The following is a 72,089-nucleotide window of genomic DNA, read 5'->3' as shown; positions in this document are numbered from 1 at the left end:
CAGTTGATCTAATGTCATTGAATTAATAGATCTCCAGCTCTCTGAAAGGCTTGATACCTTTTTGGGTGACTATTACTTGTCACTCAGAGTGAGCCAGTCTGGCAAGAGCTGGCACATTAAGTTATCAGAAGGCAAGTCCATGTACCATAGTGATGGGAGCAGCACAAGAACCTGAAATAGCATAGAAATGAGAAGGCAGGTTAATAAATATTTTGATGTTCAGTCTCAGCATGGATGGAAGTTCTCCAGCAGTCCAAAGAAATTAACATTCCAGCAGCTCTGTTGCAGTGGCATATTTTCAGGAGGTGGCTTTTTAAACAATTTTAAACAAATTAAAAGCTACGGATAGCGTTCCATGCAATGCTAAACTTTTAAAGTGGGGTGTTAATTGTGCCAGTTAACAGTGCTTGATGGAAAAAGTGTCACTGGCTTGTGCTCACAGAATTCCTTGCAGCAGCACAGAGCAGTTTTCACGGAATTCAAGAGGAATAAAACTGGCATCCTAAACTGGGATGCTTTTATTCTGAGCCTCTTGGTCCAGGAGTAGTTGTAAAATGGCTTCTAGGACAGGATGTGACCGCTAAGAGATAACTGTTCCACTGCATGGGATACAGCTTAGCATAATGTAAATGGGCTTCCTCAGTAAACTTTGCTCTGGGAGTTTCTCCTTTCAGAATACCCCGGTTTATAGTCTGCACAATTTATAGACCCAGTCACTGGTCCAATAGAGTATCCCACAAGAAGGCAGCCATTGCCACCTTTCCTCAGGCAAAAGTTGAGCTGAAGCTGTTTTATTCTGAGGAATACAAAGCCCCCATTGTTTCCTTAAAAACAAGGCATAACCTGCATTATATAGTAAAGCCTCTGAAGAGCGAGCAATCTGATCTTCACCTGCTCTTCTGCAAGCTGTCTTCAAAGGAAGCACGTGAAGGCTAGAACATGAAAAAAAGATCTGTTGACTGTTTATGAGCTAGCAGAACCTGGTAACACAGAGCTCAACTAGTCTCTAGGTTGTAAGTGGACTGAGCTAATGAACCTTTGAGCTCTAGGAAGAAGGGTGGAGAACATGGTGCTTTGAAGGTGGAAAGCACAGTGTACACACTGAGGCCTGGGCTGTCACTGGTACTGCACAGTCAGGATGTGGCAGGTAGGCACTGTGCTAATGCAACCAGGCTAATACGGGTAGTGCCAGATTCCCTCCTGTCTTCTGCCCTGGCCAGCAGAGCACAGCAAGGCTGGGGAATGTTTAGAGCCTACCTTGTTCACATCTTTATTGCAGTAAAATCCAGAAGTGATGCAGCTGGAATCAGCTTTGGGGCCTGAGCAATGCCCCTCCCTCAATTATTGTGCGTGAAGTCCAGATCAGTGGTTTGGCACGATCAGTGAGCACTTCAGCGTGGGGAAGTAAAAATTAATAATGATCATTTTGCTGCACAACATAAAATTAAGGTTTAAATTAAGATGCAGGGTAGATCAAAGAATTGTGATAAGAAAATAATTAAACTAACAGCAGGGCAGTAACAATAGGGCCCTAATTGCTTCTGCTGGGAAATCAGAGGAAAGGACAGTGAAAGGGGCTTGAAAAGACCCTATCATTTCTCCTCTTTCAGTCCCTGCAGGGCCTGAGGCTGTTCCAGCCTGACCCTTGTGGGTGGTTGGGTTGGGCAGGTCACAAGCAAAATGGGGACCTCTCAGATTCAAAGCACCACCCATTGGCTATTCCGCCTGGGGGAATTCTGCACTGCTGCAGAATTCATGTTCCCCATAGATTTCTTTGCTTTCCCGCACAAAAATGACTTTCTTGCAGGGAAGCAAAGGGAAACCACAAGAGCAGTCATGCAACCCTCCCCAGAGTATGTTTTGGGTGTCCAGGGCAGCTGTCAGACAGGTAAATCACTGTGAGGCAGAGGACAGGACTGGAGACTGCTACCCTGTACCGTGCTCAGCTGCTAGTTGTGGTTGGGCTGGGGAGGATGGGACTTCCTCTTCCCATGCATGACAACTGGGGTTGGGTCAGATCCACCTCCAGATTTCTCCCCAGATTGCAGGAAGCTCTGCAAAGTCTCTTCTCCCCCACTGCCCCTGCTGCTTCCTGCACCCATTGCTCCTCAGCTGCAGGGGAAAGGATCACTGTACAGGAAGCTGTTCCCCCATCTGCCCAACCCCTGTGCATGCAGACCCCCTCATACCCAGACCCTCCCACTGAGCCTCACCCGCCCACACCCAGAACCCCCCCTGCACCTGGACCACCCCGATGAGCCACCCGCCCCTGAAGTCCCTTTACCACTGTACCCATAACTCCCAAGAAGCCCCTGGGCATCCATACCCCTCCCTGCACACTGATCCCCCCGAGCAACCTGCACCCAGATTGCCCCACACAGAACTCTCAACCCATACCTGGATTCCCCCCCACACACACACTAAGCCCCTCCATACTTGGATCCTGCTGGGCTGAGCCTGCCTGCCCACACCTGGTGCACCTGGCACAGAATGGCAGGGCCCTGGGGTATTTCTGGGGCAAGCCTGGTCCTTGCTCTGTGTCAGGGTTGGGTGCAGCCTCACCACTGAGTCCAGGTCCTGCAGGGGAGTTACAGAGTGATCTCCCACCTCTGTGCAGCCAGTGGCCAGTGCTCCCCAATGTGGAGGGCTGGAGCCTCCACATTTATTTGTCAAATGAAATGTGCAGAATTTTGCAGAATTTTAAACTATTGTGCGCAGATTTTTTTTGGCACAGAAATAGCAATGTTTTGGTGCGGAGTGCCCTCAGGAATATGGCAATGTTTAAGAAGTTGGGAGAAGAGGCAGCACTGGGCTAGAGCAGTCTCTGCAGGAGTGAGACTCTCCATTACTCTCCCAGAGGAGGAGATAGAGGTGCCCTGCTCACTGGAAGAGCCTCTTCTCTGGTACTGCAGCCATCGTCTCCTTTTCTCCCCAACGGGAAGTACAGCAGCAGCTTGGGAGCAGCATGGCCAGGCAGGATGCTGTTGCCATTGCTCCAGTGCTACAAGGCCCATTTTATAGCTGGGTCAGGACAGCAGACACCTGTTCCTCATTGATGCTGCTGACAGCAGAGCTGGTGCTGCAGTCAAGGAGGAGAGGCTGGCTGTTCACTGGCCTTTTGGGGGGGGGGGGGGGGCTTGCCATCACTGATGCTACTTTTCCAGAGGGGAGTTTCCAGTGAGAAGTGGAGGACTCATTCCACCCTCCCCCTGCGTTGTTTCCATATTAGTTATTCTTCCAGAAGGAAGTGCTACTGCTGGGGGAAGCTGGGCTCAGGTCTAGAGGACAAACTGGAGGGAGCTGAGCAGACAAAACCATGCATGAGCTGGAAAGTCAGAGTTCTGGGTATGAGCTAGGTATTGGCACTGTGGGGAAGACCTAGGGGAGGCCTGACAGCTGTCTATAGATATGGTAAGGGCCAGTAGAAAGCAGAGCGAGATCAATGATTAGTCATGAATCTATGGGGCTAGAACAGCGATGGGCTTCGCTGCTCCAGGGCAACCCAGGAAGAGCCTTAGGCAGGCGTTCACACTGGGACACACTGCCAAGGGCACTGGTGGAAGCACATGCCCTAGAGAGAGCCAAGGAGAGACTGGACACCCATCTCTCCCCTGTTCTTCCTCAGGACTTGCAGCAAGGCACCACAGGAAAGGGTGGGGGGATGGTCTCAGAAGAGCTAATACCTAGGTGTGTCCATTCCTGCTGCCCCAGGAAGTGGCATGCAGTGAGTGAGCTGGGCACAGCGAGGAAGTTGCCTCTGAAGCCAACGTCAAAGGGAGCCCACTGGGTTGTGATGCTCGTCGCTGACAGCCATTTTTCTGTCCCCCTGCTGTCTTGCACGTGGCTGCAGACAGGCCTCGACGTGAAGCTGCAGCATCTTCTGGTTGGCCGGATTGTCTTTCTCCCCTTTGTCTGCTCTACAGGGTTAAAAAGTCTCAGTCTCTCACTCCCCCCCCCCAGCTCCTGCTGGAAACATCCCCCTTGACCTTCACTGTCATTTATTTAAGGCTACAGCTCTTTAAAAATGTATTAATGTGAGGGGGGGGGGAAGAAGGGGTCGTCAAGTTCCTTCCTGGCACAATGCCAGGGAAGTAAGTGGGTGAGACTCCATTGCCTGCAGCCCAACTGGTCCAGCTTTCCAAGGGCACAGCTTACCCTCCCCCCCCCCCACATAGGTCTCCTGCATTAGCACTGTTACTAGAGTCCCAGTCAGGAGATACCACAGAGCCTGTAATCCACACCCATGCCTGGCTGCAGGAGGCTTTCCCTTCTCCCAGATGCATCTCCTGCAGCTGTGTGTCAAGTCTCATCTCAGATCACCCTAAACACCTTTCAAGTCAGATCAGGAATCATTACCTGCAACATTCCCCCTCCCCCCCACCCCCATCAGTGAGTGTGAGCTGGACCCAGGGTCACCATCTGCAGGGCAGATCAGAGGACCAGGCTGGTGGCTGCAGCTTACTTGTAGTGCAAAGAGAAGGAAAGCCAGTCTGTCCGCCAAAAGGGATTTCTGTTCTCGTCAGCAGATATTTAATAAGCAGGTAGAAGCTGTAAAATAGGGAACCGGTGAACTGAGTCTCCCTTAGACTTTTCCATCCTGCAGATTTTTGGGAAGATGTGCAGAAGCTGGTGTTAATCAACACCACAGCAGTGCTGAGCACAAGGCAGGCAGCACATGGGCAGTTATGGTAGTACTTAGAGACCCCAGTCAGGATAGAGACCCTCTTGTGCTAGGTGCTGTACAAACACAGTGAGACAGTCCCGCTCCCAAGAGCCTACAGTCTAAACAGACAAAGGGTGGGAGAAAGGAAACATTATTTCTTTTATATCAATGGGAAAGGAGACCCACAACAAATAAGTGATAGCCCAAGGCCACACACGTTGTTCGTGACTGAGCTGGGAATTTAGTTCAGATCTCTTAAGTCCCAGTTCAGTACCTTAAGCACCAGCACTTATCTCTAGAGAGGAAGAAGGATTCTTCTTTATCCCCTTTTGCTAAAAATAAGTAAATATTGGACATTAGCATGCTTGTACCTGAAGCCATTTAAGCTATATTACACAAGCTCAGTATAGCTCAAGGGCTTGTCTCTCTCACCAACAAAAGTTGGTCCAATAAAAGATATTACCTCATCTTTATAATAGCCTGTAATTCTATAGTACCTGTCACCCCAAAGACTAGTACCGCCCAGCCCTTCATGGGTGTGTCACTGTCCCTCAGTTTCTGCTCTGGAATGATACTCATCTGCCTTTGTAAAGTTCTTTGAGATCCTTGAAGGAGATGTGCTACCTATGTGCAATGTAAGGGCCCAATCTTGAAAATGTATAGTTTTACTCTTGCTGGTGACCCCATTCAATGGGACAACTCATGTGACTAAGGTTAACCATGTGCCCAAACATTACTACTAAAGACTTTAGAATGGGAAGTGAAATTGACACCCTCAGAATTTTAAAAAATGCCAGGCTAGTCTAAGACAAGACTAGCAGGACACAAGTTTATAAATATTTGAAGGCTGGAAACAAGGAAGAGGAATTACATACAGCAAAGGAAGGGGCAATCACTTGGGGCTAAGGGGATGAAAATAAGCAAAGGAAAACCCTTCCTGACAGCAACATCTGCCAGCTCAATGAATGGTCTCTCTTTAATTGACTAGGACAGAACCCTGCAAGATGTGCTCTAGGGAAATAGAGCTACACTGACAGGTGGATGGACTAGTCTCCAGTTTCTGTGACTCATCACCACACGTGCACACGGTACCATAGCTTGATCAGCTGCTGACAGATCTAGCATATGCCAGTAAATGCATCACATTGAATCTTTTCAACCAGACAAGGGAATGTAAGTGTCACATTATAAATGAGTCAGTGAACACTGATCCAGAGTCTAATCCTTCATCCAGAGATTTAGATTAGCAAGGGATAGGAATCCCCAAAGCTGAGAATGCTCCAAGGCTGGATCCATAGCCCTTCAGGTTACAACACTAATGTAAAATTAGCATCTGGGATCAGAAACAGCAGTAAAGTCTGTGGCTCCCCCTTAACAGGGTTCATTCACTGTTGGAGTGCTTCCGTGTGGCTGCACCTGGAGATTAGTGCCATTCAGGTCTGATGCCCTCCTTCCAATGGCTGCCCACATGGTGTCTCTTCTCACTCTCCAGTACTCACAATGCTCCTTTTTCATGACTCAGCCCTCCAACCAAGTCACTTCTCCTTCCTGGGTATCAGAGTCCCACTGGATCAGCTGTCCACATACCATTCTAGACAAAGTCTTCTGCTCCAAGGCCAGGTCCTGGGCCACAGGCCCAGCACCTGGTAGGGGAACCCAGGCCTACCCACTACTCAATTCCAGACAGGGGCTCTACATCTAGCAACTACAGTTTTCTTGCTCCCAGACCCTGGACTCCCTCTTCCTTCCCTTCTGCCCACCACCATCTCCTTTAGGGTTCTTAGCCCAAACTTCCTCCTCCCAGACAATAACTACAGATTATTTCTTGTCATTCACATCTCACTAGGTTCCATACCCCTAAACAAACCTCTCTTCTCTCAGGCAATAACAACAGACTATTTCCCCAGCAACCTCCTTCTGGTCGCAGCTTCCTCTCTTTATACAGGCCCAGCCTTCTCCTTCCCAGCTGAACTTCATCTTCCATTAGGCTTTATTGAGTGCTGGCCTCCTCCAGGTGCAGCATATAAAGTTAATTTATCTAAATGAAACTACTTTGCCTTGTGTGGGGGGTGAACACCCTGTCATGCCCCTCAAATGGCCATGTGATGCCAGTCCCTCCCCTTCCAGTGCTCTTCTGTAACTGTGTCCATGTGCCCAATGAATGTTCTTGCGACTTAAAGGTCACTCTTGTGCCTTTATGCGACTGTTGATATGAGACAGTAAAGACAAATATGGGCCACTGTTGAGGGGATAGTTTTGTTTCAAGATGAGATTTCTCTCCTGCTGCACTCTGGGATTCCAATCTTCTGAAGTTGCAGTCTGTTTTTAGCACTGAGTGGCAGAAGATAAATGACACCGTGTCCCTTAAGACAGCAGCAGATGGATTAAGATTGTCAATATTGTTGAGAAGTTGAACATAGCTGCGTGCGTTAAGTGTTGTTCCTACATTGGGCATGCACAGCAGCTGGGTTAAATGCACTAAGCAAATAATCAAGAGCTAATCTCACCCAGAGGAAGAAATGAGGGTCTGGCAGATTGACTTGTCACTGCATGTGCTTTGGGATCCTTCAGCATGGCAGAAGCTAGGGGACAGAAATGTTTGTAGAGGGGTGTCAATAGAGGATTCAGACCTCCCTCTGCAAAGATATTTTGCCTTGATTTTTGCAATACTGTCTGATAGTAGCCATGGCAAGAAAACATAACCAGCTGCAATGGGCCCCAAGCCCAATGAGCAATGAATGAGTGCAGTTGTAATTCAGAAAAACACCGTCACAGTGCCTCTAATTCTAGGCTGAGCAGGTTTCATGGGAAGGTTCACTGGGCTGAGAGGAAAAGTTTAATATTTTTTATTGAGAAACAACATGTGCGGCTACTTATGTCTCCAGGTTTGGGAGGGTTGCAGCCTGCTGGATCTGACAATGAGCCAGTGCCTGTGTTGATCTGTTAGTTCAACAGTCTTGTTCTTTGGGGTTATTACAAAACCCCTGTTGGTCTGCCCTGGACATGCTAAGCTCTGAGATACCTCCCTGCAGGTCAGCGATGGGCAGCTAATAGCTATCCAGTGAGACAAAATCCTATTCATACAACCAGGAGTAGCAGTTCTTCAGAAGTAACTCAAGGCCACATCTTTTTTCAAAGGAGAGACAGGGTTTTAGACATCTCTTTTCAAAGGAGAGACAGGGTTTAGTTCTAAACCTAGAACTATAAACCTGAGATGAGATGCTGACGGTCCCTCATGTGCTCCTGACCTGAAGGGTGAACTTGCTGCTGCACTGCTGAGGAGTTCTAACTGATTGCCTTGTCTGCCACCAAATGAGTCTCTTTAGTGTGTTCAGGCTGTTTATTCCCTTTCTATCCCCAGGCTGGAAAATAGGACTTCCCATCTTCTAGTCTGCGTGGGTCCGAGACAGCTGGGACCAGTTGTTTCCATTGGAGTGCAAAGCTTGCCCTGTAGATGAATGCAATGCAAACGGACAGGGCAGCTGTGTGCCGTCTGGCCAGAGGAGATTGCACAGGGTGGGAATCAGGCAGCAGGGGGAAAGCACCAGAAGAGAAAGAACACCCTGGACCTGTGTAGCATTCTTTTAAGGGAATCCCACCACTGTAATGAGCTGGGAGCACACTCTGACCATGCAGACCCCAGCACGTGCGGGAGTATGGCACAGAATGTAAAGGCCTCGGAGCAGGGACCATGTCACAGAGAGAGGAATATTCTGCATCTTGCCACACGCTAATAATGATAAAGGGGAGGGCTAAGCATGTGAGCTGATGCTTTGCACCCAGCAAGGGGCAGAGGGCCATGATCACATGCGTGCCCCATTTCAGAGCCCTCTCCTTGAGGTGCTTCATTCAGAGCCTTCTGCAGCCATGAGCCTGTGCTGAAGCCAGCTCTCACTCCCTGGGCTGGGGGTGCTGCAGAAACCCGCAGTGTCTGAAATAGCATTGCCGACGGCTCCAAGGAAGCTTGGCTTGAGAAGGCTGGTGGAATGAGTTAGTGGGCAGTGCTGCGGGGTTGAATTCAGAGAGAGGCAGCAAGGTCTGTTCCTCAACGAATAATGTGAAAATAAGATGCAGAAACAAACAGAGGAGCCCAAGAGCAATTCCAGCCGGAATTTCAGCCCAGTCCTACAACGCTGGACAAAATGTACACCCCACTCCAAGGACAGCCTGCCTGGGCAACCATATGTACAATGTTTCTGCACTAAGACGGGGGAAGCTCAGCTGAGGTTAACCCCTTGTTCCCTGGAAGCCAGGGCCTATAAAACCTAAGCTCACCAGAACAAAAGGCCTGCCCCCACAGATGAGGGAGGGGCTGCAGAGCGCTGGATTCAACTAACACTGGGAAGAATGACTGAGAAAATAGGGGCAAGGGCAGTGCTTACTTTGTGCCAGGGCTTGCCCGTTCATAGCGCCGGCACCGCTGGACTTGCAGCGTCAGCTATGAAAGTAAACAAAGTTGCTTGACCCCTCGCACCTAATTGGTTGAGCCCCAGCATCGCTTTCATTACAAATTAAGCACTAGGCAAGAGTGAAGTTCACAGCTGAGAGGGACACGGAGCAGAGGACCTCAAGCCAGGGCCGGGCTGCGACATGGTGCTCGGAAGGAAAAGGGAGTCTGTTCAGGACACGTAATTCAAGGTCAATTCCCAGAGCTTGGTCTTCGTAGGTAGCTTTAATCACCATCCCCTGGGGAAAGAGCAGCAAGCTGAGGCCCAGGTCACAGGCCCTCGGCAGCAGTGGCACCTTGAGATCAACTGGAGAGTTCAGTTAATTGTCTGCTCAAAGCAAAGAGGTAACAGTAAATCAGAACCTGCCTGTGGGAACTCAAAGCTGTTAAGGTCCATGCAGGCTCAAGAATCCAGCTCCCTTCTCCCTCCTCAGTGTGGTTTGCCAGAGCATCTTCTGAATGGTACCTGGTGAGATCTACCTTCTGGGACTGCTTTCAGGAGCCTCTGGTTTTTAGATAACCCCGAGTGACCTTTCTGAGAGGGTAATGTCGGCAGGCGCTTGAGTGGGTATGTGAATGGCGTTGCATGACTGGGACTACTTTTGTGAGTAAGGCTGGCAGGGTTGGGCCCACAGCACAGAGGTGCAGGAGCAGCGGCTGATTCGTGCTTCTCTCTCCCAAAAGTTTGGGAACCAGAACGTTCCCTGATTCAGGGCAGCCTATGGGAGTACTCGCAAACCACAGCGGAACAGGCACCGCAGCGGGCCTGGGGTTGGCAGGAGCAGCTGAGCCCTTGTTGTGGTCTGTCAGGCCAGATGGCCTGTTCTGCTCTTTGGTTCTGGAGACGGCAGGAAATGCTTGTGCCTTGCCCAAAAGCAAAAACAAGTTGTCAGCTCAGGAGTTTATTCCCCTGCCTGAAATCCAAGTGGGTGCCCTTCACTGGCCACACATCACTGATCAAGGGCAATTGCACTGACAGCTGCAGAAGGTCCTGCAGAGCCAGATTGTGGCTGCTAGGAGAGCTGATTAAAACAGAGACAGGCTGGAGAAAGGAGCCCTGTACCTGGTAGTAAAATGTAACCATGCTAAAGCCCAGTGGCACAGGCTGGCACATAGGACACTGGACTGGGAGTTGGGAGGGCAGGATTCTGTTCCCAGCTCTGCACTAACTGGCTCTGTAACCTTGGACTTCACCACTTTGTGCCTCTGTTTCCCCTCCTACCTTTTGTGTGTCTTGCCATTTAGACTGTAAACTCTGGGGGGCAGGGACTGCCTCTCGCTATGTGTATGCACAGCACCTAGCACAATGGGGCCCCGAGCTCATAAAAATTATAAATAATAATGTGTGCTGCCCACCTATTGGCCCTTCCCCTCAATTTTAGAGGCTTCCTCTTGCTGATAGTGCTGCAGCCTAAGTGAGGCTGTTTAGCGCAGGCTAGCTAGCTTCTCACATCCAGCCAGAAAGGGGCCTAGATTTGCTCTCCATGTTGCTATTTTAGGCTGAATCTGAGGAAATATTTCCTTATGGGGAGATCAAGTGGACTGTGGAATGGTCTCCCAAGGGAAGTGGTGGCCTCCCAGCTTGTTTGAGGAATTACATATACTGCATTAGATAAAGCTCAGAAGAATAAATGGTAAGGAACAATCCTGAACTGATCTGCCCAGTGGTTTGGACCTGGGATTGCGCTGATCCCTTGTCTGGAGTGTATGAGCCTTTGATGCTCAATGGTATGTTAATTGGCTTGATTCTCTTATGGTGTCACCCCACTGACTCACTGCAGTTACATGGATGTGAGTGAGTCAGAATTAGGCTCAGTGTCTATGGGGAATAGTGCAGGGTGAATGGCTAATTAGCTGGCTGAGGATATGTCCCTTTGATAAGGGCTGAAATTTTGGAGGAGAATTTCTTTCCCAGCAATGCTAGTACTACTAACAAATGAGCCATTCCAACCGTCTTCTTGATACAGTGCTCTTAATCCAAGAGATTTCCGTATTCTCATGCCCGGGAGGACTTTCATTAGCAGTTATAATAGTTCAGCAGAAGGTTGAGAGCTGTCTTTTATACAGGAGAGTGAATACCAGGCTAACTGAACTGACTTCAATACAAGTTTTGCAGGAGTGAATTTATTTTAAAAACATACAATTTTTGCAAGACAATGAATATTAAACAGAGAACGAGAGCGTTAGGTATTTTCTCATGGGCAAGGGTGTCACTGTGGTGGAGGCATTCCCAGCAGTAGCCCTACATATTTCTGTAGCAACCACTATTCCGTCTAAGCTGTGCATGTGAGCGTGCGGACACAGATCCTAAACCCCGTGCACATGGCAAAACACCGCGCGCACAAAAATTTGCACAGAAGAAATTTTTTGTGCACATGGCCTGTCAGAAATTAGAGGGAACATTGGTAGTAACTACTGAATGATCTTGACCTGGCTCAGGTGGGATTTGCTGTCTTGACTAGCCAAGGTGGCTGTGACACACAGATAGCTGCAAACATTTGACACTTGGTTTCCCTTTGGCTGTTGTCTTTGTTTGCTGCCCTGATTTTTTTCCCAACTTTTACAGATATTGTAAGTTTTTGCAGAGCATGAATAGAAACCAAAGCCCAGATTTTCAGAACTTGACCTGTTCCATTTGTACAAAGCCAGTTTAATGTCCAACCAGTCACTTGCACGTGTACATGAAATCACAGTACCGGGGGGAGGAGTATATGTGCACTAAGTTCTGAAAAGCTGAGCCCCATTCTTGTTCACAAACCCACTCACATCATAGGGAATCACTAATTAGAAGAGGCTAAGCAGAGACCACTGAAGGACAAAGGCATATGCCACCATTCACATGACGGGCATGCTGTCACATGCTAGTTATATTTATGTAGCAGAAGCTGATAATAATCATACATGTAGAAAGCACCTTTCATCTAGCAGGATCCCAGAGTACCGTTACAAGCCTTGCTGACTGATTTACTGTCAATGTACAGCAATCACTTTCTCCACCATAGGGGTGAAGCCACTTCTGGGTTAAAGTGCAGCAACCGTTCAACAATTTATAGCAACACTACACAATAGTCTAAGGACAGGACATGGAGGATACTATGTGCAATAGAAACTGCTAGAAAAATGTAAGTAGGAAGAATATAATGACCCAAATTGGAATTTGATCATAGAATCATAGAATATCAGGGTTGGAAGGGACCTCAGGAGATCATCTAGTCCAACCCCCTGCTCAAAGCAGGACCAATCCCCAACTAAATCATCCCAGCCAGGGCTTTGTCAAGCCTGACCTTAAAAACCTCAAAGGAAGGAGATTCCACCACCTCCCTAGGTAACGCATTCCAGTGCTTCACCACCCTCCTAGTGAAAAAGTTTTTCCTAATATCCAACCTAAATCTCCCCCACTGCAACTTAAGACCATTACTCCTCGTTCTGTCATCTGCTACCACTGAGAATAGTCTAGATCCATCTTCTTTGGAAACCCCTTTCAGGTAGTTGAAAGCAGCTATCAAATTCCCCCTCATTCTTCTCTTCTGCAGACTAAACAATCCCAGTTCCCTCAGCCTCTCCTCATAAGTCATGTGCTCCAGACCCCAATCATTTTTGTTGCCCTCTGCTGGACGCTTTCCAGTTTTTCCACATCCTTCTTGTAGTGTGGGACCCAAAACTGGACACAGTACTCCAGATGAGGCCTCACCAATGTCGAATAGAGGGGAACGATCACGTCCCTCGATCTGCTGGCAATGACCCTACTTATACAGCCCAAAATGCCATTCGCCTTCTTGGCATCAAGGACACACTGTTGACTCATATCCAGCTTCTCATCCACTGTAACCCCTAGGTCTTTTTCTGCAGAACTGCTGCCTAGCCATTCCGTCCCTAGTATGTAACAGTACATGGGATTCTTCCGTCCTAAGTGCAGGACTCTGCACTTGTCTTTGTTGAACCTCATCAGATTTCTTTTGGCCCAATCCTCTAATTTGTCTAGGTCCCTCTGTATCCTATCCCTACCCTCCAGCTTATCTACCTCTCTTGCCAGTTTAGTGTCATCTGCAAATTTGCTGATTATGACATTGGGGGTAACACCCTGTTTCTCTTTTTTAAAAAACTGCCTGCATATCTGCCATCCTCTTTAAATCTGAATGAAACAAAGTCCCTAGAAAATACACAGTAGGGAGCGAAGCACTGGGGTGAAATCCAACCTCAACTGAAGTAATGGGAGTTTTGCCATTGGTTTCACAGGGGCCAGGATTTTGGCCTAGGTGGCCAATGGAAGGTGCCTTCTATCTCTAACCCCTATGATCCTATTTCCCCACACTTTATCTGTTTCTGCCTTGCTCCAGCCCTCAGTTCCTTCTGAATCCACTGAATGCATCCGATGAAGTGAGCTGTTGCTCACGAAAGCTTATGCTCAAATAAATTTGTTAGTCTCGAAGGTGCCACAAGTCCTCCTTTTCTTTTTGTGAATACAGACTAACACGGCTGCTACTCTGAAACCAGTCCCTTCTGGGAGTCTTTAAAATTTCTACAGCACCTGGGTGGCACAAGTGATGACCCTGAATAACTCTGTATAAGTCACTTGTGCATTTGCACACTGCCTGATTCTATATTAATAGAAAAGTGGGCGGGAAGGTGTATCAGTACAGCCAGGAACTGAAAAGAGTACGGAATTTACAGAATACGGCGCTCGTGTTTGGGCCTTGGTGAATGTCCTTTGAAATATGGAGAATTAAGATTTGCTGGGATGCAATGATGGACAGCAAACTGCTTTCAGCCCAGTCAGTGGCTGGGTGTAACTGGAACCCTGACTATCTCCTTTCTGGGCAAGGAGCAGCTGCTTCCACTGCAGTCACTTGGTTTACAGGTGTCTTTTCTGGACACCTGTAAAGCGAAGCTTGTTTCTGATGATATTTTTCATTTCTCTGGATAGTATCAGCCCAGTGGAGAGAGACACTTTCTTGAGGCAGATGAGCTTCCTCAGTGGAAATGAGACACTCACAAATTTATCTCACATGAAGCCCCAATCCATAGCCAATATCAAATTACAGAAGAACCTTTTGGACTGTGTGTCATCTTATCAGCTGATGGATGATTTTCCTCCTTCCTGTTTCCTGCACAGAGTGCAACTCCCTCTCCCCAGGAATGTGAGCTTTGCTTTCCTCTTCTACCCTATGGCTATTCTTAGCCCTAGATGTTTTAGGCGCTATTGGATAAAGTCTGTGAACTGGGGCAGGAGAACTATGCACCAGAATTATAGTCCTGGTGAAGGCACAGTACTTGTACCACATGCCTGACTTGTATTGCCTGCTCTGCCACTGATTGATTGGGTGACCTTGGGCAAGTCTCTTAACCTTCCCATGCCTCAATTTCCCTATATGTAAAATGGGGATAATACTTTTCTCTTTTGTAAAATGCTCAAATTAATTAATATTTTGTAAAGTGGTTTGTGCTCTCTGAATAACAGATGCTGCTACAGAAGTGTAAAGTATTAGCATTACTGAAAAGTCCACACAGTGCTAAGAAAATATAGCAATATTCCACTGCTCAGAGAGTGCATTCTAAGAATAGCAGTATCTGTATCTGCAGAGAATAATCCATGAGAAAGAGATAAGAAACAGATTACAGAATATAGAAGACAAGTAATGTATTGTGTGCTGTGGAAAGAATACAGAGCAACATGTTATCACAGTAGCACTGTATATGTGAGGTGCTATTTGCCAGTAGTTCACTAGAGAGAAAATAATTTACCATTCCAGTTAAGTGCCTTAATGTCTAATGCCACTTCCCTGCAGTGCTGCTGAATGGATTGTGGAGCAGGGTAGTTTTGTTAAGTAACTAATGATACTGAAAAATTGATGTAGAAAATCACTGTTAGGATTAGCTCATAAATGTGTCCAGGAAGGCAGCTTGCTCTAATCACTACATGAGGGAGCTTGGGTTTGTTCCCACCTCCGCTACTGACTCTTTGTGATCTTAATGGTGTCTCTTGACATCTCTGCTTCTTGGTTGACCCTTTTGCAGATAGGTATAACAATTCTTACCTACCTCACAGGACTGTGAGAAGGCTAAATTTCTTGCTGAATGCAAAGTAATGTGAGCTCCTGTGATGAAAGGAGCTATGTGAGGAGCATCATGATTTCAGTGGTAAACAAAATGATGTGAGAACATAGAGGGCTGGATTCTGAGCAGCATAGCTCCCTGACCTTGGGCCAGTTCCATGCTCGCCTCAAAGTATTTCAGAGCTGCTCAAAATTATTCTGGATTCCAGGAGCCCACATCTGTCTGCCAGGGATCACTGGAGCCCAGTGCATTCTGGGCTGACCCCCATCTGCCTCCATCATACTCCCTACACTGGGAGGCGACATGGGGTGCTATAAGCTGGCTGTATCTGTTCTATGTCAGCTAGAGAGTCTCCCAGCAGAGAAGAGTCCCCAGCTAAGGAGACCTGGTTGCTTTCCAACCCCATTTACACTACCAGAGAGGTGTGAAGAGGCCTTAATGCAGCTTAGACCCAGAGAGACCAGGCCCTTCACTTGAGGGTTTCAAAGTAGATCGTGAAAACAACCTCTTTCCGTTTTGAATTCTGCTCTGTCCATGGGCCAATTGTCATGATGCGGTCTAATGGGTGTTCAGGGTTTTCAAAATGTTTTCCTTGTTCTGCCAGGTGACTCAGTGTTTCCAACAATTTCACAATATTTGGTGTTTTTCTTAAAGCTCCAGCTCCCAGATTCATGTGATTAGATGAGAATTTCACTTTTCATTTTATTTATTTATTTCATACTTATGGTTACAGAGAAAAGCTTGAAAACCTCATGGAGGCTCAGCAACCAGAGGGAAGTATAAAGTACCCCAAATTTTATTTAAATCTCAGAATGTTTAAGCCAATCTCCTGGATTTCTGGGACCTGACTCAGGATTTTTGAACAGTTAGCACTGGCAATTCTGCTCCTGCATTTCTTATTAGTACTTAGTGTCCCATCTACCTCCATGTGAAATTGACAGGAGCAGCTGTTACCCAGTCACTGGCTCTGAGAGTTACTCTGATTTATGACAATCCTACATTTGTTAATATGAAACAGAAGTAGATACTTAAAGATCCTGGAAAATAAGAATCCTATCAACAATGCTTTTGCATTTCAATAGCCCCTTTCATCTGAGGATCTAAAATCACTTTAGAAATCTTAGCAATAATCAGGCTTTCACAGAGGCTAAACTACCTTACAAGTGGGGAAACTGAGGCACTGAGAGGTAATGTGACTTACCCAAAGTGATGCAAGAACTGAATGGCAATGTTGGGAATAGATGCTGTGAATGATACATTAAAGTAATAAGAGTCAAACGAGGGGAGAGAATTTTGCAATCTTGTTTTAATTGTGTTTGTCGAATTTAGTCTAGAAGCAGTTTCTGTATTTTTTTGGGTGTGGGGGGGTGTTATTTAGGCATCTGGCCAGCTGAATATTAGTGCAGATACTGTGAGGCATTTTCCTAGTGTCTGAGCTGCTCTGTCTTTCCAGTGGATGGGAGAATCTGTTTATTTAGGACCAAATTTTGCCACCCATACTCACACTGTAGATCCTTACTCTGCATGTAGCCCCATTGAAATCAATATAGCCAATTGTGTTAGTAAGGTACAATTCAATGCAAGTGTGGGTTACAGGGCATCAAAATCTGGTCCTTTGCTGCTAAAAACATGTATTATCTTCCCCCTCCCTCACCTTCCCTTGTGATGGAGTATAAATCCCACACTGGTCTTGAGAGGGTTTACAGGAGCCTGTGAACTCAATTAGTCTGTCTGCTGGCACCTGTAGGGGTGGTAAGTAGGTTAATTAGCAGATCCACCTGAAGAAGAGTCAGGTGTTCCTTAAAAGGACTTAGAAAGCTCAGTCACAGAGGATGCTGTGTGTTCTCGCTCTCTGAGATTACTCTGGTAGAAAATAAGGGAGGGGGATAGGAGGGAGTTAGCACCTATGATGGATTTCAAAATGGGGATATGACTCCAGGGAGGCAGTCCTGAGGAGCTGGTGCTCAGCTGAAGAGCAGAGTATCAGGGAGGATTTCTGAAGGACTGAAGCTCAAGTCTAGTGAGGGCAGAGGTGGTTTAAATGTATATGGTTGGCTTGGGATCCTTTAGAGAACTCTAAGGGGAATCCTGCAAACCACAGCCCTGAAGGACAGGTGAAGCCTGAGCCCTTGGGGTAGGTGTGAGCAATGTTGCTATGGGATTACTCCAAGAAGGGGCTATTAAGGGGGGTCTGCAGATAGCTGAAGTAAGAAGAAGCAGAGGGCCTGAGTAGACAGACCTTGCCTGCTTAATACAAGGTCCCTGGCTTGGAATCTAGAAGAGAGGGAAAGCCTGGGTTCCCCTACCAGTCACTGGAAAAAATGGTTGAAGGCCCTAGAGACTGGGGGTGATTGTAATACTAATGAGTCCAGATTTGGGCCAAAGACTCATCTTGAGGCCATGAGATTGTTGGATTTTATTATCCTCAAAGGGGTGGGATGAAAAGCGGTCTGGCTGGAGGGCTGAGTCACAAGATGAGTCAAACCACTGCAAGGCTGGAGCAACTGTGAGCATGCATTTTCTGCCCCCCCCCTCCCCCCCCGTATTTAGGGTGGACATTCTTCTTATCCAGTAACTTCTTCCAAGATGCATTGGTTTCAGTGCATCCAGAATGTGTATGAGTTACCTGGCTGGCTGCTCCATTTCTAATGCGTTTTCTCTCACTTCTCATTTGATTAGTGATCCTGGTAACCAACAGAGTTTCTACAGGATCTTAGAAATGTTTTGCATATTATACAACACGGTAGCTAGTGTTCCATGTGCTGAAGATGTTTTTCCTGAGGGTGTTGTATGTATTTCATTTTCCCCAGTTTGTTTTATGGTTTGGGATATGTAATTCCAATAGCCAACTCTATAGTAAAGATATTGGGCATCTTTGTGTCTTCCATGTATCCACTCTTTCTCCAGTCTGCGTTCTCTTGGACAGGCATTTCTGGCATTAGATCCTTTTGTATATATCCAGGACGTAGCAGTCTTTTTTCTGTCACAGAAGGATATTCTTGTTTTGGGATTCCCTTAATTATCCAAATGTTCTAGTAAACTGCATTCCTTGCAGTGCTTATGCAGGAGTTAATATATAAATTTGTCGTATATGTGCCCACTCTCTGTTTTGCCATTAGAGGGTGGAGTTCTGGAAACAATGCGAGCTGACCAGATTGGTGCACAGGCTTCTTGCTTCCATCTTTTTCTGCCTTGTAAGTTGCCCTGTGACAGGGTTCAGCATGTAATCATGATTTTTTTTTTCCATTAACTTCAATGGGCTTTGGATCAGGCAATTTGATAACTACTCTGCTCTCCTCTACCCCAGTCCCCTCCCCTAGGAATTTTTTGCCTACATGTTTAAAAAGCTAAATGGACAATAAAGCCCAGTCTGCAAATCCACCTAAACAGATGTCCTGCAGTTGCAGTCTCGCTGTTCACATTGTGGGGAGCAGCACACAGAATCTGTATTAGTTGAATAGGATAATCTTAGACCCAAATCCTTATCTGTAGGACAGGACTTTATTTTATATTAATGGTGGTGGCTTGCATTAATGTGAGAGAACTGGATATATGGCATAAGCACAGAGTGATGTCTCGAGATCTAATATAATACTTAGTGCTTATATAGGGCTCTTTGGAGTCAAAGCACTTTGCAAACATTAACTACTTAATCTTCACAATCCCCATGTGAGGTAGATCAGTGGGAATACTGACATGATTAAGTAACTTGGTTGTAAAAGGCTCCAGGAGTCTGTATCTGAGCTGGGATCAGAACTCTGGACTTCCTAGCTCCCAGCCCTGCATGCTAGACAATGCTTCTCAAGAGAATAAAGTTCATGCTTGGCCATCAAAGCACCAGAATATGGAAAACCAAAGATAAAGGGCCCTGAGGCGCATGTTTCAGTGGAAACGTCCATAATTGTAATATACAGTCAGATTTTTCAGAAACCAGTGTCCATTTTTGCAGGGGGCAAATTGTGGGCCCAAAATTGCAACAGCAAAAATGGAAGGCTGGTGTACAGTTTTCTGTATCGCATAAAGGATGTCTTGCAGGTTAGGACCCATCAGACATATAAACAGATTTTTTTTTTGAGGTTAAAATATTCTCTCCTGTCTAGGATGGGGGAGGCCGAGGCCTAGCCCTGCTCAGGAGCTCCTGGCCTCTGGATGATCAGATAAGATCTTTCACAAGATCTGAAGGCAGAATATTTCCTGCCACACTTGTAGTCCCCATTCCTGACTTCTTCCTTGTAACAAGCACCATGACCTGCATGGTCCTTTTCAGAGCCAGCTGGCAAGCAGGCCTGTCTGCCAGGGGATTGGGCATGGCTGTAGGGTCCGGCTGCTGGGTGAGCTTATAGCACCTGGGATAGTTGCTGAAACACTCAAAAGTGTCATTGCAGTTCCTGCAAGCCCCAGGGGACTCGGGGAAGGCTGTGGAGAGCCTGGCAGAGGTTCTGCCCTCTCTGGTCTGGAAAGACTGGAGTGTGACGACTCTTTGGTGGCTGCAGCAGATGATGGCGCAGAGAGCTTGCAGCAGGGACAAGTCTTTGGAGAGGAACTTCTGGAAGTTTGGTTTGAAGAGCAGATAGACCAGAGGGTTGTAGGTTGTCGAGGACTTGGCAAAAACAGCAGAGAGGGCAAAGGCCAGAACTGGCACCTGGCTGGCATCTCCAAAGGCTGCCCACATGGCAACAATTGCATATGGAGTCCAGGCAGCCAGAAATCCAATGCACACAGCAATGCTTAGCTGGAAGAGAAAAGGAAATGGCTATGGTATGAAGCATAGTGTCCTCCTCCTCCCCCAACCCTCCTGAAGTGCACACAAGCCTATGCCAAAATCCCAAGGCCAAGCATCCCTAAGCTTTGAGAGGATGGGAGGTTACACTTTGAACCTAACCCCAAATCGTTCAGCCATGGCCCCTAATGGCCAGAGTCAGCCCTCTGGCTCAACCCTTCCAGATCAAACTTTTCCTCAACAGCGCCTCTGTAGCATATACATGTGTACAAAGAATCGTAATAAAGGCAGCTCCTAGCTTTACAGTGATCATTTTGAACTGCTATCCCATCTGCAGCAATGTATCTCAGGGGAGAAGTGATGCCATGGATCCCTGGCACAATAGTTAGATGGGTCTCTGTTTTTCAATATTACCTCCCACTCGCCAACAGACCAGCTGCACTAGATATATTTGTGGGGTCAGGAGACCTAAAAGCAGGAAATAGCTCCTGAGAGAGACTGTGGTACTAAAAAGAAACCAGGTGGTGTGAGTGAGAGATCCCCTGTCTGCCTTCTCCTGCTGTGAAGTCTTAACCCTAGCTGTATGTTGGGATGGATGTCAGTTGGAGTGATATTTTGAACATAGTTTGAGAGCCCTACTCCTCTGTTTATTTAAATAGCTATGATCTAAAAAGCTGTGATATGCTTGGATGTGCAGGAAGGTTCATATGTAAATGGTTAAGTTGCAGCTCAGATACCTTAGTTGCTTCAATCATATCATTTTGTTCTACATTGCGTAGGATGTTTGGTGGGGAAAGGTTAAGAATCCTGAGGCTTTCCTTATCATGATGAGATGTGAAGGCAAAAAGCACAAATAGGCTGAACATAATAAGCTCTTGGGGATCGAGAAGAATTATTATATTACAGTTGCACCAAAAAGCCTTAACTGGAACAGCGCCCTGTTGTACAGAGAGATGGCCCCTATCCCAAAGAATGCATCATCGAGAGACCGCAACAAATGAGGAGGAGGAAGGGGCATTATTTCCTGCATTTTACAAATGAGAAACACAGGCACAAACAAAAGTTAGTGGCAGGGCTAGGAGCTGAGTGTTGGTCTAGTGGTTTCACCATAAGTCCATCCTTTCTCCAATACCACATGCACATTTGAGTCTGTTAGAAAATCAAATTTTCTTCCTTTAAAAAAGATATCAATTCTTCTGACAGACTTCTCCCCCACCCCTGGTAAGTTATAGTATTAGCTTGTAGACTGGGGAACAATGAGTCAGGAAGGCAGAATTTTTTATCATCTTCAATGTAATTTAATATGAAAACAAATCCATCGGATGGCTTTAAATAAGGAGGTGGAAAAGGAATGCATTACTAGCAGCACAAATATAAACACCTGGAGAATTAATCTGGCTTGGTAAATACTTCTACTTTTCAGAAGCCTTCAAGGAGTCTCAGTATTTTAGGTGCAAAGAAATATGGACTCATGTGGACTCATTCAAATACTTGACTCAGAATTCCAAACAAACCAGTGTTGAGTTGAGTGAGCAAGACCCTAACATGTTTGTATATTGCCTCCAGAAAGCTGCCTCCATCTGTCATTGGTGAAGGTGGCTTTGCCATCTTGGCTCCAAGCTCCTCTGTAATAAAAGAAGAATGTGTTTGCCAACAAATGAAGGCAGCTCTGGGAATAGTCCGTTATGCTGCTAGATAGTCAGGAGACACTCAGATTTTGAGATACAGAAGGGAGGCGGGGTCATATTTTCAGCCTGCACTTCCCTTTGTTTTAATGGTTTGTGCCTGGGGAATGTGAGGGAGGGATGGAATAGTTTCAGATTATTTGTTGCTGATCCGATAAGAATTTTTTCTTCAGTCATGATCCTGTGTGTTTCTTTCATGTGTCACTATGCAGGGAAATGGCAACAGCCATTTTTTCCCTTCCTATTTTCATGTTCTCAGTTATTTATTAGCCACGCTTTCCAACCCCTCCATTGTGTGTCTTGACTGCCAGAGTGTTAAGGGGTATTTGGATAATAGTGTACATATTTTTTTTCCTTTTGGAGAGTAATAGAAATAGGACAGAGCTTCAAAATTTGGAGCCAGGGTTCAGATCCAAATTTCACCCAAAATTTGAGGACATAGCATCTGGCTTTTGGTTTGGGCCTATTTCTAGGGAGGAGCAAGTGGCTTCAGAATTCTTAGTCTTCTACTGAGTTTGCCTAGGTATGCTTGGGCCAGATCTTCCAGTGACTCAGCAACTACAAGCCTCAAATGTGTGTGCATTTACTGCAGCTGTGCAATCAAACTGGATAACTGTGGACCTAATGTAACTAATTAGCCATGTGCATGCATATTAGGCATATATTTGCATGCCTAGCTTGTTTGAGAATCTGGCCTTCAAATCCTGGGCAGTGTTCAGGGCATCTCAGCTGACCAGAGCAATTAATTCCTCAGGAAAGGGTAATGAACCCTCATACTTCTGGCATCAGCTGATCCCTGCTGGTGTTAGGAAGAAAAGGCACATGTGTTCAATTGGCCAGAAGCATGGAGGAGAGGAGGGCACTTTGCTCTCAAGCAGTGGTGCTCAACCTATTTACCATTGTGAGCCACAGTCACACAATATGCATACTATCTGTATGGCCTTGTGAATGTCACATGGGTTGCAGCTGTGTGCCACAAGCCAGGTTGAGAACCACAGCTCTAAAGCATGAGGTATTGGCCACTGGCAGAGGCAGAATGCTGGACTTGAAGTACTAGTGACCTGATGCAGTAAAGAAAATCCTGTGTAATGCCACACTGTCTTCAACCAATGAGATGGGCAGGAGTTCCAGCTGCACTAGAAGACTATAAGAGTGAGAGATCATTGAGTCCTTTCCCCTGCAAGATCATCGAGCTCCCATAAGACATGTATCAGGCACTACCCTGGTAAGTGGTGAATGGAGAAGAGATACAGGCAAAGTGTATGATGTTTTAGCTTGTCTTAGAAGCTAGGTTCAAGCTGCTGAATTCTGCAGCAAACTGGCTCAGAGCCTGAACTTTCCTAATAGTTTAGTGGGCTCAAATCAGATTCTTTTTTCCAGTTATTTTGTGTTTTAAATAATTTATCATACTTAAGATCCTTGCATGCAAGGATCTTAAGGAGCTCCACAAAGGTGGATGAGTATCATTATCCCCATTTTACAGACAGGGAAATTGAGGCACAGAGAGGGGAGTTGACCTGCCTGAGGTCACGGAGGAAATCTCTGGCTGAGCTGGGAGCAGAGCCCAGGGGTCCTGCATTCCAGTCCATGCTGTATCCCATTAGTAACACTTTCCCCGTGTGTGGTGGGAGATCTCCCAGCAAAGCCCCTTTGCTTTCATTGCCGCACACAAGCCCCATTGCCCTACCTTTACAATCAAGCTGTGCACGCTGTTGGCTTTGCTCTGTAGTGACATGTGCTGCTTCACAGCTCTTCGGGACACTTTCACTGTCCAAAGAATGAGCGAGTATGAGACGAAGATCAGAAGGCAGGGGAAGAGGTAACAGAAGATGAAGAGGGCCACAATATAGATCATTGCCTCCCTGGTTGAAGCTTTCCACTTAAGGCAGCAGGCTGTCCCATAGGGCTCTGGTCCATAACTGCCCCAGTTGGCTAGAGGAGCTATGGCAAAGACAAGGGCATATGCCCAGACACAGAGTAACAGGACACCAGCGTGTGTCGGAGAGAACTTATTGCCTGCAAAAGAGAGAAATGACAGCTGTTGGTAGGTTTCCAAAGAAAAGGGCTGAGTTCCCTCAGTTCTGAGGGGATGGCTTTCAGAAAAGGGCCATAATCTGGAGCTATTTATCTGAGCCAACCCCAAATGTAGCGCATTGAGATGAAATAGGATCCACATATAAACCCCGCTCCTTAGTTCTGGTTTTGCAGAACAAACTTAGAAAGGCAGATCAGTGTTCTCATCCCCCAATTTAAAGATAGCCTGTCTGTGGTGCCTCAGTTTCACTAAGTGACCTGCCCAAGGTCACAGACAAGAAGCAGAGCTAAGAAGAGAACATGTCTCCTGCTCTCCAGCTCTGGGCTTGTCCCCTGATGCACGCTGCTTTCCCTGCAGGTAGCAAATGCTCTTTTGGACTGATGAGATTTTTTTTTTACAAACCCAACTGCCCTTAGCAGAGATCTTCCCCCTCCCCCACCCCACTACTCTTCTCAGCTTCAGTTAGTAGTGTTACTTGAATAACTGTTGTCCTCAATTTTTACTTTCAGAGGAATTGTGTAAGAAAGTGTTGGCAGCTCCTCCAAGGTTTTTGACAAAGCTTTACAATTTACATTACATGGGCTCTGGACTACGTTTTCAAAGGGCTTCTGGAAATGCAATATTTGATGCACAGTAAATAGTCTGCATCTCTGTGCATGAAACTTTGTATTTACACACATGCATGGCTGCACCTGCAAATACTTTCAGAAGCCGATTGAATGTGTCCCTTAATGTCAGTGCTGATGGACAGCTCCAGTCTCAAAGGGTATATCCTTCTTTTGATATATACCAGTCACTTCCATCTGTTTTGATAGTAGTCACTGCATCAGCAGCAGATGATGTCCCCCACCTTCCAAATTAATATTCTAGCAATGTTGGCTGTAACCCAAAAGGCAGTGTTTCCTTGTATCTGCCATGGGCAATGATCAGAATGGGAATCCAATACACGTGCACTGAAAGCTGATTTTGCATCTGTCTATATACCTGGAACAGGCTGGATTGGGTATTTTCATACATTACTGCACGCAGGACAGTATTTAACATTTGACTTAACTTTAATTTGGGTCTGAGTCTCAGGAGACAGGTGTCCTAGCTATCTGAGTGAGTTGTTAAAAGCAGACACCAAAATATGGAGCTTTGGGGCTCATGTTGCTTAGGCCTGCATTTTCTGTAATTACACACCTTAACAGGCACAAAGTTACCATGAACATGTGCCCAGTTATGGTCACTGCATGCACAATTGCATCATTCTCTCTCTCTGGGCTCGGAGCATGAGACCTACAGTCTTCCCCAGTAAGGCATGCCAGAGCCTTGGCTCTGTTACCGGGAAAGCCCTGCTTCCACAAGCTCCACTGGAGGCTGGCAGCTTCTTTCTTCCTGAGGAAAAGCAGCTGTGAGGGAGGTGTTATTCAGAGGGTGCCTCTCCCTGTGACGTCTCAGGACAATCTCCTTGAAGGCCTTGAAGCTTAGCTCTGAGACCTCGAATTTGATGCTGTGTTCCACAGGGACCCAGGGTAGTGAGCAGCGCATCAGGAGTTGGGGAGAATGAAGTGCTCCTGGTGACTGGAGTTGCTGAGGAGAAGGCTGCTGCATTCTGGAGTTACTGACGCTTTCCTGATGTTGGAGTCTTCATATCTAGATCCAATGAGTGGCAGGAGCCCAGCCTGGAGGGTCAGAGGGCCTTGATCTCTGCAGCCAGGCCTCTTTGTTCTCTTTCATTTGTGACGAGCCAGAAAACGGCACCTCAGCTTAGCAATGTGTGTGGTCACAGTGTGTCATGTGCTCATCAGCAGCAAGGAGTCCAGGAGGGCTGATGTCACCATCTTCAGCAGAGACCTTTGATGCAGGGCAGGTGATAATTGGTAGGTCTCCAAAGTGTTTCCGTCTTCTCCCAGCATCACCTGTGTCGTGCTTGGTTTCTTCTTCAGCCAGGCAGAGGGAGACGAGGCTATTTGTGATATATAGATGCTGTCCTCTGTGGTGTTGGCATCTGAGGCCATGGCATTTCATAGTTCCCCATAAGTCTCAAAAGAGTTGGAGAAGGAGGACTGAGCTTTATGGGACTCCACAGGTTCTTGGTCTGAAGGGGAGGAGGATTTGCCTATCCCCATTCTCTCTGAACATCCTATAAGGTAGGACAAGAGCTATCCCAGAGCAGTCCTGTCAACTTCTGGTACAAATCAGGTGGCTTTTTGGAAATGTAGGCTTGAAGTCCTCTCGGTATGAAGGCGCATTATCCTATATCCAGTGGGTTAAAGTCACCCCTGGTGTAACTCCATATCGGATAGAACAATAAGCTGTCAATTAGTTGGCTGCTGGGAAATGAACCATTTCCACTTCACTGTAGTTATTTTCAGCGAGAGGAGATGATTGTTACAGGGAGCTCTGCCAGTGTAGCAAACTCTGGGCATGCAGCCTGCCATTCACCACTCTGACCTGTGTCCAACCAGGAGGATGTCACCGTGAACACTGCACAGCATGGCACCCCTGAGCTGAAGCAATCAGCCTTGGCTTAGCAGAGAAACACTGGAATGGAGAACAACAATCTGCATGGAGCTGAGGACCTTGGAGAACTTAACAAACAGTAACTAATGAAGCCTCACCAAGCCGTTGGGCAGGGCAGTACACCAGGGCTTACTTTGTAATGAAAAAGGCGCTGGGGCTCAAGCAATTTTTTTTTTTTTTTTTACTTAAGTGATGAGCCAAACCCAGAGGTGCCGTGGCTCAGCCCTGGCACAAATTAAGCACAGCAGTGTACATCCTATGATCCTATGCACTCTTATCCCCATCAGACAGGCAGGGAAAACAAGGCCCAGAAGGAGGTGGAATGACTTGCCCCAGTGAGTGGTAAAACCCTGACTGACTGTAATAGCTAGAAATCTTGGCCTTCCTCTTCCATGCAGGTGCTCATGGAATTCGTGGTGAGATGATCCACGTAACCAGGGGAAATTGAGGTAAAGCCTGTTTCGCCTGAATAACAGGAGAAATACGCAAGAGTGAGATCTACTTCACTGGCAATAGTCTCACATGCAAGATACAGGGAGCATCAGCATTTGGATAGCTAAAACTGGACCAGGCAATGCTACTTTGTAATATTCCTTTTCCCCCCACTCCTTGCCTTCTAGGGCTTGTCTACGCAGGGGAAGGAGGTAGGGTTTACTGTGCACTAATTTGGGGTTGAGTGAATTGAAATGACCTGCATACACACCACACAAACCCTTCAAGTGTAGTAGCTCTGCAGTTAAAGCATACTCTGTTACGCTTTGAAAGTGTAGTAAGTTCACTGCATATTGAGTGTGTACGCTCTTTAGCGCAGGAACTGTGACTACCTAGCCATCTGTATAGTGCCCACTAGATTATATCTATATCTCTGTATGACAAATGCCCTACAATATAAAGGCTAGAAATTGGGGCCAGAGTGCTGAAGAATAAGCTGAGGGGCAGTCCTGCAAGTTCTGTCCTGTACTGTTTCCAGGGAAGATGGCTTTGATGGAACTTTTTCAGCTCCAGTTTCTATGATTCCCTAAAATTCTGGAGGTGAAATGCTAAGTAAGCTCCAGATTTCCTAAACCTTGATGAAAATAAGATCTTGGGGGAGGCGCCTGGGGGGATATGCAACTGAAAATGGAGAAAGATCAGAGCTTTTATTTTAAGTTTAAATCAGTGTTATCAGAGTTTACTTCAGAAAAGCCAGTTGATGAAACATGAGTTGGGTTTTCTCTTCCTCCCCTTTCTTTAAATCCTAAACTCTCTGATCTTCTAAGGGCTTACTTTAAAAAGCTAAATCTTCAGACATATGTTAGAATAACTTTTCTTTGAAACTAAGCAATTAAAAATATGAGATTAGTCATTTCCTAGTGGAAAATGCACAAGTGCATTACAGGAAGATAAACTTGAGAAGCCACACAACCAAGTGCAGTAATAATCTAGAGAGCAGAAGCAAATTGCAGAGGGAAAAGATGCTGGTACCTGACTGCCTTTTAATGGCCAAATTTAATCTTTATCTTTTTTCCCTTTTTGTGATAATTTCTGCAGTTATACAAAGTGATCCCATAAGCTTTGTGTTGGCTGCTTTAAATGATGTGACTTCCTTCCAATGCTATCTCTATGAATTGGACTGTTAGCCTCTAGGGACAATCTGCTTTGTGGCTGCCAGTCATGCATCTGCAAAAATGTGCAAGCAAGTCAATGTGTCCCTGCACAGCTGCGGCAAAGCAGGGGTTTGCATTGTGAAGAATGGAGGCACCACAAATTTGACAGAAGTATTAATGAGAAATCAGCTGAAAGCTTGGCTCTGACTTTCATCTAGTAATATGCTAAGTAACAGTGGCATTTCTCTTGTGTCCTTCATTTCTTTCAAAGTACTTTACATACAAGCAATTAATTATTGCAAATCCCCAAATGGTAGGTCACTATTTATTATCTCCATTATACAGCTGGCAGAAGCACAATCAATCAAACAACTTCTGCCAATGTAACATAGGGAGTCATTGGCAGAAATGGGACTAGAACCCAGGTGTCCCTGCTCTAGCTACCACTTTCCCTACGACTAAGGGCTAGGTTCTCCAAAGAGATTGCAGAAGGTGAGACTTCAGAAACATGAGATGTACCTTTCTTGCATGTGAATGGGCATTTTGCACATGGAAATTGGATAACTCTTCCTGTCAGTATTTGTGTATGTGCAACCACACCGCTGGGGTATGCAAAAGTGTGAATTTGGCAGGTGCCTTGTGCCACTCAAGTCAGAGGATGTGGCCACTAGTGGCATTTGCCAAGCAAAGTTCTATAGGAGGTTTTGTGGGTTTTTTGTGTGTTTTTTTTTTTTTCCTGCAGAATTTAAAATTTGCTTCTCTCCTTTTGGTGCTACTTCCTCCTACTGTGTGGCTGGGATGCGCGAACGTGAAAAAGAAAAAGATTGAGAGAGGAAATGCCAAACATGTCTTCTAGAACAGAAGGCACATTTACCTCCAGACAGGTTGGATCTGCTCCTGAGTGGGGCAAAGGCAGCTGCCACTGGTGGTTTAAGGCTCAGGGGCTGCAGAAGCTCACTACCCCCATCTGTTCTTCAGGTACTTAATTGTTACCAAGCAGGACATCAGTTTAGTCACTTAGCTGTATCTGGATTCCTACTAGGTACATGGCATGTTCTGCTAAGCATACAGCTCCCCAAAGGACTCTGTCCTGCTTTTACTTTGGAGTCAATGGCAGAACTCCCATTGACTTCAATGGCGCAAGATCAGGCCCTAATTACCCAGCATCATGGCGTCCTCCTTTGAGATGCTGTGTTGTGGGCTGGCCTGGACTTCCCTTCCCCAGGCACACCACTTCAGAAAGACGTTAGTGTGTGTATAAATCACCAATCTACCAAACTCAGCCACAAGATGGATGTCACTGCAATGAGTGACTGAAATCCAGCTACTTGGGTCCTTCCCACTCAGTATCCATCCTGGGCTGCTGCAGGGGGAATTTATTGAACATGTCTTGAAGAATTTGTCTACAAATCAAGTTAATATTGTTGGTTTCTATTATATTTATATTTGTCTGTAATCCAAATTCTGTGAAGATATGTTGGTTGGCAAGTTCAGCAGTCTAAATGAGAAAATGCAAGTAATCCTTCCAGGACAATATAAAAACATGGGGTACATTTACAGAGAGATGTCTGGCCCTCAGCTCTTCTTCTGTGGGTGCAATTTGTACCCAGACAATGAACGGCAGGTGCAAATCTAAGTACATGTCTCTTTAACCGCCTGATTCACACCCAAATTTGGTGTGTTGCAAGCACTCAGATTAGCATCTACAACTAATGTCCAGACAAAAATAATGCAGGTGAAAATTGTGCTGCAAAAGGGAGTTGCCCCATTGCAAATTTGGCCCCACAGTGTTAATTATTTCCCAGTGTGTTATATTGTGACAAAGTTCCTCCTCTACCTTGGTGGGTCTTGCGCTTATTGGTGGATTTGCTTGCCTCAGGGCTTCACGGCAGCCCTCAGTTTGGCCATTTTCGTGAACCCACAGTCCAGGTCAACTTCTCCTGTGTCTGACCAGGAGTTGAGAGGTTTGGGGGGAACCCGGGTCCGCCATCTGCTCTGGGTTCCAGCCCAGGGCCCTGGGGAATGCAGCTGTCTAGAGTGCCTCCTGGAACAGCTGTGTGACGGCTATAACTCCCTGGGCTACTTCCCTATGGCCTCCTCCCAACACCTTCTTTACCCTCATCATAGGACCTTCCTCCTGGTGTCTGATGATGCTTGTACTCCTCAGTCCTCCAACGTTACATGTTCTGACTCTCGGCTCCTAGTGCCTCCTGCTCCCAGCTCCTCAAACACGCAACCTAAACTGAAGTGAGCTCCTTTTTAAACCCAGGTGCCCTGATTAGCCTGTCTTAATTGATTCTAGCAGCTTCTTGACTGGCTGCGGGTGTTCTAATCAGCCTGTCTTAATTGTCTCCAGAAGGTTCCTGATTGTTCTGGAACCTTCCCTGTTACCTTACCCAGGGAAAAGGGACCTACTTAATCTGGGGCTAATATATCTGCCTTCTATCACTCTCCTGTAGCCATCTGGCCTGACCCTGTCACAATATGTCTTGCCAATGGTGGATCAAATTAAAAGGTCAGCACTGAACCTATCACAGTCAGGCCTGCCCTCCATGTCCTCCTGGTACAGCTACAGGGAAATACTGTTTTCTTGCAGTATCATGGTTTGATAAATAGCAACCATTTAGAGACAGAGTTTCATGCCACACCTGCATGAGTCTGGCATACGCTCACTACTGTGTGCCTATGTATAAAGATTTAGGCTCTAGTTTACTCAGATTATGCTTCATGATGCAATGTACTTAAAATACAACCCTCAGAGTAAATTTCCCACTGGGATGAAGCCTGGACAGGTTATTGTCCTACATTGTGAAACTCACCCCTCCCTGCCCAAAGGCTGAATGGAAGTCAGCCCAACCTGCAGCCTCTGTGCAGCCGCTAACTCTCATTGGCTATTCTAGAGCCCCGTCTCAAACCCTCCTATTGGGGGTGGGATGTTCCTAACCCCTGCATCTGTGCAGTTGTGGATCCAGTGGCTCATCCTTCAGCCTTCTTCAACTTCCCACTGCACTGGCCTGTCTGGAACATGCAGGGAGCCCCTCTCCATAGCGCACAGAGGATTCAAAGGCTCCCATAGGCAGCTGGACTTCCTGAGGCCCCCCATACGTGACCCCACTATGGGGTTTAAGTAGTGCGGAGGGTGGATGATACCCACTATGACTCCATCTGCCATCCAGCCTTAATTTGTGGGTGGGAAGTCTCCCAGGCTTCCCACTCATGTGATTATGAAAACAGCTCTGACTCCCTAGTGTTTCCTGGCCCTGACATGGACGCTGCTTCCTTGGCATTAGCTAAAGCACACCACTTTGCCAGAAAAGATTAAAGTAGTTTTTGCAGCATTCGGCTGTCTTTTTATCGGTGCCACAGGGCTCGTTGCCCTGGCTGTTGTGTAGGAGAAGTGCTGGTTCCTGGGCAGGTGCTGTAGCATGAGCCTTTTCCTCTGTGGAAAATAGCCTTTCTAACAATCAACTGCAAATGAACAGCTAATGATCCCAGCAGCCCTCCAAATTTCCCACCCCCTCACCCATCTTAGCCCCTAACAAGTCCCTATCTTGTAATGTGTTTTGGGGCCTGATTCTGCCAGCCTCACTCACATGGGCTAGTCTTTGACACTGCAAGTGCTTCCACTGATTTCTGAGAGACCACTTGAAGTCAGGTACTACTCCATGTGAATAATGCATTGGAACTGGGCTCTCGATAAATGCATATGCCCTGTATTGTGCCCTGAAGATCAATTGACCCGAGCCGTTTCAGACTGAGGGCCCTTCATGGAAAATGTTCTGTTGCTAACTCCCTCTCTTTTAAGTGGAGGCACTCTCCGAAGTAGGAAAGCCCCAAGAAAGCTAACCTCCATGTTTCACATTGGAATACATGAGACAAAAGGTCTAAAGTTCACTCTATGGGGGGATGGCGGGGGGGGGGGAGAAAAGAAGGCCCAGACGTTCAGAATTATGAGTGCCCATCTGTGCACCTAATTTGGGTCCACAGCTAATAATCATTCTCCAAAATGGCAATAAGCATTTACATGTCCAATCACAATAATTGTGTGCACAGATTAGGTGTGCAAATGCATGCAAACTTGTGCAGGTACAGTCCTAAAAATCTGGGCCTAGAATACATTTTTGTTTTGCTATCTCTGCAGTGTAATCTGTCAGAAATAGGGCCCTACCAAATTCACAGTCCATTTTGGTTAATTTCACGGCCATAGGATTTTTAAAATCCTAAATTTCATGATTTCAGCTATTTAAATCTGAAATGTCATGGTGTTGTAATTGTAGGAGTCCTGACCCAAAAAGGAGTGTTGTGGGCGGGGGGGGAGGAGTGCAGTACTGCCACCTTTACTTCTGTGCTGCTGCTGGCAGCTGTGCTGCCTTCAGAACTGGGTGGCTGGAGAGCGGCGGCTGCTGGGCCATCACTCTCTGACCATCCAGCTCCAAAGCAGGAGTGCAGAAGTAAAGGTGCCAGGATATGGTATTGCCCCCCTTACTTCTGCACTGCTGCTGGCAGGGCGCTGCCTTCAAAACTAAGTGCCCGGCCAACAGCCTCTGCTCTCTGGCCACCCAGCTCTGAAGGCAGTGCAGAGTGGGTGGCAATACTGCGACTCCCCCCCATAATAATCTTGCAACCCCCTTGCAACTCCCTTTTGGGTCAGGACCCCCAGTTTCAGAAATTCTGGTCTCCTCTGTGACATCTGTATAGTACGGGTAAACGCACATAAAAGACCAGATTTCATGGTCCATGATGCATTTTTCATCTTTTCATCCAGACTTCATGGCCTAGTCATTAGGATTGGTTTGGATAAGCCCTGCCTTGACTGTGAACAACTGGGGGGGGCCGGGCTATGATTTTCTTTTTATTTCTGTCTTGCACAACACCAGCCATATGGCTAACATTCAACTAAAAGATGGTGATTATATCTGAATAACCCTTAGAGCGAGAGCCATAAAACAGGGAACTTCCTAAATCAGATGTGCAGCATTTCCACTGTGCAAGGACTGAGTCAGTCATGCCAAATGTATTTAACACTAAGGTAGGAGCTCAAGCATGCAGCATAACTGTCTTTATCTGCAGCCCAGCACTCAGACTGGTGTGAAATTTGTCAGCCCCTGAGACGATCCATGAAATCCTTAAAACCAAAAGCCACACAGAACAGTATGGGCAAAGGGGAACAACCACATTGGCACCCCTAGGAAATGGCTTTTGGAAAGTAACTGCTGGTCCATAGATCCCAACGATCTCTGGAAGCAGTGATCACTCAACTGACACCCCATCGTGTGTACAATTAGTACATAGCAAGGACACTGGAGCTTTAACACGTTGCCCTATTTGATTAGGGGCTGTGAAATAATACATTTAACTTGCTCCCACCCACACTTCCAAGGACCTGCTGCGTTGATTGTATGGCGCCAAACAGTAAATGGGATGGTGATGAATTTACATATGCAAATTAGAAGAGGAAAAACAAGTAGCTATGGTATTATTGTTTGGGTTAATGAGAGTAATTTAAAATGTTTATGAATATGTTCTGTAATGGAGAGCTTTTCAGGGGGCTGTTGCCAAGATATTTGTGACTAACCTAAGTTGTGAAAGAATGGGGAAGATGGAGTAGGGTTACTGGAAGTAATAGCCAGGAGGGCAGAAGTGGAGAGAGTAACATGGGTTACACATCCCAGCACCTACCACATGCTGGATAACAGACCTTCAGGCAGCAAACCGTGCTTAGCGCTGTCAGGCTGGTAAGACTGCAGAGGCCAAAGAACATGCCAAAGAATGCATAGAATGTGCACATCGCATGGTTAAACAGCCATCTGGAAGGGAAAAGTCATCAGGTAAAATTGAAACCTTCACGTTTACACCAAGTGCTGAGCTTGCAAGGCTTGTGATTCTGTTGAGAGGGAACTTGTCTGAGTTGCTTTATGCAGTTCATGAAGTCACATGGGTATTTCCCACCCGGCATTTCAAACCAGACACCCTATTACAGAAGTTTAGCACCACTCCAGCTCATGGTTTGGCACAGAAAGCAAAACTACCTAAGCGGTCGAGCTGGGCTTTAGGAGGCTGTGCTGGTGGATGCATCGGAATGGGGAAATAAATACCTAGGGCCTGATTATCTAAGGAGTTGTGCATGTGGTGTGCCCCTACGGTACACGTAATTACCGTGGCTCTGAGCACAAACTGAGTCATTGGGAATGCAAATAACCATGATTAGCTAGTCCCACATGCAGTTGTACACACAAGCTGCATGTACTGCTTTTTAAAAATCTGGCTCCAGAGCCTTCTGTATATTTAACTGAAACAGTTTCACACTTTGCACATTACTGCCTGAGTGTCAGTTTCAATGAAGTAGTAATAATGTTTAGCACTGACATAGCACTTTTCAGCCACAGACCTCAAAGATGTTTACAGAGGATGGTTAATATCAATAGCCCCATTTTACAGATGGGGAAACTGATGCCCAGAGAGGCAAAGTGACTTGCCCCAGGTCCCACAGCAGGTCAGTGGCAGAGCTGGGAATAATCTCAGGTCTCCTGACTCCCAGTCCTGTGTCCTAACCACTGGTCCATGCTACCTCCCTCAAAACAGAAAGGTGATAAGTCAGTTTTGAAAGGACGCTTCACATGGCTAAAAGGTTTTATCTTAGCAAAGCTCATTTTTAATATGCTGCAGCACCTGCTGGTACATACTGTACAAGTCCCACCAGCCCCCGGCCATGGGGTAGAGCCAGAGTAAAGGTCTGCTTGGGCCTAATTTTAAAGCCCAACCTGGACCCAAATCTGACCCGAGCCCAGCCGACCCCAACCCAACTGGAGGATGTCAGGTCAGTTCTGAAAATGATTCCACCTGGATCCAACACTTTGCCCTGAACCTGTGTTGGCACTGCCACCTAGTCCTTGAGGCGTGGCCTGGGTCTGGTGGGGGCTTCCTGCACTCTACGCCCCATGGCCATGATCTGTCTCTGGTTGCCTCCTGGCTGTGGGATCAGGCTGACGGCTGTGTGTGCTGCTGGTGCCACACTGTGCTGTGTGTACTGCGGAGAGATGTGCTGCGACTTGTCAGCATGCTTGCTCTGCAGCACACACAGAGAGCAGCGAGGTGGTGACAGCCAGCGGGACTGGGGCACGCAGCCACCTCGCCTACTCCCCAGCCAGCAGAAGGGTGAGCAGAGATGACCCAACCCAAGGCTGAGAGGATCAGGTTGTTTTCATACCTAAACTGAACCTGACACTTATGGTCAGGTCCTGCAGGATTGCAAGGCTCTAGAGCAGGGGACCTACAGCTGATGAGCCACAGGTGGTTTCTTTGGACCACGTTTGTGACTCCCTACGGCCCCATGGGGATACATTCCCACAATGCCACATGGATTCAGATAGACTCCAACCTGCAACACCAGCCATTGGTCAGATTCATGGCTGTACTTGTACCTCTTGCTGAGCTGTGGGGAAGGGAAGTGCACTGTATGGCAAACCAGAGGAGGCTGAACAAGGGAGCAGCATGAGCCAGTGCAGGGGACTAATTGGAGCCACTACCTCTGAGAAGAGTGTATGTGGTAGCCACAGAAGAGCCAGCAGCACTAGCCTATGTCTTGGGTGGGGGGGAGTTGCCAAGGGGAGGCGAGGGGATGGCTCTTCCTGCTGAGGTGGCTCATATCTGATTATATTTGGCTCACTCCCTTGGGAATGATCCCTGTTCCTAATGCAGGGTATGAATTCCTATTAGGAGAGATCTGGGGCCAAACTTTGCTCCCAATTACACTGATGTAAGTCCCTTGCCTTCAATGAGGTTATTTCAAATTTACATTGGTGTGGTTGAGCTCAGACTTTGGCCCCTAGTCTTCATTCCTTCTCCAGGTTAAGGCAGGATTTGCAAACTGACACCCGCAGAAATGCCCGTTTAATGCAATGCCATGCAAATGAGCTACCTGTGTGCAAAGAAGGATGGTGTGGCCAAAGGGAAGAGGGTCACCGTCATGCCCAGATCACTGATAGCCAGGTTCACAATGAAGAATTCAGCAGGCTTCAACATGGATCTCTTACGATAGGCCACCAGCAAAAGCAGGGAATTTCCACAGAGAGAGACTATGCCTGAGAAAAGACAGAGAAACAGACCCAGTATAGGATACCCAAGCTCACTAGCAGCAGTGCAGTGCATGATATAGGGACAAGGAGGGCACGTGTGCAGGTCTCACTTGCTAGTCACCTACTATCCTCAAACACGGATGGGTTGTGTTTATTTGGCAGCCGTGTACGTGCAGAGATGCCGCTCACTGCATGTATGAATGTGTAAAGGGAAGAACAGACAAGGATCACACACACACATTTCCCACTTTAGAATCTGTGGGGCTCTATAATGCTGTGGGTCACATCCCTTCTTGATTACCAACCAGGACTTTGAAAGGTCCAAGGAGAAAACTGCTTCTCAGCTTTTACCCACAGTCCACTGTGTGCTGGTGCAGGAATATGGAGTGTAGTGAGTATATGGGGAATACTCAGCCAGGACAGACATGATCAATAAAATACCTGGCTTTGTACCTCTGCTGCATCAGCACCTTGTGCAATGGTTAGTAAGCGTTTGGCAGGCGGGCTGGCTGGAGACAAGAAGCAGGGTTTTATATGGACTGCTCAAGCACTCGGTCTAATCTGTTTGTTCTGGCTCTTGGAATGATATAGTTCACACTGGGCATGCTCCTTCCACACTAACATTACCTTGTCTCTTCTGCATAGTCATGGCCATTCTAATAACTTGGTAACTGCCCTTTCAGTTTGCTTTAAGGAGCTCTAGGTAACCAGATATATGGCAAGAGCCAGGCAACTCTCCAAGCTCTCCTGGAAACATCATGGTCCCTCTGTACAAAAGGTGGAAGTGTCTTCAGGCTTTTCAAGGCTGGTCACCTCCTGGTATATGATCTGCTTCCAGGACTTGCTGTACTTGGCAAAAAGAGTGTCTTCAGCTGGCACAGTGAATAACAACCATTAGACATCCAAGGGCATGAGTCTACCTGAGCACTTTTAGAGCAACTTTAAATGGGACTGTAATTGTTAGACACTTTTGGGGATGGGGCAGCAGGCAGAATGTCAGTGAAACAGACTCTGGGAGCAGAGTCCAGGCAGAGCTGAATTCTTGTGACTGAAGACAGGATGCCTCCAACCCTTGCCAGCTGGATAAAGAGTGTGAGCTTTGTGACAATGTTGTTATGATGGTGATGCCAAGAAGCTGAGTATATTCCACTTTTAATTTCTTCCTGGCATTATCTCTAGTGAGTCTGTGCTGTACAATATTGTGTTTGCAACATAAACCAGAAGGACATTATGAAGATTAGGGTAAATCCAGCCTAACCAACAGGAAATGCATCCAATGAAGTGAGCTGTAGCTCATGAAAGCTTATGCTCAAATAAATTTGTTAGTCTCTAAGGTGCCACAAGTACTCCTTTTCTTTCAACAGGAAAAAGCCATTTGTTTTCTTGGGATGTATTTAAAACAACAGTGGTAAATAAATGTTCATACCCAGGGTTTTCTTCGTCTGTTAAGTAACACTAAAATAATTTTCCTGTGTATGCGCAAAGGGGAACCTAGCTACTCAAGGGGCAGGTTATGTGGGACTGGAATTAATTCCCAGTGGATTAGCTTGTAAATGAAATATTATGGTCACAATTACATGCCAAAGCTGTATAATGGCTAATATAAACATATTCTCCTCAATAAGTAGGACTCCTGCAGGGGAGACTTTCTCCCAGATACATAGTTTTTTGAATGCTTTTTATGGGTCACTTAAGGGAAAATAGTTTGCAAATGCATATCCTTGTTTTCAGCACTGCTAAAGGACTTCTTCACAAAGCTATTTTGACTCCTTCCCTCGCCTCTTCATTAGCTGTATTCTACTAGCTTTATTATCTTCTAGGATCTTTCTTAGCTGCATGCAAGAGCTGCTGACTTTCTCAGTCTTACCTCCTCCAGATAGCTCAGAATGGCATGAAGCAGGCTGTTTTTTTCCATGTCTGCCACTTCATTATGTGAGCGGGTGTACTCCTGTGTGAGCGTGTGTGTTTGTTTCTGTGTCTGTTTCCATATGCGCGCATGTGTGTGTGTGTGTTTGAGTGCTCTGGTGTAAACACGTCTCCCTGTTTGTGTGAATGGTCATTTTTGTAGTCGTGTGTTTGTGTTTCTGTGTACTCCTGATGTGGTCACATGTGTACCTGTGTGTTGTACGTGCACTCTTTTGTGTGCATTTCTGTGCATTGCTTGCACATGTCTCATCTTACAGAGGTCGACACATGGGACACAGAGTGGGCCAAAGGCCCCAATGAATGTATGAGCTCAGGCTGTTTAAAATGACATTTCTTCAGCATATGTTCAGATAAGATTTCCTAGGACTTTTGCTTTGCGATTGGTTCCTGGTTCTGAAGTGAGTTTTCTCTGATGGTAAAAGTGGAAGATCACCACATTTGGGTGGAGTGGGATGGAGGAAAATTAGGATGTGCAATGCAGCATCCCAGGCAGGGGTGTGGGCAGACTGGTCCTTCCCTCCCTCGCTTTGACTGGGAATCAGCTACTGCAGTGTTGCTAACCTCAAGTATTCAAAGGTCATGAGTCGGGCCCCTAAAAATCAGGAGGTTAAACAATCCAAACAAACTAGGTTGTTTTTCTTTTGCCTTATGGCTGTTGAGCCTTCAGGGGGCACTTGGGTCACATTTTCAAGCTTTTCCTCCACCACAAGAGCCAGAGACTTTGTTGAAATGGGCAATTTACATGTAATCACATGACTGCATGTGGCTGGGCTCTGTGAGCAACACTAGATGTCACAAGACTCGTGATTAAATCTTGAGAGCTGGCAACACTGCTGTTGGGAATCTTTTGGCTTTAGAATAAACTGCCATCTAAACACACAGGAATGAAAATACAAGGACTTGACCAGCCTGGGTCTAAGCTGTGGGAGGGGTACAGAGGAATGGCACAAGGCAGGCTCATTGGTCAGGGGACAAAATTCTGACCTAGTAAGTGGTCTTTGAGATGTAGGACCTGGGTGATCCGTGTCTAGGTCGGAAGCCCATGCCTGATCGGACACCCTGGGTGATCACTTTTTGTCACAAACTATTTTTTCCAGAGGCATACAAGCCATTAATTCCTTCTCTCCCTGACAGCAGAGATCCCTTTGTTCGGTGCATCATTAAGCATCTCCTAGCCGTAGACAGAAGAGACGCTGATTAATTTATCTTGCTAGCTATTGAAACCTGAAATGATCAAGTCATTGAGAAGGCAGCTGGGTGGGACAGTGTGTCAAATCCTGCTGTCAGTTAAACTGGTAACTCTACTGGCTGCAATGGAGTTATTCCACTTTTATACCAGTGTAACTGAGAGCAGGATCTGGCTTTATGAATGATGGGCTTCCCCAGCACTGTTTGCAGATTATCCTTCATTTTCTTTCAGGATTTATTCACCTCTCACCACAGCACAATGTGTACCATAGGGCTTCACTCACAGCTCACACTCATTGCTAGAGCTGGGCGAAGAGAGCTAATTTCTTTCCCAGAGGATTTCAGTATTTTGACATTTGGTTTTGTTTCAGTGAGGAACTAAATAAAAAATTCCAACATTCTCTTCAAAAGTGAATGGAGCACCAGCCTCAGGGTGGTCCACCTGGTGAGCTGCCCTTCAGTCACAGACCCTGCAATCCCTGGGGTTCCCATCCCCAAGGCAGTCTGCAGGGGCGGCCTGCCCCAAAGAGCCACATGCCCTGGAAATTCAGGCTCTCCTGTGGTGCACCACGTAGCTGCCCAACAACCAGGAGGACAAGCTGGCAGGGAACCAGGCAGGCTTCTTACAGAAACCCCAGCTGAATCCCATTGGCACTTTGGCCAAATCGAACCACAGAACATTTTGATTTTGCGGAATTGACAAATTCTGCCAAAACATTGTTTTACTGGAATTTTGCTGGCCAGCTTTTCTCCTTACTTTCCTCACTGTTATTTTTACAGACAAAACACTGCTTGTCTTACTCATGTGAGCAGCATCAGCCCCATGGGAATTTATGGCATTGCTCACTTTAGCCAATATTAGGCCTTGTCAAAGCATGTCTTTACACCTCAGTTTCGCTTATTGGCTTTCAGATGTCACCAGTGCCCCCTGCTGATAGTGAAGGGCAGTTCAGAGGTGTGCACACTCCTTGAGCTTAATGCATTTTGCATGCTTGAAGCTAATAATAATGATAAGTATCTGAGGCCTGATCCTGTTCCCAATGGCTGGCTGCAGTAAGAGTTGTATCAGGGCCTTATATATCACTCTTCAACTTCAAAGCATTTTAAAACGTGAATACATCCTCACAAGCCTTTGTGAGGGAGATATGTATTATTAGCCACATTTTGCACGTGGAGAAACTGAGGCCCGGAGCACTGATGTGGCTTGCCCAAGGACGCAGAGGAAATTGGTGTCAGGAGTAGAACCCAGAAAGTCCTGTGCTCATGCCACTCGTCTGTGATGGAGAAGAGTGTGAGTGGGGTGAGCTCAGATGGACCCAAGGGATATGGAACGCTTTTCTGGAAGTAATAAACTATTAGTGGACGTGAATGCAAGGTGCCTGAATCTCCCTGTGACCGACATGTCAGTAGCTTGTGCCATGCCATCCTTGATGGAGATGGGTGTGAGATCACTTGCATAAGAAGAAGTCTTTCCTTACCAAAGAGCAAATAGAGTGTGCCAAAAATCAGGTCTTCTCTCTCTGATAAGGTGGATGTGAACGCTGAGGAATCGGAGGCATTTCCCATCTGCAAAAAGAATGCAAATGTAAGGGGAAGTGAATTTTGGTTAATTAAGGAATGTTCAGTTTTCCCTCTTCTTAGGGGAGCATGGCTGTTGGAAAGACACATTTTTGGCATGAGGCCTTCCTCAGGGTGTGGATAGACAAAAGTCAGCAGCTGGAAACTGCATGCACATTGCATGGACGCCGTGAATAAAGGGAATGGTGCAGTTAATACAGAGTGTGGTGCTCAGCTAACTGGCCATGCAGTGGGCTGATGATAGGATCAGGCTGAACTGCATAGCTGCTGGTCATCTCACTCCATGGTATAGTTAATTACAAATTACACTGACTAGCTGCAAGTTAATACTTTTTAAAAGCACCTAACTTGGCTATTTCACATGACAAAAAGGCCACTCGCTGATTCAGTTGCCATGTTCCTCTGTCTGGGTGAAACCTGGCCCCATTTAAGTCAATGGGAGTTTTGCCCTATTTTAGCGAAGTGGTTTTATATCAAGCATCTTTCTCATCTGCCAGTGGGATACATTAGGGTCTGACGTTCATTTGGTGCATGTATTAAACTCATGAAGATCGCAATAGACTATACATGCGAGGTGACGAGTAGAAACTAAAATTGAAGGGCTAGGTTTTCAGCCAAGCCCAAGGCAGCCTCCAAATATGCATGGCCATTTCTTTGCATGTGCAAAACCCTAATTTCCACCTATCTGCCTGGTCTCTGCACACTCATAGCCATTTGCACTGCAAAACACCCCCAGAATCACTTTTGTTAGGCCAATCAGTTGCTCATACAAAAGTGGTTGTGCTGAAAACATGGCCCTGAGTGGCTGGTTATGACTTTCTGCCCGCACAGGCAAGAGGTTGGTTATGGTATACATAAAATACAAATCAATGTCTTTCTGATGGATAGATTTATCTGCCACAGTTGGAAAAATATAGCACCTAAACCCTGGGAAAGAGACAACTGCTATATTTCCTTTGGCACCTTTTGCTTCTCTCCCTTCCCTGTTTATTTCCTGAAATTCCATAAGCAGAGGAGTTATAATATTGGGGGCCTGTTGTGTAGTTTTCAGTACCACTTTTCAGCGGTTCGTCCATCTGAGTTAAACTGAGAAGCCAGACCTGAAAAGGAGCTCTGTGTAAGCTCAAAAGCTTGTCTCTTGCACCAGCAGAAGTTGGTCCAATAAAGATATTACCTCACCCATCTTATCTCTGAACTGAGAAGCCAATAAATTTATTATACACAACTCTTTCAGGAAGAATGTCAAGCCCAAGGTTCTGTCTATTGTGCATGGCCACTAAAGGGCTAAGATTCAGCTGGGCCCAGGGCTACTTGCCTTATCTGTGAATACAACAACCACCTCCAAAAAGGGTGGGAGTGTAATTCCAGGAGGCATATTTGTGCCCACACAAATGTAATTGTGCATCTACAGTTAGGTGCAAGTGCAAATATTAGCTCTTGTGGGCATGGAGCAGGTAATTAGTTACCCACACACCAATACTTATGAATTGCTGGTGCAAAATAGCAGACTCAAACATTATGGGTGCAAATTTTGAGCCCATACTTTTTGCTGGCACAAATCATATCTGCAAAAGTGAGGCCAGCCAGTTGGAACTGTACTCCCCAGATTCTATTGCACTTATCAACAAAGGTTTGCTCTCGTATCCTTGTCCAAAATTTTCCTGCCCTCACTGTTGTGCACTGTGATAACTTGGCCTATAAGTGGCTGCATTTCACTGGAGCTGTTTCTATAAAATTTGGGGTCTTTTGGTATGAAGGCCCCTATGGAAATGTAGGAATGTATGACCCCCTGGTCACAGTTACCCTATCCTGCCTCCTACTCCACTTCATACCAAATTGCTGCCTCCCACGGGACTTAGGGGATACCAGGGTAATCAGTGCCCACTGCAATGTTGTGGTATTTGTGGTGTGGACAACGCTGGAGACTGGACTGCAACCACACATGCCACTGAGCAACATTGTTAGTTGTCTGAAAACATAGGCTCACTGTGCAGTGGCAGTCAAAACAGCTAACAAAATGTCAGGAACCATTAGGAAAGGGATAGATATTAAGACAAAAAATATAATGCTACTATATAAATCCATGGTACAGCCACACCTTGAATAGTGTGTGCAGATCTGGTTGCCCCATCTCAAAAAAGATATATTAGAATTGGAAAAAGTACACAGAAGGGAAACAAAATAATTAGGGGTATGGAACTGCTTCCATATGAGGAGTGCTTAATAAGACTGGGACTTTTCAGCTCAGAAAAGAGACCACTAAGGGGGGATATGATAAAGATCTATAAAACTATGAATGATGTAGAGAAAGTGCATAAGGAAGTGTTATTTACCCCCTTCACATAACACAAGAACCAGGGGTCATCCAATGAAATTAATAGGCTGCTGGTTTAAAACAAACAAAAAGAAGTACTACTTCACACAACACACAGTCAACCTGTGGAACTTGTTGCCAGGAGATGTTGTGAAGGCCAAGACTTTAACAGGGTTCAAAAAAAGAATTAGGTAAGTTCATGGAGGATAGATCCATCAATGGCTATTAGCCAAGATGGTCAGGGACACAACCCCATGCTCTGAGTGTCCAGGAGCCTCTAATTGCCAGAAGCTGGGAGTGGACGACAAGGGATGGATAACGTGATAATTGCCTGGCTCTGTTCATGCTTTCTGAAGCACCTGGCATTGGCTACTGTTGGAAGACAGGATGCTGGGCTAGGTGGGTCATTGGTCTGACCCAGTATGGCCATTCGTATGTTCTAATCAGGCAGTAACCACTTTCTGTCACTATTGACTTGAGCTGAAGTCAAACTGACTCCTCTGTTTCTAAAGGCTCCCCAACCCATTGCCTAGGCCCAGAATCATCAAATTCCCTTCTTTTAAACTTTCCTATTCCTGAGCTTCCTGGTTTCATCCAAGAACCGAGCAGAAATACAGTTTTCATGATATACAGCCCAGACAAACCCAGGTGCACTGTGAAACATGCAAGAAAGCCTGTTCCTGGGAGATTCCCACTGCAAAGACATTCAGGACTATTGGATGCTCCTCTGAGCTGAACCACCAAACCTTTTTCAGATTCACTTGCAGCTAGTACATACTAGCCAGTTCTGTCAAAGATGGTGGACCGCCCTTGGAGTTAGCATGAGGGAGGTCCTTGTTGAAGGCCAGCTGCTGCTCTGATCTGAGTTCCCCTGGGTAAACGTTATTTGCTAAGGACTGATAAACGTTATTTGCTACTCAGCCCTGTGCAGAACAAAACCAAAGACAGGCCCTGCCTTCAGCAGTTTACTCTCTAAGCCTAAAAGAAGGGGTTAAATACTGCTCCATTTAAGTCAAAGAAGTCAAGATTTCACCCAAGATGCTCAGGAAGACCCAGAGGAAGAGAGAGGTTTAAGGTTTGATTCAAACCTCACTGAAACCAGTAGGAGTCGTTCCATTGATTGCACTGGGCTTTGGATCAGGCCCTTACCTGTGAGCAGTTGTCTTACTGTGAGCTTTGGGGTTTGTTTCTATTAAGCTGATGGCATGTTAAAGGTTGTTATCCTCATGGACTATGTGGGTCTGTAGATACTTCCCCTGAACAACGAGGATTACACAATTTTTGTCCTCTGGTTTCACCCACGTCCTCCCTCCAACCAAACAATCAACTTTGTATTCAGTTAAAGAGTGCGTCCTGGATTGAGAGGCAAACAGCTAGAGCACTGAAGGCAATTTAATAATGTGGTCTCTGGTTAAGTCTCCATAAGCATTGTATAAAACTTATTTTGTTGATGTTGCTTGATTACTCTTGTCATAAATATAAAGGGAAGGGTAAACTCCTTTAAAATCCCTCCTGGCCAGAGAAAAAACCCTTTCACCTGTAAAGGGTTAAGAAGCTAGGATAACCTCGCTGGCACCTGACCAAAATGACCAGTGAGGAGACAAGATATTTTCAAATCTGGAGGGGGGGAGAAAAAAAGGCTCTCTCTGGCTGTGTGATGCTTTTGCCGGGAACAGAACAGGAATGGAGTCTTAGAACTTAGTAAGTAATCTAGCTAGATATGCATTAGATTCAGTTTTGTTTAAATGGCTGATAAAATAAGTTGTGCTGAATGGAATGTAGATTCCTGTTTTTGTGTCTTTTTGTAACTTAAGGTTTTGCTTAGAGGGATTCTCTATGTTTTGAATCTGATTACCCTGTAAGGTATTTACCATCCTGATTTTACAGAGGTGATTCTTTAACTTTTTTTCTTCAATTAAAACTCTTCTTTTAAGAATCTGATTGCTTTTTCATTGTTCTTAAGATCCAAGGGTTTGGGTCTGTGTTCACCTATGCAAATTGGTGAGGATTTTTATCAAGCCTTCCCCAGGAAAGGGGGTGTAGGGTTTGGGGAGGATTTTGAGGTGAAAGACGTTTCCAAGCGGGCTCTTTCCCTGTTATATATCTGTTAGACGCTTGGTGGTGGCAGCAATAAAGTCCAAGAGAAAAAGGAATATAGTTTGTACCTTGGGGAAGTTTTAACCTAAGGTGGTAAAAACAAGCTTAGGGGGTTTTCATGCAGGTCCCCACATCTGTACCCTAGAGTTCAGAGTGGGGAAGGAACCTTGACAACTCTCTTCAAGCACTTTTGTGATGGGTGTAGTATAAGAAACTGTACAAGTAGAACAGAATGTTCTGCCCCATCAAAGCTGCTGTTTGTTCATTAACTCAGATTACCTAGAAATCCAAGGCCAGATCTCCATGTGACGTGAATCAGTCTATCTCTACAGCTATCCACAGCTAGGCCAGTTTACCCAGTTGAGGGTGTGGCCCTACATTTTAGAAAAGCAAGACTTTTCCCACAGAAAACAAATTACGATAATTCTTCTCTTGCAACAAATAAGCCTTAATTTTTATTTCTCATTTAGGACAATGGGATGCCAATAAAGAACACAATACCTCCACATCTTTATTTGCTCCCGCCTGTGCCTGCAGCATCTGCCATGACCCCATGTAGCCTGCAACCTCGCTCCCTCCTTCAAGTCCCTCTTAAAGGTTCACTGAAGGTACCCTCCAGCACTGACCTGTCTTGCTTTCACTCATCTCTATCACCAGATTACATGCTGCAATAACAAACAAACGATGCCATTTTATTCTGAAATGATTCACTCTTGTCTTTACCTTTGAAAAAAAGAGACCTACTTGGCTGAGGCCACCCAGAGAGGGAATGACAGAGCTGGGAAAAGAGCATCAGGGCCTGATTTCCACAAGTGTTTTGCACCAACCGTTCCAGTGGATTTCAATAGGAGCAGAGATTGCTCATCACCTCTGAAACCCAGAAGCTCTCATCACTGTGGGCCAGATTTTCAGGCACACAATATGTGGAGCATACACTTGTGCATCCCAATTTACACCTGCAAACATCATCATACATGCATGCATCAGTGTAGAAAATCTGAGGCTATATGTCTACTATATACAGGGCTAAATTGTGCTTGTCTCTTCACACAGATGCACAGTGGTGCAGGAGAAGGATACAAGGAGTCTGTCCCACCTTACAGAGTGCATCTCAGAACTAGGCACAATTGAAGTTCTGTTGCTTTGAGGATCTCAGGGACTGCTCCCTCCCTGCTCCCATGGAGAGCACCCTGTGGTGCCTCAAAGGGGCCATGGTCCCATCTTCCTCCATCTTACCAGACCATAAAGTATGACTGGCATGGGGGAGGGAGTGTAATTGAGCATACCACAAAGAGATGTAGCTTGTAGGTGCATTCCTAATGCTCACCAAGAAGTTTTATGGGGTGTTGTGCTTTCTAGTGCCCACCCTCTGCTGGTGCGACTCCACCTCACCCCCACTACAGGGATGTGCCTTCAAATCCCGAGATTCTGTAATGATTTGTAAAGAAGTAGCCAGTGAGCATTCAGTAAAATATGTCCTCATCAGGATAATCGCACACACAGCCATGCTGTTTGATTCTAGCTGCTAAAGGCATTTTCCATATGGCTTCCTATCTTACAGTCCACCGAGGATAGGGTCACAGTATGTGGACATTCTGCCATTTGCTACCTCTTCCATGAGTTGCAGCACCTCAAATGCAAAGAGGCTGGATTCCAATAAATGCTTTTTGGAAAGAGATGATGCTTCATACATTTAAAAAACCTTCTGCAGCCAAGGATGTATGGCTTCATCTTGAAGATGTACCAAGTGCCAGTGTTGTTACATCTGCCTTAAGGAGTTTTTTAATGATTATCCTTTCTTATGCAATTCAACTAACTGCTATCCTGTGGGTAACAGCAAATTCCCAGGCCATGGAAGGCTACAGGATTTGCTCCTGACAACCCATATCCTAGTTGTGGGGTTTATTTTAAACCATTTCTGTACCCAAATGATTGCACAAACTGCTTCACAGAGATTCCTGCTCCATAACAGGACTTTGATTTTACAGTCAAAAGGAGTTAAATTAAAGGAATTGTCTATTTTATATCCTTGGAGCCCACACTTTTTTTAAAAAAAAAGTCTGGTTGTTTCTTGCACTATACACCAGGGGACTGATTCTCAGCAGGTGTAAATCAGCATTGCGCTACTGAAGTCAATAGAGTGACACCAAATTTACACCAGCTGAGGACCTAGCCGCAGTTCTTCATTTGATGATGTGCTGTGAAACTTCTGAAACCATTCACGTACCAGCGGGACCTTTTCTAATTTTCCATTGCCATGTGATATCTGAAATGGCACTAGAAAAAAGATGAGGCAGACACATCTGTTTTTGAGGCACTGTTGAATCACCTTCTGTCCCTACATTTCATGGCTGTTTCTGGTTGGTAATTTGTTTGTTTGTTTATTCCAAGTACTTCCTCATTTAAAATCCTGGCAGGATAGACAGTAAGCTTGCTGATATGGGTGTATTTAAAAAAAAAAAAAAAAGTTAAAAAGTTATGTTCACTTTCTTAGGATGCCTAAGTCATCATGTTTTATTGGTCTAATTAGTTTTCCTGTTATTTCATGCAGCTGAACCAAAGGTTCCAAGGTGCTTAGAAAGTTAATAGGGGGTAGTAAAGTGGAACATTTGATGCTTTTCAGAATATTCACTCCTCTGCTAATAACAAATAAATGGAAAAATATTTTACCCATTTAAAAAAAAACAGGGGAGGGAGGGGAGAAAATAATGAGATAATTATGTTTTAATGGCTGCTAGCCTGCTCATGGGATGTTTAATACATGCATTATTTCTGTTTCTTTCTCTCTGCCCTCCACATGTGTACCATATGAGCCCCTAATAAATAGGAGCCATGCCAATGAATAATAGAACCACAGGTGTTCTAAAAGGAATTCAGCTGAACACAATGTGAAGAGAGGGGTCTCCATGTGCTGGGCAGGCCAACTGACACCAGCACAAACTGTTGGTGGAATGAGGAGCTCCCATCCTGTGATGAAGGGTGAAGCCAGAGGTGATATGTGCTGAAGGTGTGTTGGGTGGGTTCTCCTATAAAGGCCATCCCAGAACTAGGGCATGCTGGAGGTAACTGGATAGCCAGCAGTATGTGCACGTGCGCACGCACACACTCCCTTCCCCCTCCACCTCCAGGCAGAGCAGCTCAGAAGAGCGGGTCCTAAGCAGTGTACTGAGGAAGCACTTATGAGATCCATTTGACAGATAGTGCTATCCTAGATGCATGACCAGTCCATCCCCCAGTGATGTTAGAGAATATTGAATACACAGTAATAGCTATCTCCAAAGAGAGAGAAAGTAAGAGTGTGCTGGAGAGCTTCATCCCTGCAGCTCGTTCAACCTGGCAACAGCTTTTCTGTGTCTCTTCATTGCATTGATTAGCTGGGCCCTATTTTCGGAGATGTGGGACGCAATAGAATATCCAGACACGGGGTTTTAATGCTCCAGTCGAAAGGACATTTAAATGCTGAACTGAGCTTCCATGTGCAGGATTTAAATGTCTCAGTAAGGTGACAGCAGGTGTGAAAATGATAAAAATTTGGCTCCCTGTCTCTTTTTGGATCTTGAATTATTTAGGAGGCCCCATGGGGGTATAACCTGGACTAATGGGCTGGAACTGAGAAAGGAGAAATGTGAACTGAGTATCAGGAAAAACTTCTTGACAGTGAGTTGTGTCAAGCATGGGATTGTCTCCAAGGGGAAGGAGTGGAAACCCCAGTGCTTAGAATTTTAAAGCTGGACTAGACGAAATAGTAAATGTACTGTAGGGAACAATCATGCATTACTGTCAGGGATATGGGTTGGATCTCTTCCACCTTCAACTTCTATGATTCTGCAAGCAAGATAAGTAGAATTACCTCCATTTTACAGATGGGAAAACTGAGGCACAGAGCAGTGGCGTGACTTGCCCAAGACTACAAAAGGAGTCAATATCAGACTGGAATTCAAGCTTACAAATTCCTGATTGCCAGTCCTGTGCTTAGTCCACTAGACTACACTGCTAACTGTGGGATGCCATGAAATTGCTCACAGGCTTTTATCTGCAGCATTTCATTTAAGACACAAGACTACCTAGAGGATAACTGTTGGGCTAATAGCTCTGTGGGGTACAGTATTTCTTTTCATGGAATACTGATGACATTGGATCGCACAAATGGAGCAACCACAAATTATTATTTATACATGGGTAAAAAAGCCAGACTCCCATCCAAAACTGCACTCAGACAGATGAACCTAATTACTTCAAGTAGCAACTAAATTTGCTTTGAGTGTAAATCTATTTTAAGGCACTAATTTGGTATTAAAATGCCAATAGATCCTGCCAATAGATCATCATTCCCTGAGTTACTGGTCCCTGTACACCACTTCACTGTGGACTGTAATCAGTTTGGCCTGGTTCATGACTTTCTCAAGACATTGGGTTGCTTTTGCACACAAGTCACAGGGTTTTTATAATTTGGGTAGTTTTCCTCACCAGCCATCACAAAGGGGAGTCAACTGGGAACATTTCAAAGGCTTTTTAGGTTGGACTGGAGATTAGTGTGGAGGTTATGCTTTAGCCAGCCAATAAAAATGCTTTCATGATCAAATTACTCCCATTGGATTAATGTTCAAGTACTATGAAAATGGGGGGAGCTGCCTGGAGAAATTAGATAGAATGCTGGCCACGTTAGTTAGGGTGAGTTATGCTGTGACAAGTGGGCCTACGAATTTACCCAAATTGTGAGCTCAACTGTCAAAAGTATGTAAAAGTTCATAACATTACAATAACCTAGAACAGTGATAACCAGACCTCAGTGGTTCAGGGGCCAAATTATTGATCAACATTATTCAAAAGAGCCACAGTAGTGTGAAGTCATTGTTTCATTTACTATAGTATGATATAGTCATATTTAATCAGTATGACAGGAAATATTTAGTGTGTGGATGTATGTGTATATATTCTCACAGCAAAATGACTGACCAAGTATTATTTTATCAGCTACAATTGGTTAACATAGTAAAAGCATCCGGATTGGTTAATAACTTAGATTGGTTAATAATTAAATCACACAGAGTGTTTTAATATCATGTGCTGCAAAGAGCTGCAGGAGACATATTAAAGAGACACTTGTAGCTCACGAGTCTCAATCTGAGAAAAACAAATGGTGATGGGAAAAGGCATGAAAAGAAGACAGAATAATTGAATTAGTCTAAACAAAAAGGCCAAGATGACTTGATTCAAGGACTACATCGACATTATGCTTGTTAAAAACAGGAGCTGTGGAGCCAGAAGTTAATCAACCAAAATTGGTGTTTTGGATATTAGGCCTAATTGGTGAACAAAATAGTGAAGGGATGGGCTATTCCACCCATCACTCCCCTTTTGGTTCCATAAAAGAAAGAGGTTTTGTAGGGAAAGGACAAAAAGAAGATGAGATAGAGGCAACTGGAGCAGGCTTCACCAACCATGACTGCCACCCGCACCATTTCCTGGCACCCCGGGTTGTCTTCATCCTGATCCTGAGAGGTGTTCTGACCAGAATGGGCCAGAGAGGGTGAGACCCAAATGACATCACCATCCCTACCAGCTACCGCTGAATCCCAAACACCCCGTGGGATGACAGTTATTGCTATCTCTGATACCATCTAAGAGACTGTCACACAAGGGGGTTTTTCCTTCTAAGACTGGGCTTTAATGACAACAGCAGCAACATCTCCAGCCCACCTCAACTAACTTTTTCTCTTTTCCCCAGAAGGACAGTTATTACCATCGTGGATACTGTCTAAGAGACTATTAAATACAGTGGGGTTTCCCTTCTAAGGACTCTCTCCCACTGAAGGAAAGGGAACAAGGAACATTGTTAGAATGAAAACTTTATTTAATATTTTACATTTCAAATGCTTTGACTGTTTTTCCTTCTTTTCTATATCTTTAATAAAAGGTTAAAAGGAGTTTTAATGGTGTATCTGCCAAGGTTCTAAGCAGGCTGAGGTCTCGGTATACATGGGGTTCTCTAACTTGGTTAGTGGCTTGTTCAGGGTAAAGCCCTGGCCGCAAGACACTTTGTTTACCTGAGCGTCCACAGGTACGGCTGCTCACAGCTCCTAGTGGCTGCGGTTTGCTGATTTTGCACTGAGAAAGAACCATACAAATATAGAACAGGAAAGGACCTCCTCTCTTTCCCCCACTCTCACAAAGGATTAAATGTAGCCAATCCAGATGACAATTTGGATTTGAACACGGATTAAATTTCAGATGAGGGTAGGTCACCAGCAAATCTGGGTAAAAGGAGGTTTCATCTCCTTTTCTTTGTTTCTTTTCACTAAATATTCATCAGATTGGTTTGAATGCTGCTAGGATTGCCCCAGGAGACTGGAATCTCACTGTCTGGCAAGACACACACAGACACCTAAGGAATGGGGGCCCCAGTTCAGTCAGCAGTGGAGAAAGGTGCCTTTGTCCGTTATTGGGAAATGCAAATAAACCTGCATAGCCTGTGTCTGCATGGGAGCTCTCAGCACCTTGGGGATGATGCAGATGTTTAATCCCTAGATTTAAAGCTTTAGCAGACATAAATCGAGAGAAGAACATTAAAGGCAAGCAGGTGCAGGGGACTTCTCGGGAAGGATCTTTGACTCCCAAAGGATGGCTAGGATTTGGCAAAAGGAGATGTGGAAGGAGGAGTGTGCCCATTGGGATATATTTGGGGAAAGGATGGTTGCTTGCCTAATATCCCATAACACAGGGAGGTCTGCCCAGTGCCCACTGAAAGCAGGGCTCACATGGCAAGGACAGGGAGAGGAACCTTTCTTTCCACCTGAAAACTGCTCCATTGCAGTGGGTGTTTATCCATTCCTTGCTTCAGGTCAAACCCTTTTCCAGTGCCAAGGAAGCAATCTTGACCCCATGCTGCAGGGTAGCAGCTCCTGAGCCCCTGTGGAAGATCATAGCACATGGAGCTGACAAATCTTCTAGCCTTCCTCCAACCCACCTTGCCCCTATGTGGACACTGTAGGTTCCATCCTCCTCCCTTTCGTGCAGCAGATCCACACCAGTGCTTCACTGTGTCTGGGAGAACCTCTGCATCCAGGGAGAGGACGGGGCAGGATTTGTCCTTTGGAAACACCTTCAACAGTGCCAAGGGGACAAAGAGCTCCCCTAACTGGAAAGATGAGGGATGCAGCAGGAACCCCTGGGTGGCATTAATAAAACCAGCTCCTTCCAGTTGTTTCTCTGCCCCAAGTTCAGAGGATCTATATGACCCAGAGGCACAACAAGGGCACGATTTTAGGTTGCTGTAAGTTAGGCTGCAGCCAGTCCCCTTCTCTCCCCACCCCGATCCCCATCAGACTGGAACAGGGGAGCTGCCTTTCTACCCCACACCAGGTCGGGTGCTGAGCACAGCTCTGCTGAATACAGAGATTTGGGTCTCTACTGTAAAGCTCAATAAAAGAAGCAAAAAAAAATATTAACACATTTCAGTAAAAGCATTTCCCACTGAAATCCCCTACTGAGCTGCATCTTCACAGAATACTGTTTTAAGTTCTAATGACTGTTAATGAACAAAGCGGGAGAGAGAGACCAATACAGCAGCTGAGACATGCAAACTTGGCCACTGCACTTGTGTTTGTCCTGCGGAACATACATACATAACATGGCATCACAGGGGACAACAAGCCAGTTATTGGCCAAACTGTTGTGCTGCTGGCAAACTCTCAGATTCTCAGGACTCCTTTAGTCCTGATTAGTGGTTAGGCAGCACAAGTGTGAATATGATCTTAAATTAAGCACAACCCCCTGCTAGTCATCCTATTGAGTCTGAAGAGCCTCATAAAACTTGTCACATTCATTCGCCTTCAGTCCTCCTCCCTGCTCTTTGTTTGATAATGAGAACTGAACATCCTATTTAGAAATGTCCCAACCTCATGAATGAGGTTGTACAGTATAATGTGTCCAATTATGAGACACAGTGAGGACATGTGTGAACACCAGGATGATGACCTGAGCATATTTGTTCAGGTTTTGCACTACAAAAAAGCTATACAGTCAAATTGTTCTATTCCAGCCAAACTCCAGCTACAGCTGATCATCTCAGAAAATGATGTCAAACTTCTGTGAAACAAGGTTTTCACTGTGAAAGAAAAAGAAATATTTACAGGTGATTAGGGCTGTTTTTATGCAGTAATGGAAAGAAAAGGCTAGACCCCAATATAGACACTAGCCTTCCGCTTCCCAGCTCTGTGCTGTATCTGCTGGACTGAGCCACCTCCCTACAGAATAGCAAATCTATTAAGTACAATGATGATGGCTAAATTGAGAGTCAAAGAGATGTTGTGACTAGTGAACACATTCTGGTCACGCATTGGAACAAATTTTCGTCCAGACTCAAGCCGGGTTCTGATTTCATACACCCAAACCCTACATCTTTTTGTTCTGTGTTTATCCAGCACCTAGCACAATGAGGTTCTGGTCCATGACTAGGGCTTCTAGACACTACTGTACTACTACTAATAATAAAAATAATAATTAGTTTGTGAATCAAGCAAAACTCTTAGCTGGTCGGCCAGTTTGAAGGCACACATGGCTTCCTGTGTGCACAGAAGAGGTTCATGCTCACTTTTGTAGGTGAAATCAACTGTGTTTACAGAAGAAAGTGTGAAAAATTAAGAGGCCAGGCCAGATAATCTGAATTATAGTAAGATCTTCTGCATTTTACAGGGAAAATGTAAGCCCCTCCTAAAATCCTCCAATGCAGCTTCTACACTATAGCTGTTGATTTTCAAAACCACACTGTCACAGGCAGACTGATCCTTTAAGGGGAGTCAGGTTCAGCCTTACCTGTGAAGATCAACTATTCTCACAGCTGATCCTGATCAGGTAGCCTTGGGTAATGATTGGACCCTGCTGAGAAGGCGAGAGGATTTGCACAAAAGATTGACAAAGCTAATCCTCCTGGGGTTTGAGAGAGAGTTGTAGGAGATGCCTGAAGTAAGAGAGAGAAGGCTAACCTACAAGCAGATGTTTTGGCTTGTAGATTGGAGTTGATCCCGATTAGGGGAAGAGTCTTTAGGGAAGAAGCCCTTACGGCTAGCAGCTCAGGAAGTGCCAGGCCTTCAGGGAGACAGTCTAGGGAGGCAAATTCCTGAAGGAGGAGGGGGAACTGTAGAGCCTGATGATGATGGAGAGTTTGCCGAGGATGGGGCACAGAAAGCATGGAAGAATTTTTTTTGTTCCTTTTAGTTTGGACAGTATTATCCCAGATTGGGGGGATTATAAGTGACCTGCTTGGAGGGCTGAATCAGGGGAAAAGTCAGACTACTGCAGGGCTGGAATGGCTATCGGAAGGGTGTGCCAAAGGAGAACATGTTACACCATGCCCAGCAACAAGGTGGCGTGCTGGCTGGTGAGTCTCTCTTTTACATGTGCATGTATATTACAGTTATGCATGGAAAAAGACATGTGCATGTACAGTCATGTTAATTTGCTCAGTCATGCACATAATGGCCTCTCTGTGCATTAAAAAAAATACTCCAATTTGTGAGGACAATTGTGTGTACAAATTAGGTATGCAACCACACGTGGTTTTTAATGTGCACTTACAGGAGTGCACTTTTGACACTGAGGCTTAAAATTTCACTCTGTTAATAAACTGGCAGTAAAAATATAAAAGAAGAAAATAAATTAAAATTTGCATCCTGGAGGTCTTCAGCTGTGAAGAACATAGAGCTGGTGTCAAAGAGGCAACACCATATACCATAAGTTCTAATTAAAGAAAAATACTGCCTTATTAGTATGTGCTTTACCCTTACATGGACTAATAGCTAATATCATCCTGCTTCTCTTGTATTGTCTTGTTTAATGAGTGTTGCTGTTTGTTCTGCAATTATTATTTTGGGAATATAATAGTTCCTACTGATAATCCAGTGCATCTTTGTTTGAATATACTCATTTGCATGACTGTTGGTTTTTAAAGCATTTCTAATTCACAAGTGTTAGATTTATTCTGTTCCCCCTCCCTATTCTTCTGGAGCTTTCCTAACTACTTGTAATGCAGTGGAAAATGTATTTGTCACAGGTGTCTCCTCAATAGCAGAATACATCCAGGAGAGGGTTATTATAAGTCCATGAGGCCTCCACCCATCCAGGTTTCATAGTTGTTCTGGGCAGAGTGGAAACACCCTGACCCTCCTTAGGTAATTGTTCACATAGCATAATTACCTATATACACAGAGTACATCATAAGGAACAGGATGCAAAAAGTCACCATGTGCTGTGTCTGCAGAGTAAAAGTAGAATGAGATCTGCACAGGAAGTTAACACAACCAATGTTAACTCCATGAAACTGCCTCCTTGTCCTTAGCATGTGCTAAATAACCAAGGGAATCAATCCACTCCTCACTCCTTCCACATGTATATCATGCTAAATGCCCCTTACCTTTCTCACAGGTTTTTCTGCATTGATTTATAGTGAGAATAACAGTCCCCTTTCTGTGTCCTCTGTAAGACTGATGGAAACTAAAAATCCAGCAAGCTTCCTCTTGCTAATTTCCAGGTCTGCAGATTTACAGCCTGAGACTTTTTTTCCTTCTGTAAATTGTGAGTGATAGTGAGATTTGAATAGAGGGGGGCTATTTAATCCACATCCACAGTATGAGTTCCAACTAAGGAGCACCCAGTGTAGATCAAGAAATTGAGTGCAAAGGTGGCTTTAAATCACATTTATGCTCCCACAATCCTGGGTTGTTCTGTGCTGTGCCAGGCTTCCCACATAACTAAAAGCAGCCTGAAAATTGCTGTCGGTTTATTTTTTTTTTCTGGCTGCCAATTGCCTCAAGGGTCCCACATAAACCTCAGCCACACCCCTTTCCTGGCCACAACCCTCCTGGGTAGTTGCTGCTCTTTTGGCCAGTTACATCCTTGCTGTGTCTGTTTTTTTTGTTTTTTTTAAGGAGAGTAAACAAAAAAACCTTCATAGCTTTCTCCCCACCCCTGTTGCTGGAGTGTGTAAATGTGTTAGTAAATGAAGCTTGTTGGATGACAGAGACAAATCATACGAGTTACGCCAATGAAACCCCCAGTGAGGTGATTGGGGCTGCACCAGCATAACAGGATGGAATCTGGCTCATTGTATTTAACCAGGGTTTCTGGGTCTCTTTTTAAAATGAAATTTCATTTTTGACATAGACAAGGTATTGACTTTGAGATGTGAGCTATCTGCGAATGCAGCAGTTGTTTTTGCACCAAGTTTTCTTCACTCAAAGATTCAACTCCACCTGAATTTTATCTATTTTTTGAGTGTGTGCTGTTGGCTCATTTTTCTGAGTTTCCACTGAAGAAGCCAGTCTTGTTGCGATGGAATTGTGACAATGAACACACACAATCCTCTCCATTGAGGAAGGGAAATGTTTCCCAAGCCTCTTCCATCTGCCCCATGCAGCCCTCATATGCTGCCCTCAAATCCCTTCCCCTCTGTGCCGTGACTGCAAAGAACTGAAAACCAAATTGGGTTTGTATTTCTTTGATGGAGACAGAGAGGCTTTTAAATACTATTTGTTTTCTTACCTTAAAAAAATTAGCAGGTCTGGTCTTCCTTGGTTTTGCTGGAGAACCACTGGGAGATCTCAGTGGTTTATTGCTCTAGTACCTTAATTGAAGGGGTGAGGATTCTGGATCTTTAACAAAGGCTTCCTTTAGCCAAAAATGTTAATTATCCATTAATGATAAGTAGTATTAAAAATACAATTTAAAAAAACCACTTTAAGCAGCCTCTTCAAAAGACACTTAATAGTACAGCTATTACTCTCTTGGATCTTGTGATGTCACCAGTTCACTAGTGCTTGAGTCATTATAGTCTGTCAGCCTAGACAGGTGCTTTTTAATGTAAAAAGCAAGCAGAATAAAAAAATGGAAAAACCTCTGGGTTTAACCTTTTCTATCACAAAGAAGCAGAGAAGGGTATAAGCCTAAATTTCCCCACCTCTTCACATCACCTTTAATGAATTTCTGAATTGCAGGAGCTCTCTTATAGCACAATGGCACCCAGCTGGGCTCTCCTTCTGACTTGAATGCACTGAAAGGAGCATGAGAACTGGAATGAAAACACTGCTTTTTTAAGGTGTTTTCAGAATTGTCAGAATGAAAAAGCTACTTCACACTATTTCATTTCACAGCTAATGACTACCCAATCTCACTATACTTTGTATGATGAATGTCCTTAGGAGCTCACCACTCACTTCCTTTTGCATCTAAGCATTTTAATTGATGCTAAGGCTAAACTTATTAGACCCCCAAGTTATGAGATCCACAGTCTGACTGTGCTAATGCTGGAAAGGTAAGGTAATGGTTTCTTTTTTCCCCTACTATGTATTATTAATCAACCTTTAAATTCCTTTTTGGAATTTCATGAGAAAGTGACTTATCTATTTTTTCAAAAGCACAACAGATAGAAAATGCAAGGAACCTCCAAAGTCATATATTTAGATGTATGTATTTGCATACATAACTTGCCTGTGTATGCACTGAAGTAAATGCACACACAATGGGAAAGTTAGATGTCTAATTGGCTGCTCGTTAAGTTACAACCCTTGTGTATGCAAATATACATTCAGTTTCGTTTGTGCAATTAAGCATGCACAGTTCTGAACATTTGGGCCTGTCTGTGGCCTTCAACTGGCACAGCTCAATCTAGTTACCTCCAGCCAAAAGCAGAAATTCAGAGGACCTAGCAATTTTATGGACCTTACAGCAGCTAGCAGAGAGGCCAAACTGTTTGAAGAACTTCTGGTGGTGAATCCCATTGAAATAATAAGATCTGGGCTGTGTATTGCTATAGGAAAGCAAATTGGACTGGTATTGTGCTATAAGGGGACTAACGGTGAAGTCCCATGAGAAGAACTGGGGTGCTGTTAAAATATTTCCAAGGCACTGCCTTAGGAGACTGCAGAATAGTGTAGCCATGGGTCATGCTGTAGGAACATGGGCCAAATTCACCCTCAGTGAAATTTGATGTAGGTGAAAGAGAATCCAGTAGGGGAGGAGGTTGCAGACATGCCAGATGCCTGCACTCTCCCTTCTTCTATGATGGGGATGAAGGTGTGCATTAGTGTGGAAAGGGGAGTGGGTAGGATATTCAGGGAGTGCAGTGATTCAAGGGGTCAACAGGCAGCACTCCTATGCAGCTCTCAATGGAATGTAAAGCTCCTTCCCCCAGTGGGAAACATCACCTGTCTCCCTTAGAGTAAGAACAAGAACCTTCACTGGAATAGGGAGGTGAATATATACTTCCCTATATCTGGCTCACAGAATGCAGCCCTTCTGTAGCTTCGTTAACATAATTGGAAACACCTTTTTATTTAGTGGCAGGCAAATCATTTCATAGAATCACAGGATTGGAAGGGATCTAGAGAGGTCTTCTAGTCCAGTCCCATGCACTCAAACCAGGCTGCAGGACTATTTAGACCATCCCTGACAGGTATTTGTCTAACCTGCTCTTAAAAATCTCCAAGGATGGAGATCCCACAACCTCTCTAGGCAATTTATTCCAGTGCTTAACTATTCTGACAGGAATTTTTCCCTAATGTCCACCTAAACCACCCTTGCAGCAATTTAAGCCCATTGCTTCTTGTCCTATCCTCAGATGTTAAAGAGAACAATTTTTCTCCCTCCTCCTTGTAAACAACCTTTTATGTACTTGAAAACTGTGATCATGTCCCCCCTCAGTCTTCTCTTCTCCAGACTAAACAAACCCAATTTTTTCCAATCTTTCCTCATAGGTAATGTTTTCTAGACCTTTAATCATTTTTGTTGCTCTCCTCTGGACTTTCTCTAATTTCTCCACATCTTTCCTGAAATGTGGTGCCCAGAACTAGACACAATACTCCAGCTGAGGCCTAATCAGTGCAGAGTAGAGCGGAAAAATTACATCTTGTGTCTTGCTTACAACACTCCTGCTAATACATCCCAGAATGATGTTTGATTTTTTTGCAATAGTTTCACACTGTTGACTCTCATTTAGCTTGTGATCCACTAAGACCCCCCAGATCCCTTTCCACAGTACTCCTTCCTAGGCAGTCATTTCCTGTTTTGTATGTGTGCAAGTGATTGTTCCTTCCTAAGTGGAGTACTTTGCATTTGTCCTTATTGAATTTCATCCTATTTACTTCAGACCATTTCTCCAGTTTGTCCAGATCATTTTAAATTTAATCCTATCCTCCAAAGCACTTGCAACCCCCTCCCAGTTTGGTATCATCTGCAAACTCTATGCCGTTATCCAAATCATTAATGAAGATATTGAACAGAACAGAACTATATTTGAGTAATCCTAAATATTCCTTGCCTCCTTTGGGGAGTGGGGAGTAGAGTCCCTTACCCCTTCCTACCTGACCACAGAACTGCTCCTTTTAGAATAAAACTGCTTAGCCACCTAATCTTTGGACTTGCAAAGCGGCTGTTGAATTTGATTTACGCTCCATTGCTCAGCCCAGTTCTGGGAAGAGAAGGTCTGTGAAAGCTCCTTTCCCTTGAGTTAATCAGATTTCAGAGATAGAGTTTTCCAAGCAGCCGTTGCTGCAGGTGCATTCACAGGAAGCCCAGAGGTTCCCCTCTCCAGACCTTTTTCTTTCGCTCACAGGGGGAACAAAATGCTGGCCTATAAGATAAAGAGAGAGGGCAGCACCCCGTGCCCAGATCTAGCGTCAGAGTGTCCGGTAGGAAACAGACCATGAGTTGGAATTCACAGCCTGATCTGCTGCACTCTGGTCTGTTTCGAAAGACCCTGCGTTCCATTGTATACTGTAGGGTCTGATCTCTTCCTCACTAGTCTTGTTTCAGAGTAGCAGCCGTGTTAGTCTGTATTCGCAAAAAGAAAAGGAGGACTTGTGGCACCTTAGAGACTAACAAATGTATTTGAGCATAAGCTTTCGTGAGCTACAGCTGAATCCCAAATAACCTGGAGAGGCAGGGGGCTGGAATGGTTAGAGCGGGGTGGGGGGGGGCTAGGCGTCAAGACTCCAGGGGTCTATTGCCAGCTCCGCCAAAGCTCACGTCAGCGCTCTGTGCCTCAGTTTCCCCCTCTCCAATAGCACGTTCGCAGAGGGTGAAGTGAGCTGTAGCTCACGAAAGCTTATGCTCAAATAAATTTGTTAGTCTCTAAGGTGCCACAAGTGCTCCTTTTCTTTTCACTAGTCTTAGCTTTTCATAGCTGCTTTCCCCCCCGCCCTTCCAATCTGCCACAAGTCCAGAGTCTTTCCTGTGGGGGCAAGGGGACCTGCTGCAGGTGAGACCCTACTGAGCTCCAGTTTGTCTTTCAGTAGTGAACAGGAAGGATTGATTTGCGAGGTTCCTAGTAAAGGGGGGAAGCCAAGCCAGAGCCTAGGGCTGTACAGCTAGGAAGTCCGCCCACGTGCTTAACAAACCACAGAACTGCACCGAGGTGGGGAAAGTAGCCCCCTGGCTGCAAGGTTATTGGACATTTAGAGCAGGGAACCGGGGTGATGGAGAGAAGGGATTTCACACCCCCTCCCCTAACAAATCAATTGTTACATAGCTTAACATCTCCTAAAGTGGGGTTACCCCTCTTCCCTACTCCCTAGGGATAAGTCAAGTCTTGTCTCCACCTGGTGCAGTCAGAGCTCTAAGATCCCTGCAGCTCCTGTCCACGGGGGGACGCACCCACACGTGTCCCTGCTCGGGCACTTGCTCGCGCTCCCTCACCCAACAAAAGATGCTCTGGGGAACATGAGGCCACGTGGAAAGCCGCAGGCTGGGGCGGGGGGGGGGGGGGCGCGTGCTTGCTTTCTTTCTCTCGCACACGCAGCCCCAGCTTGGGGTGGGGAGGTGTCCCTGACACACCCAAACCCACCAGCCGCAGCTGGGGGAAAGGGGTCTTACGCACAGTCCCAGGCACGGGGTTTATGACACACACACACAGAGCCTCTGGGGGGGGGGGTGTCTCTGACACACCACACACAGCCCCAGTTTGGGGGTCGGTCTCTCTCTCTCTCACACACAGCCTCATCGGGGGAGGGAGGTCTATGACACACACACACACACACACAGCCCCAGTTTGGGGGTCTCTCTCTCTCTCTCTCTCTCTCACACAGCCCCATCGGGAGGAGGGGGGTCTATCACACACACACACACACACAGAGTCTTTACTTGGGGGGGTTTCGTCTGCCACACTCACACCACCCAGCCCAGGTTGCGTGGGTCTCTCTCTCTCTCTCTCTCTCACACACACACACACACACACACACACACACACACACACACACAGCCCCAGTTTGGGGGTCTCTCTCTCTCTCTCACACAGCCCCATCGGGGGGGGGTCTATGACACACACACACACACACAGCTCCAGTTTGGGGGTCTCTCTCTCTCTCACACACAGCCCCATCTGGGGGAGGGGGGTCTATGACACACACGCACACACACACAGCCCCAGTTTGGGGGTCTCTCTCTCTCTCTCACACACAGCCCCATCTGGGGGAGGGGGGGTCTATGACACACACACACACACACACACACAGAGTCTCTACTTGGGGGGGTTTCGTCTGCCACACTCACACCACCCAGCCCAGGTGTGGGGGGGTCTCTCTCTCACACACACACACAGCCCCAGTTTGGGGGTCTCTCTCTCTCTCTCTCCCTCACACAGCCCCATCTGGGGGAGGGGGGGTCTATGACACACACACACACACACAGAGTCTCTACTTGGGGGGGTTTCATCTGCCACACTCACACCACCCAGCCCAGGTGTGGGGGGGGTCTCTCTCTCTCTCACACACACACACACACAGCCCCAGTTTGGGGGTCTCTCTCTCTCTCTCACACAGCCCCATCGGGGGAGGGGGGTCTATGACACACACACAGAGCCCCAGTTTGGGGGTCTCTCTCTCTCTCTCTCTCTCTCTCACACAGCCCCATCTGGGGGAGGGGGGGTCTATGACACACACACACACACAGAGTCTCTACTTGGGGGGGTTTCATCTGCCACACTCACACCACCCAGCCCAGGTGTGTGGGGGGTCTCTCTCTCACACACACACACAGCCCCAGTTTGGGGGTCTCTCTCTCTCTCTCTCACACAGCCCCATCTGGGGAGGGGGGTCTATGACACACACACACAGCCCCAGTTTGGGGGTCTCTCTCTCTCTCTCACACAGCCCCATCTGGGGGAGGGGGGGTCTATGACACACACACACACAGAGTCTCTACTTGGGGGGGTTTCATCTGCCACACTCACACCACCCAGCCCAGGTGTGTGGGGGGTCTCTCTCTCACACACACACACACAGCCCCAGTTTGGGGGTCTCTCTCTCTCTCTCTCACACAGCCCCATCTGGGGAGGGGGGTCTATGACACACACACACAGCCCCAGTTTGGGGGTCTCTCTCTCTCTCTCTCTCTCTCTCTCTCACACAGCCCCATCTGGGGGAGGGGGGGTCTATGACACACACACACACAGAGTCTCTACTTGGGGGGGTTTCATCTGCCACACTCACACCACCCAGCCCAGGTGTGTGGGGGGTCTCTCTCTCACACACACACACAGCCCCAGTTTGGGGGTCTCTCTCTCTCTCTCTCTCTCTCACACAGCCCCATCTGGGGAGGGGGGTCTATGACACACACACACAGCCCCAGTTTGGGGGTCTCTCTCTCTCTCTCACACAGCCCCATCTGGGGGAGGGGGGGTCTATGACACACACACACACAGAGTCTCTACTTGGGGGGGTTTCGTCTGCCACACTCACACCACCCAGCCCAGGTGGGGGGGGGGTCTCTCACACACACACACACACACACAGCCCCAGCTGGGGGAGGGGAATCTCATGCGCACAGTCCTGACTTGGGGGTGTCTCAGACGCGCCCCCCCCCCGCAGCCCCGCTGGGGGGGGGGAGGTGTATCCCACAGCCGCCGCGCAGCCTGGGGGCCCCCCCTTACCTTTCCCGCGTGGGCTACTCCGCGCCTCGCCCTGCCCCTCCGCCGGGCAGCCCCGTCCTCCCCAGCGCCAAACTTTGGCCCGCTCCGGCGGCGCCCATGGCAGCGGCTGAATGGGGGCGCGGGGCCCCGCTGAGCCCCTTCCCCGCGGCCGGGGCCATCAGCACCCGCAGCCCGCGGACAGCGCCCGCAGCCGCCGTCGGCTCCGCGCGGTGTGCGAGCCCAGCCGCAGGCAGGGGCTGGGGAAGGGGGCGCAGCGCGGAGCTGGGCAGCGTGGGGCTGAGGGGCTGGACTCTGTCCCTCTGCAGGGGGGGGGGTTCCTGGGTGGCCCCTCCCCTCGCCAGGAGAGGCCGCTCTCTGCCTGAGCACCCCAGGCACGGAGACAGGAAGAAGGGGTGGTGCCTCCGGTAGCACCTTCCCGCCCAGGCTCCCGCATCCCTTTACCACCCCCGCCCCTCCGCGAAGGTGCTATGGGAGAGGGGGAAACTGAGGCACGGGGCGCTGACGTAAGCCTTGGCAGAGCTGGCAATAGACCCCTGGAGTCTTGACGCCCAGGCCGCCCCGCCCCCCGCTCTAACCATTCCAGCCCCCTGCCTCTCCAGGTTATTGCGGATTCTGCATGAGTCAAGGATGCAAACTGGGGATTAGATCCCCCCTCCCTCGGGCGCTCCAACCCTCCGTTCTGCCTCCCACGGGACTCTCAAAGAACCCTAAGGGGAAACTCTTCAACAGGGTGAATGAAAAGGAGGACTTGTGGCACCTTAGAGACTAACAAATTTATTAGAGCATAAGCTTTCGTCAGCTACAGCTCACTTCATCGGATGCTGTAGCTCACGAAAGCTTATGCTCTAATAAATCTGTTAGTCTCTAAAGTGCCACAAGTCCTCCTTTTCTTTTTACGAATACAGACTAACACGGCTGCTACTCTGAAACCTGTCAGGGTGAATGAAGTGTCCCTTGCTGCTGTGGGCTGAGATTAGGGCCAACTTCTGGTTTTCGTTCAAAGGAGCTGACCCATCCCTGCTTGGCACATCCCTAGGCACGACCATCACTTACCCGCACGCTACTGGGACTCCTCTCCACCTGAAGATCTTTTCTTTGCTTGCCAATCGGAGACGGGAGCCATTTCAAAACCCCTGCTGTTCATTTTCAAAGCTCCAGACAATGTAAGTGTGGCCAACTAAGTGAGATTTGGGTTCTTAAACGCACTTCCAAAGGTGCTCAAAATCCAGTTAACTGCACAGTACGCTAGACACAGCTCAGAAACAGTCCTCTTATGAGAAGATATTTTTATGCCCTAAACAACATGATAAATAGAAACACAGGCTATTATAATCTGATAGATTTTATTAGTTGTACTCCAGAAACACACTGCAGTAAAACATCTGCAGCTGGCCAGGGGCAGCCGACTTTGGCTTGTGAGATTAAAGCTATAAAATAGCAGTGTATCCGTTCAGCCAGGCTGTAGCCCAGGCTCTGAGACCCCACCATGTGGGAGGGTCCTGGAGTCCCAATGTCTATGATGCAATTTTATAGCCCTGTAGCCCAGCCTAAGTCAGCTGACCCAGGCCAACTGCAGGTAGTTTATTGCAGGGCCGTGATACCCTTACAGGCCACCGCCAAGTTTGGGACCCCATTGTGCTAGGCATTTCTTCATACCCATTGTATACCCAAAGAGCCTACGATTTAATGTGACAAAAGGTGTGAGAAAGGAAATATTATCCCTATTTTACAGATGGGGAACTGAGGCACAGAGTGATAAGGTGACTTGCCCGAGGTCACTCAGGAAATCTGTGGCAGAGCTGGAAACTGAATACAGGTAGTCTGAGTCCCAGTCCAATGCCTAACCCATAAGACTATCCTAAAATGCAGATTCTGAATTACAGACATTATCTGTTACCAACCTGCTAAGGTGTCTTTGTGTGTGTGTGTGTGTCTCTGTGTGTGGGCCCGTGGGCAATTGCATGTATATTTTTTCCTGAAGATTTAGGCCAATAGTTATTGGCAACTTTATCTGAGTATTTCCTAGCTTTTTGTGTTTAAATTGTAATCTATTACATTCTTTTTACATTCTGTTTCCCATCATATAAAAGCAAATAACTGAACTTTTAATTAGGACTTTTTTTTTTTTTAAGGAATTCAGGTAACTGTAAAAAAAAACAGGAGTACTTGTGGCACCTTAGAGACTAACAAATTTATTTGAGTATAAGCTTTCGTGGGCTACAGCCCACTTCATCGGATGCATAGAATGGAACATATAGTAAGAAGATAGATAGATAGATAGATACAGAGAAGGTAAAAGTTGCTATAAAAACTGTAAGAGACTAATTAATTAAGATGAGCTATTATCAGCAGGAGAAAAAATACTTTTGCAGTGATAATCAAGATGGCCCATTTAGACAGTTGACAAGAAGGTGTGAGGATACTTAACATGGGGAAATAGATTCGATATGTGTAATGACCCAGCCACTCCCAGTCTCTATTCAAACCCAAGTTTGGTGATATCTAGTTTGCATATTAATTCAAGCTCGGCAGTTTCTCTTTGGAGTCTGTTTTTGAAGCTTTTCTGTTGCAAAATTGCCACTCTTAAGTCTTTTACTGAGTGGACAGAGCGGTTGAAGTGTTCTCCTACTGGTTTTTGAATGTTATGATTCCTGATGTCAGATTTGTGTCCATTTATTCTTCTGTCTGGTTTGGCCAATGTACATGGCAGAGGGGCATTGCTGGCACATGATGGCATATATCACATCGGTAGATGTGCAGGTGAATGAGCCCCTGATGGCGTGGCTAATGTGATTAGGTCCTCTGATGGTATCACTTGAATAAATATGTGGACACAGTTGGCATCAGGCTTTGTTGCAAGGATAGGTTCCTGGGTTAGTGTTTTTGTTGTGTGGTATGTGGTTGCTGGAGAGTATTTGCTTCAGGTTGGGGGGCTGTCTGTAAGCGAGGACTGGTCTGTTTCCCAAGATCTGTGAGAATGAGGAATCATTTTTCAGGATATGTTTAGATCTTTGATGATGTGCTGGAGAGGTTTTAGTTGGGGGCTGAAGGTGATGGCTAGTGACATTCTGTTATTTTCTTTGTTGGGCCTGTCCTGTAATAGGTGACTTCTGGGTATTCTTCTGGCCGTGTCAATCTGTTTTTTCACTTCAGCAGGTGGCTACTGTTGTTTAAAGAATGCTTGATAGAGATCTTGTAGGTGTTTTTCTCTGTCTGAGGGATTGGAGCAAATGTGATTGTACTAACTGTAGTTCCTAAGTAGACAAACCCTCCCAAATAGACTTGAGCCATCCTCGTTACTACAGTATTATGTACATCAGAGACACAGCTATAGCCTTTGTTGGCTTATGTGCCAAAGGCTTTTTTAAGCTTCTAAGTAAACAAAAGATGAGCTGAGCAATTAACTACAAGTCCCAGGAGGAACAATCCTCCATTGATGGAAACGTATCCTGGGATGCTGGAAATATTACAAAGCTAACACTAGATGAGGCCATATTTATTCTAAGATGCAGCAGCATGTCACACATCCACAGTGCAAACTGTCCCAGTATGAGCATCTTTGGGTGCCAACTGGGACAGTGTAAACAAGAAAGCACTCACCAAGCAGGTTACAGTTTGAGATTGGGAACATACAATTTGGAGAACTCCACTCCCATATCAAATCCAGACATTAACCTTATTGTTAAGCCACTTAGCGGCAAAGTTGTAAGTTGCTCCCTTTCAAGTCAACAGCAACACTTATATGAGGTGGGGATCAGATTTCAGATCTTTTAGAAAAGGTTAGGCTTGTTTCCTCACTGTCTTTCTGTAGCTGAAGTTTTATATCTCCTCATATGCTACAGACACTTGCAGGAAAAGCCAATGGTTTTATATCCCGCTTTGGCCAGATGCTCAACTTTACTATGGCTTTGCACATACATTTTGTGCCTCCATCTTGCTTTAAAATCAGGCTGTAAATTAGTTGTCCAGCAGCTACTTATGGGAGGGTATTTTTGCTCTTGACTAGTTACATGTTTTTAAAAAGTAGTTAAAAGGTTAGAGCAGAGCCTGGAAGTGCGGATTCCTGGAATCCATTCTTGATTCTTCTGCTGAATTTCTCTGAGACATGAACTAGTCTGTGCCTCAGTTTGAAAACAAAAATATGGGGGGCAGTTTTGAACTGGATCCTGAAATGAATGGTGAGCCAACAGAACTGTTTCATGAGGGGGATGCTGTGGTCACATGTATAAGAAGTAGGCAGGTGCATGTGCTGGAATCTGGAGAGCTGGAACTTGGGCAAGCCACAGAGAAAGGAGCTGCACAGATATCAGCCTTGTCAACATTAATAGCTGTGCATGCCTATACAGGGTTGATACTGTGGGTGGCAAATTTGATAATGAAGCTATTATCAAGTAAGTCACACTCACAGAGGCAGCAAGTGGCAACAATAGACAATACTGGGCCCACCTATATGTTTTCCAAGACTCCTGTGTTTGAAGTGTACTAAACTGATTTAGCTTGAATTGAGTACAAAAGCTGATTGTAAAAAAGGCACTTTCTGTGAAATAACACAAGCTTTCGCTACAGCTGATTGCCTCTGACCAGTAAAATCCAGGCTAGGGTGGTGGAGGTTACTGAATGAAAAAGATGAGGCTGACAGGAATTAATCAGCCTCTTGGCACTTATGTAGATGTTGGGAGACATTTCTGGGCAGGACTTTCCATTTCTTTCAATACAACTACCAACCCCAGGAGCTAATGCCAACACTCCTCATTTGGAAACAGGTTTAATCAGAAAACGCAAGTCCTGTGGAGCCTGTGCTTATGCATGAACATGTAGGAAAGATGATCAGTGGCCTGGTATTTGGGAGATCAGATATCAATTCCTGGCTCTCATTGCTTCCCCGTGCCAGCTTGGTTTGCCACACACCTGTGCCTCACTTCCTCATGGGGCTAATACATCCCTACCTCATGGATGTTGTGAAGATAAAGTCCATTCATGACTGAGGTCATTATATGGTAAAGAGGGCCATATCAGCATCCCTAGATACAGAAAAGATTTATGCTGGAAGAGAGATTTACAGGGCTCGTTGGGGAGCCTCAGTGGTGCAGAGCAACTTTAGGTTGTTTACTCAAATTGAGCCCATACACGAAATCTTTGCAGACTCACCCATCATGACTGCAGAGTCAGAATTCCTATTGCTCTGGGCTCAGATGTCTATGTATTTGATCCAGAAAAAATTGTTGGTCCCAGAAACCATCTTGTCCATGATAGCAAAGAAACCAGTTTCCCCCAGCACAAAGATGTCATTGATGAAGACGACTTCTTCCTGTCACCCTCCTCTCACTTCTGAGAGCCAATGCCACATGGGATAATAATATCTCAGTGCCCCATCTTGGCATTATGGCAAGGGGACACATGGCTGTAGGCCTATAGAACACTGACAAAGAGAAGTGGCATGGAGAGAGATTGTCTCACCTTGTCCTTATCTTTACATCTACCAGATGTTTCTTTCAAGTGTTCGGTTGGAAAAAGGAGACTTCTGAATGCTGTCACCTTTCACAGCCCCAGAAAAACTGTGTATTGTTTATTCTCACCTTGTAAATCTCCCAGCTAAAATAACAGCCTTTTGCTTAACCTTTTAATAGAATGGCAGGACAGTGGGGAAGTCAGTTCCTGAACAAATGGGCTCTGAACATCCTATATAAGAGGACAATACCTTGGACTTATAGAAGATCCTTAAAGGACACCAGTCAAGGGCTGGCCCAGTAAACTTGTAGCAAGGGGTCTACATGGGAGAATTAGGTTTGCTTCCTGGGTCCCATTAATTGCATTTTGATGTGGCAGGCAAAAAAAGTTTTAGAACTATGGGCTTAGTAGCACGTGCTTTAATATGGGGAAGGCAGTGTGATCTAGGACCACATCATCCCCCAATATTCATGTGTGGAAGGATCCTTCCACATGACAGGGTGGTTCAGGTGTCCCTTAGGCACCATTCACTGCCCTCTCCTCAGACCCTGCAGAGGGATCTCCATGTGGTCCATTGTCCACATGGGGAAAGGCAGAGGAGCTAGGGTGGGAAGGGGCAGAAGGGAGCTGGCTGAAGGCAGGATTGGGAGAATGCACATAGTCTCCCCGACTCCATCACAGTGGAAGATATTTGAAAAAAAATAATACATCCCAAGAATGTATTATTCCAACTATCCTTTCCTACCCCCAGGATTCTAGGGGAAGCTATGGCCATCAGGTGACTGTGGCAGCACAGTTCTGATGGAGCTACTGGGGATGCTGCCAGGGCTGAGTTCTACAGACATCCCAGAATCCTCCAGGTCTCTTAGTCCTGGTACTGGCCCCACCCTCATGGGCTATCTTACTTTACTTCTAGATGTGTGGGGTGGGGGGAAGCAAAAATTCAGGTCAACACAAACAAAGCCCTGGGATCAATAACAAGGCAAAAATGTCTGAGGCACCACCTTACTTCAGGTGGGTGGGTAGCTGAGCCAGGCTTACCCTTGAGTTTGCTGGACACCTTGCAGAGTTGGAAGGTTTCTGGCATGAGGAATGATGTTCTGGGAGTTCTACTCTAGACACTCCCTTCTCAGGGCTTCCCCCAATGTGTTCTGCAGCTTACTCCTTTTAGAGCCTCCTCCCTACCATACATGATAGGCAGGGCCAGAGAGGCATGGATACTTTAGCACACAGAGCCTCCCAAGTCCCTTCTCTGTCAGTATAGGGTTTATACACCCAGTCCCAGAATCATTATCCCTGTTCTAGAAATAGGCAAACTGAGGCACGGCATAGTGACATGACTTGCCCAAAGTGCCTCAGTGAGTTAGCGGCAGAGTCATAAATAAACCCAGTTCTCTGTATTCCTAGTCCCCTTTTCTAACCATTAGAAAATCCTGCCAGGGTGAAGTGTTATTTATTGGATCACCACAGCTCAGGTTATTATAGGGACGCAGCATTCTGCCACTCACTGAGAGGTTGGAAGCTGGCTGCTGCTGAGTCTCATGGATTCTTAAAGAAGTAACTACATAGGACTGACAGTTAAGAAATTGTTGAACTTTGATTAGTTGAAGGATACCCTCTGTCAAACACAGAGAGCCCCCCAATGGCAGGAGCCTAAGACGATTCAGGTGGAAATGACAGAAGCAAATACCTGATTGGTGTGACGGAGAGTTAATTCAGTTTTTAGCCCTACTGCGAAGCTGGTGTCTGAGAGACAATTCAACTGCAAAGACTCATTAAAAGAAAACTCCAGTGCAATATACAAGATCTTCTAATCCTTACGTCTAATTATGAAGATGAGTAAATCATGATGAAAATAATTGTGTCATATAATGTAAACACATGAATGACAGTCATACTGAGAGCTACCATCCACCTTCATAGATTAGTGATGCTGTGTAAAACAAAGGAGAGACTATTTGTGTGTGTTTGTGCATGTGTGTGTATAAAGAGGGGCTTTCAAAGTTGTTGTAAAGTCCTATTAATTTGGTAAACATTAATTTAAAGGGACAGTGCCAACTTAAATTCAATCCAAAATTAAAATATGAATTAAAATGATATTTTATTAAACTGAAAACCAAAAGGAACATTTTCACATTTTTAAAAATTTCCAGTGAAATCAGGGTTTTTTAAGAATAAACTTGCCCATAGAGAATTGAGACCCAAACTCTGCAGCACTGAGACCTGAAGGTTAAATTGATTACAAAAAAAGTGAAAGTGACTTCTTTGCTTTTCATTGTCCAAGCTGAGGGAGATATAAAAACAAAACAAAGAGCACAGATTAGCAACAGGTATCCTGGACTTTTAAACTTCTTGAATGTTTAACAATGTAAAGTGTTATTAGTAATATATCAAGAAATATGTTTGTGTACAACATATGAGACCAAACCCTGGTATAAACTGGCATCACTCCACTAAGTTAATTGGAGGTACACTGACTTATATTAGCTGAAGATCTGGACCATGGTTTTTAAATTAACAGTGTCCCTTTAAGCAAAAATGTATATGAATTTGTTTGTTTTAAAAATAGAATTAACTTTCCAATAATTTTGAAAATTCCCTGCCTGCCCCAGATATTTAAATGTCAGCTACAAACTTGGAGTCCTGTTCTGCATTATCATGCTGGATCGCCTTCTGGGAAGTTTCCATAGGCAGGGTCCACTGAGACAGCAAGTGATCATTCACAGTAATAGAAATACTGAAACAGGAACAGAGGTTCTTTTTTTGATGCAATTGCAAGTTTGGTCAATAAAGGTAATAGTGTTAATGCAGCATACTTAGACTTCTGAAAGGCATTTCACTTGTACTGCATGATGTTTTGATTTAAAAACTAGAACAATATAAAATTAACATGTCACACATTAAATGGATTACAAACTAGCTAATTGATAGGTCTCAAAATGTAACTGTAACAGGGAATCATCATCTAGCAGGTCTGCTTCAGTGGGGTCCCACAGGTGTCAGATCTTGGCACTACACATTTTAACATTTTTATCAATGTACCGGTAGAAAACATAAAATCATCACTGATAAAGTTTGCAGATGATACACAAATTGCAGGAGTGGCAAATAATGAAGACAGATTCAGACTGATGCAGAGTGCTTGGTCAACTGGGCACAAGCAAACAATATCTGGTTTAATATGGCAAAATATATACATCTGGGAATAAAGAATGTCAGCCATGCTTACAAATTAGGGAACTCTATCCTGGGAAAAGATTTTGGAATCAGGGTGGGAAATCAGCTAAACATGAGTTCCCAATGTGATGCTGTGGCCAAAAAAGCTAATGCAATCCTGGCATACATAAACAAGAGAAGCTCCAGTAGGTTTAGAGAGGTTATTTTACCTCTGTATTTGGCACTGGTGTGACCATTGGTGGAATACTGTGTCCAGTTATGATGCCCACATTTCAAGAAGAAAGTTGATAAATTGGAGAGAGTTCATTGAAAAGCCATGAGACTGAATAAAGGATTGGAAAACATACCTTATAGTGATAGGTTGAGCTCCTGGAATCTATTTAACTTAAAAAAGAGAAGGTTAAGGGGTGACTTGATTACAGTGTACAAGTACCTACATTGGGGACAAATATTAAATAATGGGCTCTTCAATCTAGCGGAGAAAGGTATACCATAATCCAATGGCAGGAAGTTGAAGCTAGATGAGTTCAGACTGGAAATAAGGCATACATTTTTAACAGTGCTTAACCATTGGAACAACTGACCAAGGGTCATGGTGAGTCTCCATCACTGACCATTTTAAAATCCAGATTGGATATATTTCTAAAAGATCTACTCTAGGAATTATTTTGGGG

General features: G+C 45.7%; 1 protein-coding gene and 1 long non-coding RNA gene across 2 annotated transcripts in view; both read right to left on the bottom strand.

Moving 5' to 3' along the window:
• Positions 1-13,951: 13,951 nt before the first annotated feature.
• On the bottom strand, positions 13,952-55,373 carry LOC119842113 (opsin-5-like). Its single transcript, XM_043495928.1, has 6 exons — positions 55,285-55,373; positions 40,363-40,450; positions 35,614-35,776; positions 33,375-33,502; positions 23,257-23,585; positions 13,952-19,896 (listed from the first exon to the last, which is right to left on the bottom strand). Exons 2-6 carry the CDS (start codon positions 40,448-40,450, stop codon positions 19,318-19,320), a joined length of 1,287 nt encoding a protein of 428 aa, XP_043351863.1. The 5' UTR covers positions 55,285-55,373; the 3' UTR covers positions 13,952-19,317.
• Positions 55,374-70,353: 14,980 nt separating this feature from the next.
• Positions 70,354-72,089, bottom strand: part of LOC122456512 — a 27,073-nt gene continuing 25,337 nt past the window's right edge. The window contains exon 3 of the long non-coding RNA XR_006275435.1: positions 70,354-70,522. This is a non-coding gene — a long non-coding RNA (uncharacterized LOC122456512). The remainder of the gene's footprint in view (positions 70,523-72,089) is intronic.

Source organism: Dermochelys coriacea, chromosome 13 (genome assembly GCF_009764565.3).
Source record: "Dermochelys coriacea isolate rDerCor1 chromosome 13, rDerCor1.pri.v4, whole genome shotgun sequence".
Classification (NCBI taxonomy): Eukaryota; Metazoa; Chordata; order Testudines; family Dermochelyidae; genus Dermochelys; species Dermochelys coriacea.
The sequence above is the reverse complement of the archived record's forward strand: the minus strand, read 5'-3'. Positions and strand labels throughout refer to the sequence as shown.

Bases quoted from the DNA above. Each gene is read 5' to 3' on its own strand.
- LOC119842113 (XM_043495928.1), bottom strand. From the start codon at position 40,450: ATGGGAAATGCCTCCGATTCCTCAGCGTTCACATCCACCTTATCAGAG. The intron at 35,777-40,362 runs GTAAGGAAAGAC...GTCTTTTCTCAG, and splicing joins CACACTCTATTTGCTCTTTG to GCATAGTCTCTCTCTGTGGA. The intron at 33,503-35,613 runs GTAGCTCATTTG...TTTCCCTTCCAG, and splicing joins CCATCCTTCTTTGCACACAG to ATGGCTGTTTAACCATGCGA.